Source organism: Protopterus annectens, chromosome 6.part0 (assembly GCF_019279795.1).
Source record: "Protopterus annectens isolate FY-2018-M chromosome 6.part0, PAN1.0, whole genome shotgun sequence".
NCBI classification, from domain to species: domain Eukaryota; kingdom Metazoa; phylum Chordata; order Ceratodontiformes; family Protopteridae; genus Protopterus; species Protopterus annectens.
In genome coordinates this window covers 897,345,993-897,418,081 of record NC_056737.1, presented here as the reverse complement: position 1 = coordinate 897,418,081, position 72,089 = coordinate 897,345,993, and positions in this window count along the sequence as shown.

Here is a 72,089-nt window from a genome sequence, read left to right as displayed (position 1 = left end):
ACATACACTGGCATCTGGAGTGCATTAGGACACACATGTATTGTGTCGGTGAAACCCACACATATATGGCCCCAACCCCCCAGTATGTGTGGGAGACACAACAGCAGTGGAGTGATGGCAGGAATGACAGCATGACATACACACAGCACACTACATAACACCCCCTGACAGCATGTCATATGTGCAAAGCCTGGTATGTAGGTGGAGGACAGAGGCTGGAACACAGACACATATGTGTAAAACTGTTCATACAGTAAGCAAGATATGTATATGTGTACATATCTATATGGATATATGTATACTTATATATACATATATGTTCACCATATGTCCTGAGCATGAAGTGGAGCCCTACCTCAGCCTCAATAGTCCCAACCTCTCAGTACAAGGGGATGTCACGTATGTAGTGCAGGTATATTTGTAGACTATTGCTACTGTAATAGGGATTGTCTTCACAGAAATGGTGTGTGTGTGGGAAGCCACATCTGCTATTAACACATGAGCCATTGGCTACTTACATCCTAAGGTCATCATAGTACAGTACCACTGCTGGCACAATAACACCCCTGTGGACTACAGTTGTGATATGGCCAATATATGTGGACAGTCTGACACACTCGGGTCAGTCCAGGGGTATGCACAGAACCCCTTCATGCAAGACATGTGCACCAGGTCTGTCAATCTGGATGTTAACAGCCATGTAGATGGGTATAACACGTACATACTAGTATACATTTGCCCCCATAGGTTACACATTCATACACCACTGTCTGTCCTGACATATAATAACCACTGGTACAGAGGTGCCATGGCCACATACTATCCACTAGTTACTGACATACATCTGAACAGCATCCCACTGCTTTGTCTGAAATACATGACTGTTATGGTGGCCAGGCAGCAGTACATCTGGCAAGTATCTGAACATGACATCTCACTGGATAAGTACAGTACGCTGCTAAGCATATAACAATACACAGTGCAGGCTACAGGCAGACTGATTCAACACTGGGCTACATCTCCTATGTGGGAATACACATGTACCTGCATAGATAGCAGGATCTACAGGCATGTCACATCACAGAGTAACAGACACCTTTGTGAAAGTGCATAACCACAACCAATGTGCACACAGCCACAGCCACATATGGTGAGCTTGCGTACTATTACAGTATATGGACTATCTGATGTACACCATCCTCATATGAGCCACTCACACAACAACCCTACATATACTGGGCCACTACACAGTGTGGTCTGATGGCTGTCTGTGGTTTGGGACATGTGTGTTCACCCCTACAAACATGGAAGCTGATAGATTGACATACAGTGGAGCAGCATATGACATCAGATAGAACAGGACCAAGAACAATGACATCTACCGCAGTCTCTACACAAGCCAAGGTGCATATGCAGTGAGCACACACTGACGACAATTTCCAGACTTACACATACCTCAGTACTGTACACACAACCACAGAATGCTCAGGCTATGTCCTCAAATATAACCCCTACTATACATAACATGTGTAGCAGTCTGATATCTCACTGGCTTGTTATCAGATATGCTGTCAAAGAATATGGTGTACAGAACATATGCACCCCCTACATAATGACATATGTACAAAGGTTGACAGGGTTGTGGCTGGAGGCACAAACACAGGACCAGTATTGACATGTCATCATGATGACCTCATACATTTCCTGTCGTAACAGGATTTGATGCAACATATGCCCTATGAGGGATATGATGTCAGTAATTCTCCTGGCTGTCACCAACTACTGACTGCGATCCTCGTGCTACCTTCTGCAGTTGAGAGATAGGTGCTCTGTGGGTAACACAAGGAACACAAGGCACCACACACTGCCCAGTCTGCAGATGACACTACAGATGGGGATTCCTCATAAACATAGAACCGACATGACAAGTACTAAAACATGTAGGACAGCCATATCCACACACACCCTGTTAAACTAATAGTACCCCAACTGCAGTATAGCAGCACTTACAGTGTGCAGTCAGGGCAGGCACATCCCCCTCCTGTGTGGTGGGCTGTTTCCACAGTGTATGTTGTCAGAGGTAAGTCCCCAATCCATCTATGATGCTGTTTGCCAAACAACAGATCTAGTTCCCGCTCACAATGAATGAAAAGGCCCAACACCAACATGATGTCCTAGATATTGGAGTGTGTTTCCATGCAATTGGCAATGGGAATGTTACTACAGCTGTTCCACATGCAATCAGCTAGAGGAGGGCTGTAATCCATGCAGAGGCCATCAGCTGATAATGAGTATCACTGACAATACACATGCCGCTGCCTAAGCAAAGCAGGTGTAATTCTCCACATCCACCAGAGAGGGAGTGAGAGAGGTATACAGAGGCAAAGATAAGTCAGGGTGGGTTGAGAGAGTAAAGGCTAAGCATGTGTGTGTCACACACCTACCCATCCAGGGTATCGAACCCGTGGCTAGCTATGCACTGTTATCACATCTGTTATCCCTGCATGGTGGATATTGTGATGTATGCTAAGGGCACCATATAAGAAATTTTAAAAACACACTCAACATTGGGTCCAGTTGTTACACACTCACAACCAACTCCACTCAGGACACAAATGACAAACATTGACAAATTAAGACACACGCCCACCTCTGGGAGTAGAACCCTTACCTAATTAGTTATTACACTACATCACAATGTCATTATGCAACACAACACAGAGATTACTGGAGTACTCTTTCCCCAAAGGTTTATTTCACAGTGAGTGACATCAGCAGGAATGCCAAAGTAGATCAAATTAATTGTAGTGGGTGTGACTAGCCAAACATGCATTACTCTCTACACAAGGATAGGAATAGACACAAAAGCATCCACAACTCCCATGTGGGAGAATAGAACCCCTGTCAGAGTTCTATATCACACTACAACACTATGCTGTTATAGCACACACCACATAGATTCCTGGAATACTTTTTTTCCCCAAAGGTGTACTTCACAGTGACTGACATCAGCAGGATTGCCAAAGTAGGGCATTTGAATTGTACTGAGTGTGACTAACCTAAATTGCTCTAATTAGTCTGTATGCATTAACCGCTGTTCTGGCCATAACAAAAATAACCTGCCTTTGCAGGTCATGAACCAAAGACCATATACGCTAGAGTCACATTAACTAACCACTAAGCCATCACAACAGTATATGGGACACTGGTTCCACCAAAGTAATCCCACCATAGGCTAATCAAACTGAACATGTGAAAGGAATTTATATACAGTTGTCCATAAAAGTCCTCTCCAAGGCCTACTTCATACTGCTCAAGGCAGAAGTGACAATGTTTGTGACACCCATGGACGCAGGAACTGACAGTTCAACTGATGAATCCTGCACTAAAGCATTGTATGAGCACAGCAACTTGTGCATGATTCCTGACATCCCACATAGAACCACGACGCTCACCTCCCAAATAATCAAGCCAGTCTGGTGGTCTCCTGCCATTAACAGAGTATACAACAGACAGTATACACTGTTGAAGAAAAAAGGATAATCCAAGGATGCAAACAACTCCCTTACCAGCCCTAGTAAGATGTTGAGATCCCTCATGGAATCCTCCAAAGCTGGTTATGTAACTAAAATCACCACAGAGTCCACAGACAACCACACCACATTCTATAGTTATGTCCAAATTCTAACTGACAATGATCAGAAGTGCTCTGAGCTGCAACAGAATGGCATCATATGGACTGCTCACATGGAATATGCCAGTATCCTGGCAGATTGATTTAGTGCCACATTCACCCCCTCTCACCCCAAAAGGGCTCATGTCAATATGAAAAGGATTCCATTGCACAGTAATCACAGCCACACAGGCAGAAAATGCACTACCCGCAGCTAAGAATACAGCATCCATGGGATCAGATTAGGCTCATGGAGGGTCAGTCTTGTCTCCTGAAACTGATTGACTGCTTTGACTCAGTCTGCATAGCTGTTGAAAGGGGTAAGGCAGTCCACAAAGCCTATGTGTATCTTGCCAAGCCATTCAACACCACCCCCCAGTCTGGAAACATAGATTAACATATTAATCCGGCCATACATCCCTATGCCACTCAATGGTTTGCCACATGGCTTACTGACAGAACTCAAACTGCAGGTGAAACTGACTCCAAATCCATCCCCAGACAAGTGACAAGTGGAGTACCTCAGGGTTCAGTCCTGGGACCACTGTTGTTTGGCATCTACATCTCTGAAGTACAGGCCAACAGTACGGGACTCTGGCTAACAAAGGTAACAGATGACTGCAAAATGGGAGTCATTATGAGCCTGACTGTACTATATGATATGTTACTGATACCAGCATGACATCATACAGGTGGGATGGATTACTGTTAACATCTTGTGCCCTTGCTGTGTAAGGTCCTGGTTATGGGATCTGCCACAGTTGGTAGTGTATTGCAGGGCAGACGTGTTTGGCTGTGGGGGGGAATACCTATTTGTTCATGACATATGTTGCTTGTTCCTGTCAACCCCATTAATGGTGCATGTGGACATATATGTTTCTGCTATGTTCCCACTTTATCTACAGATGTATGTCCGTATATACCTATATAGATATAAATATCTGCTTGCATATTTGTGTGTACATATATCAATATGTTGTATCTGTTTAGACATTAATATATTTTTACACACACACATACATCTACATGTTGGAATACAGTCTGTACTGTTGAATGACTAGGCTGGATAATATTTTGTGAATTCAGCAGGGTTATGTATATCTAAGATGGCTTAGAAGTAAATCACTTTGGCTAAGTTGGGCATGGTCCTGGTTTTGAGCATAGCAGAGGTTGTTTATTTTGTTGCTAGGCAGAACAAGGGCTGATGGATACAGAGTGATAAAGGCACTTTAAAGCAGTTGTACACAGGTTTGCACCAAGGTAAGCACTGCTAAATTCTGGTTACAGTTTCTTATACTCAGCTGTTGAATTGCTTAACCTGTGTAGACATTGCCAAAACCGCACAAACCTGCTTACAACTGCTTTAAAGTGCCTTAATCACTGTGTATCCAATGGGCCGTGTTCTGCCCAGTGACAAAATAAACAGCGCTTGCAAGGCTCAAACCAAGGACCCTCCATAACATAGACAAAGTGATTTACCACAAAGCCATGACAGACACAAAGAAAGTTGATGTTTTCGGAAACATATCATCCAGTCAAGTCATGCAACAATACAGAGGATGTATACCAACATCTAGATGTATGTGTGTTTACCTATATTAATATCTAAACAGATACAACATATCTAGATATGTATGTATGTATATATATATATATATATATATATATATTTCTAAAACTATATACATATATATCAATATATATGCACATATATACATGCATATGCCTAAATCGTCACATATATGTGTCTACACCTATATATCTACATATACGCAGCACATTGCATATGTGTACACAGATATATATCTATGTAGGTGTATACGGACATAGTTTTATATATATATATATATATATATATATATATATATATATATATATATATATATTGGCAGATATATAAATCTATATAGGTATATATGGCCATACATCTGTAGATAGCAATGACAGATTAACAAATGCACATATGTTCGCATGCACTGTTCATGGGGTTGAGAAGCCTCATACACTATACATCTTGTACGAATAAGCATCCCCCCTACAGCCAAACACGTGGCTGGCCTTGATGTCATATTTATGGGTATGGCTTTGCACCTCAGCCTCTCAGCTAATTTACATCTGTTATCCCTGTATGGCTCACATTGTGATATATAGTAGGGCCACCATAAATAAAATAAGCATAAGCAAAACCCCCTCCAGAGGTGTCACACACACAAGGTCTGGGAGCTGTACCCCTACCTAACTAGTTTATTACAGTATAGCAATATACAGTTTTAGTATGCACCATGGATATTACTGAAGTACTTCTTCCCCAAAGGTGTACTTCACATTGAATGACATCAGCAGGATTACCAAAGAAGGCCATTTCAACTGTACTGCAAGTGACTAGCCTATAATGCATTGCTCCCTACACAGACAATGAGACACACACAAAACATCCACAACTGACATGTGTGTTTATAGAAACCCTGATTGAAGTCTATACCACACTACAGCATGGAACTGTTATAGGACGCACCACAGGGATTACAAAAGAAATCCTTTCCCAAAGGTGTATTTCACAATGAATGACATCAACAGGATTGCCAAAGTAGGACATTTGAAATGTACTGCTAGTAAGTAGCCTATAATGCATTCCTCCATATACAGACATTGGAACACGCACAAAACATCCAGAACTGCCATGGGTGGAGATTGAACCCTACCACAGTTATAAATCACACTACAGCTGTATGCAGTTACAGGACGCGCTACAGAGATTACTGAGCTACAACCTTCCCAGAGGTGTATTTCTAGCTGGGTGACATCAGCAGCCTTGCCAAAGGTGAGCATATAAATTCTAAGGAGAGTGAGTACCCTAAAAAGCATTGTTCTCTACTCAGTCAAACACAAAGACACACAGACACACATTTGCTAAGTCTGGAGTTGGAACATCTACTTAACTACATAATTACACTACAGCAGTACGCAGTTACAGGACACTCCATGGAGATTACAGGGCTGCACCCTTACCAGAGGTGTATGTCTAGGCGAGTGGCATCAGCAGCCTTTCCAAAGATGAGTATATGATGTGTATGGAGTGTGAGCAGACTAAAAAGCATTGTTCTGTATTCAGTCACACACACACACACACACACACACATTCATACACATACAGTTGCCATCTCTGGGGTTAAAACACCTACCTAATTACCTTATCATGCTACAATAGTAAGATGTTATAGGACGCGCTACAGAGATTACTGGGTTATGAAATTCCCAGAGGTGTATTTCTAGGTGAGTGAAATAAGCAGCCTTGCAAAGGTTGAATACATGAGTTGTATGGAGTGTGAGTAGCTTACAAAGCATTGCTCACGACTCAAACACACACAAAAACACAGTTGTCAGGTCTGGAGTTAGAACACCTACCTAACTACTTTATCACACTACAGCAGTACACATTACAGGACGTGCTACGGAGATTATTGGGTTGCAACTTTCCCAGAGGTGTATTTCTAGTTGAGTAACATCAGCAGCCTTGCCAAAATTGAGTATATGAATTGTATGGAGTGTGAGTAGCCTAAAAAGCATTTTTCCCTCCACAGTCAGAGACAGACAGACACACACACAAACACACACTCACACAATTGCCAAGTCTGGGGTTAGAACTACTACCTAACTAGTTTATCACTACAACAGTACACAGTTATGGGACGTGCCATGGAGATTACTGAGCTGCAGCTCTCCTAAAGGTGTATTACACATTTGATGACCTCAGCAGGCTTGTCATGATACTGCCATGGGGAGGGTGGTGTGTGCATGGGCCATAACACATTTATGTAGGGGTTGACATGCCACATGCAGGCACACACAGGGTCATATGTCACAGGTATGGGTAAACAGCTACTAGATGACTGCTTCCTTGTGCAGTCATGTTGCACAGCTGGCACGTGCGCCACATAGTCTGTCATGCTGACAGATACTGGTGGCTATTATCTGCAGTGAGTGAAATCTGCACCTCATGTGTTTGTAGCCCTTTGGCTGTGTGCTGGGTGGGATAGGCCCAAATGGCTCCTTGTCACAGTCACCCTCTTTCACACATTTATGTCCATCTACCTTTGGCTTATTATAGTGTGTTGTGCTTACATATGTGTCTACATTCCTATCCACTGTGTGTGAGAGGCAGGAGTGGTGCATACTGACATGTGTCTGCACTAAGAACTGTGACTGCCAGATATGTCTGGTCCGCCGGTGTTTGTAGACATGGCCTTCATGCGTTAAGTGTGTGAGCATGCCCAGTATGACCTCTCAGTATGTTGTTGACTGACATTGCCTTAATTCCTCTAAGTGTGTGAGCATGCCCAGTATGGCCTTCTGTATTGCATGTATGGATCAAGTCCAGGTAGTTTGTACTAAGGTGCTGACCTTTGTGTTGTACACCAACAGGTAGTATGCTGTGTCTGCAGGGTATCCATCAGTCATTTGGCATTGACTGCTGCATAGCGGGGGGTGGACGACACCTGACTGTTTCTATATTTCTACACAGGGGTGGGGGGCACACCTGACTGTTACCATAAGTGCACGTAGGATGGGGGGGCACACCTCACATTTGTACACATTTGCTAGGACTGTACTGGTATGTCAGGTACTCCATTTCAGTCTGTAGTCTTACCTATCGTGCTGGCCAGAGGCATACCAGTGTACTACAGATCTTAGCTTTAATTACCTACATATTACTTCCTGACTTCCTAGCCTTCACAACTTACATGTAACTGCCTGGCCTGCTGTAGTCTATCTGTGTAGGCCTGGGGGAGGGGTTACCCATAGGGCTCATTCAGAGGCCATAGTACAGCATTTGTTTGTGTTTGTCTACACCTGCCCTGCTGACTGTAACTGTTGATGGGTATGTGCACCTTCCTGACTGGCATGTGTGGGTCTTATGGACACACATGTTGCTCAGCCCATTTCCTGCAGTGGGTTTTGTCACCCTGTATAGTACTGGCTACTATGGTGACTCCAGTATGTGTTACAGATGTCATGGTGCCACTATGGGTGTCTACTGTCTGCTGCCATAACATTCACCCACCCAATTTCCTTGCATGCTCACATCCATACCATGGCTACAGATAACAACACATTCTTCTCCATCTGACAATTGGTAGGTTGATTGACTTACCTTGAAGGTGTGTCAGACTTGAGGATGATGCTGGAGGGCTGCCTGTGTCGGATGCGCATAGTACACTCCCTATACATGGTTGAGCACAGGTAGTGTCATGTTTGGCATCCCTTTTACTGTCTGTGCGAGTCAGAGAGAGGTGTCATTCCCTGGGTCCCTACTGTGTCAGTGCATATGCTATGCATTGCCTCTTTGCCAAGGCCAGGTCATACTAGGCACTCCTCCTTCTGCCTACTTGGGCAGGCTTAGGTTGTTCCTCCTCTGAGTCACTCTGTGCCTGTACACGCCTTGGCATTGGTGGGGGGCTGTGTGGCCCTGCCCCATGCTGTTCCTACTGCAGCTGTTTCTGCAGGATCATATTGTGTAGCATGGCACATACCATAACAATTTGTGTACATGTAGCTGTTGAATAAGGCAAGGCTCCACCATATGTGTCCAGACACTGGAATCGTGACCTGAGCATCCCAAACACATGCTCTATTATATGTCTGGCCTGTGCATGTGCCTCATTGTGGCGTTGTTGTTCAGGTGTATGTGCATTTCTGATGGGTGTCATCAGCCACGACTCAAGTGGGTGCCCAGCATCCCCCAATAGGTGACCATAGGGGATGTCCATATTGGCAAATCTGTGGTACAGCTGTGTCAGATGCCATATGCGTGAATCGTCATAGCTTCCAGGGCAGCCAGCACACACATTTATTATAATGCCCTGGGCATCACATACGACTTGGCAGTTGATGGAGAGGATGCCCCTGCGGTTGATGTAGGCCCTACCCTGCTCACCAGGTGGTGCTTTGATGCGTATGTGCATGCAGTCTATAGCACCCAGTACCCCAGGGTATTCTGCTATTTGGTGGAAGAGATGCATATTGCTGGTCAACACATCACGGGTGTTGAGGAAATATACGTGCTCACTGGCATGTGCTGCCATGACATCCAGGAACTGGTGGAAGACTCTGGATGCTGATGCTTGTGAGAACCCCATGATATCCCCAGTTGTGCTTTGGGAGGTACCTGTGGCTAGTATACCTTGACCTACGCATATCTTGGTATCCACTGGGATGGGTTCCCCTCGGCCAGTTTGGTGTGTCAGGAGTGACCGGCACAGCTCAACCATTTGCTGTAGGAGGTTTCTGTCCACCCTATTGCACTCCACTATCTCCAGCTCATGTAGCCACTGGTAGGTTAACTGGGGTCTGTACACTCTTCTCTGTCTCCTCAGTGTGGGTTGTTTGGCAGCATTCACATCCTCACCACCCTCAGCCTCTTGCACATGTTGTTCTATGTTGCCTGCTGCAGCCCTTCTCATTTTGTAGGTTTGTTTGTTAAAATTTCCCCACTTGTATACACCGGTGGTGTAGAGTGTGGAAAAAAACAGAGGGGAAGGTGTTTGCTTAGCTTATAGTAGTGTTCTGGGCTGGACTGGTCTGCTGTCTGTGTAATTGGCTGATTCTGATACATTTCACCTGCCAGCTAAGCTAGTTCTCCTTGATTACCTTCCTACTGCTGTTTTGCCTTCCTATTGCCACCCTGTTTAAGCCCGTGTGTGCACCAGGCAAACAGAGTGCTCAAATGTGCACAGAGCTTCTATTTCCTGGTTTAACTTCATTTTTCTTCCTGTAAAACTCGGTGTGTGATGCACACACCCGCTTACACTTTGTAAAGAGTGCTAGGCAGTTTAGACACACCTCTAGCTTAGCTGTGCTAAGCTAGGAGCAATCCCAAGCCACAGGGCTCCAATCCACTTACAGAAAGCCTGACACACCCACTTACAGTAAGCCTGTTTTGCTGCTATATTGAAGTGTTTTCTGCATATATACTGTTTATTGCACTTTAAATCTCAAATTGTTACTTTAAGTCTGTAATTGTTGCAAATTGTTTCTGTAGGCTACACACTAAAGTGCGCTAGCCGATTTAGAGCATTTATAGCATCTACTGTCTGTTTTTCCTTGTTTCTGAAAAAAAAAAAAAACAACAAAAAATTATCTCTTGTTTTCCCGCCTTACTGAGCTAGAGTAGTCCAGTTTCAGAGTTGCTGATCCCTGGACTTTTGTTGTAGTTCCTGTTACTGATTCATTGCCTAATTTGGAAGGGAGGAAGTTTCCTTGCTTACCAGTGGGAGTGGGAAGCACTGAGCTACCTGTTGGTCCAATTTGGTGAGGTTTCAGCCAGTAACTTGTAGTCCATTGGTCGTTTTGGGCCAGTTCCTAGCTTTTTTCAGCCCCCTGATATAAAACACGCTAAACGCACGTTAGCGTGATTTAGCGCAATTTAGCGCGATTTAGCGCAGAGTTGCCACTGTTGCACACAAGAGCAGCGGCAGTTAAACAAGGTTAAACTATTCGGGCTACCTAAATTCCACTCTTCAAATTTTCCCTTAAAACTACCTTCCTCGAACTGTACTGCTGATCTAACCAGCGTATCCTATAACTAAAAAGTTCATCTCTACTTGATTCCCAAATAGACTATTCTCTATCTGTAAAGCCTAGCACTTGCTCCTACAGTACTTTCACCTTGATAAAGCACTTTTATTATAGATAGTACTCCACCAGCCTAGAACCCACATCCCCCGGAGTCTTTTGTAAGTTTTTTATCTATTCCTTCTAGCATGTCGAGGGATCAGTTGCTAGTGTCCTCTCCTGCTCAGCTGGTGAACCTGGGAATATTGAGGCAATGTTACAATTGCCTCATGTACACAGACAACCCTCTCCTTCTCCCACAAAACACAAATACATGCGAGATGCAACTATACGGCCAAACTGGAGGCTGAGCTCTCTCAACATAGGACTGGCAAGACCAGACAGGAGGAGAAGGAAACCACACACACTACATACCCAGTCACACATAGTACCATCACAACTTCAAATCACACACATAATCACACAAAGACATACTCGGAGGCTCTGATCAAAAATCTACCAAAACAGCAGAGGCCACCAAAGCAGACACCCAAACAACTACCACCTCAGGACTCAACACATGCAACACATAAACCACACAGTCAGAGTGTCAAACAGTCACAGCCCTTAAGGCCAAACACAATGCCAGACACACTCGTCATTGGTGACTCCATAGTCAGACACACTGATGTCCCGCTCACCAGACTGAGTAAGGAGAAGGTCACAGTAAGCTGCCTGTCAGGTGCTAGAATCCACCACATAACGCAAGCACTCAGGTCTCTCAACAGCAGGTACAAGTACGAATCAGTCATTGTACACGCTGGTGTCAACGACCTGAGACGTACCTCCTTGGACTACATGAAAAGAGACATTGAGGAGCTCTCTGATTATGTAGCCCAGGCAGGTATGACCCTGACCTTGAGCAGTATCCTACCCTCACCTAGAATGATGCCACAATACAGTGATAAGATGATCAGCTTTAATAATTGGCTTAAATTCTGGTGTCATTCAAAGGGGATCAAATGTCTGTCTGCCTGGGATGACATGCTGGACAAGCCACACTGCTTCGCAAGGGACGGCTTGCACCTGTCACCCCTGGGCTTCCGGATATTGGCAAAGGCTCTTGCCACCCCCATAGTGCCTTTTTTAGGTAAGGCTCAAATTCTAAACCTACCACCCTAGAACACAAAAAAGGAAAAACACTAAGGGTAATGCTGCTCAATGCCAGAAGTCTCAGTCTCAAGATGCACGCACTCGAGGCCCTTCTCAGTATGGAGAACATCGATGTCTGTGCTGTGACAGAAACCTGGTTCAAGGCTCCTGAGAGCATCCCAGCACTATCAGGTTTTTCCTCATATCATGTGTTCCGGCCCCAAAATCCAGACAACACCAAGAAAGGAGGGGGGTGTCCATATTCATAAAGGACACCCACACCTCAAGGTTGGTGGCAATGCATGATGCATTGGAGACCATCCAGGTGCAATTAACCATAGGCAAGACTGCTCTGCAATTTGTAGCATGTTACAGGCCACCCTCTCAAACTCATGAACCTCACATGGCCAAAACACTGGAGAGGATAAATGTATCTCCAAACACCATCATACTAGGTGACTTCAACTACCCTAATATAGACTGGGAACACTACTCAAGCCCAAACACTCTAGCCCAAAGGTTCCTGGAGTTCATAAACTCAAATGCCATGGAACAACTAGTCACCATCCCCACAAGAGGAGAAAACATACTTGATCTCATCATCACGAACATGGGATCACAATGTTCAACACCGGAAGTATACCCCTCACTGGTGAGATCAGATCATAAACTAATCTCGCTGGAGGTCCTCATCCCGCCCCCACCTGAAATAAAAAAGACCACAGTGAAAAACTTCTCAAAAGCCGACTTCACACTTCTAAAAACTAGTGTGGTCTCCTTTAAGGCCCCTGAGCCGGTGGTAAACATTACTCAAACCGCTGAATCACTTACAAATGCCTTCTACCAGCATGCATGCCTTCTACAGGACTGCATGGATCAGGCAATCCCAAACAAAACTAAGACTCTCTGTACCAAAGGCAAGCATCCAGTCTGGTGGACCCCAGCCATAAACAAGCTCTACAACAAAAGGAGGAAGCTACTACAAGATAGAGCAAAATCCTTGAAAGATAAGACACCTTTGATCATTATAAGTAAAAAACTAAGAGCTCTCATAAAATCATCCAAGGCAAATTTTGAGAGAAAAATCGCCAAGGACTCAAACAACAATCATAAGGCCTTCTTTAGCTATGTTAGAAACCTAGGAGGAAACTCCCAGATATGCTCAGAATTAGTTCAAAATGATGTTAAGATTACTGAACCTACAGACATTGCCAACATACTGGCTGACAGGTTCAGTGCAAACTCCCCCCCCCCCCCAAAAGGAGAGATATCTATACCAGAGGATTGTAGCCCCCCAAACATCTCTAAAGCCCAGGTGAGAACTGCTCTCTCCAAGGCAAAAAACACAGCATCCATGGGACTGGATGGTGTCCCCGGCTGTGTGCTCCATGAACTCAATGAGGAATTAAACCCGCAGTTAGGACAGCTGTTTAATCTTAGCCTCACCTCAGGATACGTACCCAAGGAGTGGCGCACGGCGACTGTGGTCCCACTTCACAAGGGCGGTGCCTCCACCGACCCTGGAAATTACCATCCCATTAGCTTGAAAAGCCTTATCTGCAAAGCCATGGAGAGGATCATAATGGAACTCATAAATAATGACATAGGGAACTTGCAGACTTTGGATCCAACCCAGTTTGGCTTTGTCAAAGGCAGATCATGCCTTTTAAACTTGGTTGACTTTTTCGAAACAGTCACCAAGGCCATTGATGAGGGTAAGGCAGTCCATACAGCCTACCTCGACCTGGCAAAGGCCTTCGACACAATACCCCACTCAGGTATCATTGAAAAACTCATCAGCTTGAATGTAAACCCATACATCACAAGATGGGTTGCAAACTGGCTAAGTGACAGAACCCACAGGGTCAGAGTTGCTGGCGCCATGTCAGACTCAAAGCCGGTCACAAGTGGTGTCCCACAGGGCTCAGTCCTGGGTCCACTCTTGTTCGACATCTACTTTTCTGAAGTCCAAGCAAACACAGGAGGGTTATGGCTGACAAAGTTTGCAGATGACTGCAAACTGGGCGCCATAGTCGAAAACACATCTGACACAGATATCCTTTAGAAGGGCCTCACAGAAACGGATAACTGGTGCCAGAGCCATGGCCTAAAGTTAAATGCCAAGAAATGCATAGTCATACCTTTCGGGAAAAACAAGGTTACCCCTAGCTACTATATAGGTGGCAATCCACTGAGCACAGAAGAAGTTATCAGGGATCTGGGGACCCAGGTTGACAGTAACCTTTTGTTTGACACTCACGTTGCTAAAGTAGTTAGGAAGACCTTCTACATTGCCCACCTGATCATGAAGGGATTCACATCTAGATCAAGGGAGGTCATCGTCCCCCTGTACTCATCACTCATTAGACCAATGATTGAGTACAATGCCCCATTCGGAATGTATCTGACCCGACACCTGCAGCAGCTGGAAAGGCCCCAAAAGTTCCTCACCAAAAGGATAAAGGGTCTCAAAAATATGTCTTATGCTGCCTGACTGAAAGAACTCCAGCTCTATTCAGTCGCATACCGCTTGCTCAGAGCTGACCTATGCCTGACATACAAGGCCATGTCAGACCCAGATTTGATGAATATGCTTCACCTCAAAAAATCTAGATCCCTCAGAACCACAAGGGCGGGAGACTTAAACCTTGACACGGTTATTAATAGAACGTTCTGGAGGGACAGATTCATCACCCAGAGCCTCCCTATGCTGTGGAACAAAATCCCGGTACATGTGAGGCAGAGCACCTCGCTGGCCTTGTTCAAGAGGAACCTTGACCAATGGATGGGAGATCGCAGATATACCACAGGGATTACTTCAGTGTCACTGCTTGACAGAGGCACAGCAAAATAATAGGCATAGTTTTCTTCAAACTAAAAGGGGTGGTGAAAGCCACATAAATATGGGCAAGGCTTATAAATGCCCCTGGGCAGATAGCCTAGTATGAACCTATGAACCTATGAACCTATGAACACATCCCGCATGATGTCACCTGTATCCTAGTCTTGCACCCAGATATTTATACTCTTACACTCTTGCGACCTGCCTCATACCCTGGGGAAATCTGGGATTCACTGTCCGTCCCCTCATTTGCATAGGATTGCCTGCTAATGCATAGTTACATGTCCCACACTGAGCCTCCCCCTTAGTAACCATTACTCACTGGCCAAGTTGTCTTATGTCTGCCATTGACTTGCATGGCAGAATACTGCTTTTAGTCAGAATGCACATTTTAAGTTTATTTTCTTATTTTCCCCCGATCCCATTTGTGTGCCGCTGACCTATGCTTAAACAGCCAAGATCAGTGAAAAAAAAATAAAAGTTGATTTTTTTTTTATTTTTTAAACAGTTTGCAATGGCAATGGCCTTATATTTGGCCATTGGCATGCTTCCTCAATGATATGCAGCCTTTATTTGGAGCTATCATAGCTCCATTTTGGAATTTGCAGAAATGTACTCGGTTACTAACCAAGTACATTTCTGCAGATTGCACTAGTCTTGCACGGACTATTGCAAGCTTCCTGGATTGCAAAATTACTTCATTTGCATGAATTTCTCCTGTGAATGAGGTGATTTGCATACCAGGGCTTAGTCTGTGCAGGATTAGTGCTAGAGCTCTTGTGCACGCCCCTGCCAGCTGTTCCTGAATCGCACGGCAGACATATTGCCTGTGTGAGCTCCTGCACTCATCTTGCACTCAATGCCAGCTTTTGAGAATCCGGGGCAATGTGTGCAATAGCAAATTATATGATAATCCAGTGACAACTATATTGTGCTTTTGTACTCTTGCTACTTATGGAAGATTCCTTACTGTTTAACATGTACATGCACTGCACTGCACGCATGATTGCATGTTCATACAAATGTATATATATATATATATATATATATATATATATATATATATATATATATATAATGTATATAATTTTGTGTGCATGCAATTGTTATTAACTGAAGTGTTGGCAGTTGTAATCAAAGGGAGTTTGAAAGTATAAGTTACATGATAGATTTATTTTGGAGTGAGTTTTAACTTCATTTTTTACAGTATTTTAATAGGAAGTTGATAGTATTCAAAAACAGTTTAGGAATGTGTTTGGTGCAGTAGTTTATTCACTTTGCTGCATTAGTTCCTATATTGTTGTAGGGTTTGGTGGTAGATTTCCATTGTTTTCCAAGCTTTGTCTCAGACACACATATCTGTTTTTAATGTTGTAATACATCCAATGGGCTGGTAAGTGTGCCGCTTTTGTGTCACAGAAGAGGCAGAGACTTTTTAAACTATTAAAAATCAAATCTCACAACAGAGCTGGTGACTCACTTTATAACAACTATATAGTAACAAAGTGGAATTCTATTCCTCAGCCCATTATAAGCACTCCTGACCCATTTCACTTCAAAAAAACTACTAAAATAGTTCCTAAGGGATAACTGGATCTGCTCATGTTCAAGCCCTAGTTGATACCTTATTCCGTCTGTCTCCCTCCTCTCTCATTCTTAACTTTATTTCCTCTTACCCACCTTCTGTATACCCTACTGTCACAACTAAATTCTCCTTCCCTTCTCCTCACTCCCTCTTCTCACTTCCTTCACTTTCAACTTTCTTCCCCCTTACTCTATTCCCCCATCCTCATATTTCTTTATTATTACTTGCTCAACACCTCTGAGTACCTTTCACCTCCTACGAGCTTGTTTTTCCTTCCATGAATCCTGTTGATACAGGATCAGTCTATGAATCCCTACATTACTCTTTTCATGATCATCTCTCTACATTCATTCAGTCCCTATCTACTATATGTAAAAAAAAAGAACAATCAATATTCTGTTCACAAATGTCTTCTTATTACTTACTCTGACAAATGATCACTTACTACCCTTTTCTAGTCCTGTGGATTTGTAAAATATTCTATGTATAGTACTATGTTTTTGTAAAAGCTTCCATATATTCTTCTCTGTAAATGTTCTATATATGTTTTACTTATTGTATAAATTCCAAATAATGTTCACTGTATACATTTTTTACAGCTAATTACACCTGTTCTGGAGCTTTTCTCCCCAGGCATCCACTGAAAATGGGCTACCACCCAGTTGGACTAACCCAGTAAATAAATAAATAAATAAATATTAAAACTCACACCCTATAGAGATTTCCATTACATATAATTATGACTTATTTGTTAGCAATTACTTTGGTGTCACTATTACAAAATTGTTAGATTACACAATTGCTAGATGGGTCATTTTAATCCTCACTTTATAGGAAGCCCTTTCATCATAATTCTATAATTTCAGCAAATATCCCCTTATAGATGCCTATCTCTCTATCTCTCTCTATGTATATCTATATATATATATATATATATATATATATATATATATATATATATATATATATGTAGTCTATATTATAAAACCGAAAAGACTTTACCGCGCACGCTCACATGAGCAAAAATGCTGGTAATCGAACTTGCTATTGTGGGGGGCTGCGCTCCCCCCCCCACACTAGCTATATATTCCAACTCTGAGGTCGCACTACAGTAAGGAAAGGGCAAATATCCTACTCCTCACTGTAACACAACCCCACAATCACAATTTCGATTCCCAGCATTTTCGCTCATGTGAGCGTTCGCGCTACAGTCTTTTTGCGCATCTAATATAGACCCACACACACACATATATATATATATATATATATATATATATATATATATATATATATATATACATGTTCAAACTACAATTTTCCAGTGGGATGATGGAGACCGAGGCATGTTACAGTCAGCCTTTTGTGATGCAACATTCGTACATATGTGTCCCTGTTGCTAAATATCATTTTGATGTATGCCCTTTCAAAAATATAAACAAGACCAAAAGTTATGTCAGGCATATCACAGCAGGGAAGAGTGTACGTGTTTGGGTAGTTGGATATCTATACCGGGTCTAGATACCAACATGCCATGGTAAGTTGCATTGAGCATACTGTATTACTGCCTGCAATGGATAGTGGTCCCAGTTGTAAAGGATAATTGCTGCATTTGTTCCACTAGGTACATGATGGTGGATGCTGAAGGTGGATTTGTACCCAGTGCAATTGGCAATATGTATGACACAATTTTAAGTCAAAAAGGGAGGAAGGTGTTATATGCAGACGGGTATCAGTATACCCACGAAAAAACTGTGTGTAATAGAATGTATTGGTGTTGCACCAGGAAACTAAAAGATACTTGCAAAGCTATATGTGTAACAGAACTGCTAGGTGATGCATATAGATTAGAGAAGAATACATGGCATTTTCATGCCCCTGATGTCATTAAATGTGAAGTATATAAAGTCAGGGAAAGTATTAAGAGAAGGGCTGAACAGTCCATCGAGGATCTGTGAAAGGTTGTTTCTGAGATATTGGCCGATACACCAAGCACAATCATGAATTCATTAGCTAACACATCTGCACTGAAACAAACTGTTAACAGAGTGAGGCAATGGTAAAGGAAGGCAATGTATTCAGATATGCGTACGCTGCGTGACCTAACACCAGATCATTTGCCGATTAAAAATACTCGGTTTATTGTGGACCATACAAGCAAGTAATTTCATTGGGTAATTGAGTCATTATTAAAACTGAGAGTAATTTAAGAGTACCATGTGCCTCAGAGTACATTCTAGTGGACAGCACCTTTCCTATTGGTACCACCAAATGTAAACAGGTATATACTATACATCACAGACTGGAAGGGTCAAGCGCAGTAATTATACCAGTAGTATATTGTATTTTACCTGCAAAGACAGAGGACTGTTGCAACAACTTTTGGATGTCATATTATCCCTCTGTGCCTGCTTTCATCTAACACTTTGTCCCCATATGGTGCTCAGTGATTTTGAGAAAGGTGTGGTAAATGTCATCTAACAACATGTAACTGGCAGCATTGCAAAGGGGTGCTGGTTTCACCTTTGCCAGATCATATGGAGGCAAATTCAAAAGTTGCATCTAGCCTCGGAGTTTGGTAGCGACATGGCTTTCTCCATGCTGTGTAAACAGATCCTGGCGTTTGCTTTTGTATGTTCGGAATGTGTTGCCGATGCCCTTAACAACATTGAAGCAGACATGTCTGAGGTTGGCAAACAGTTATGCAAAATGTTAAAAAAAGTCTGGAATCCCACTTGGCTTTCCTGAAAGCATTGGAGAACATGAAGATCTCTCCGAACACCATTATATTGGGTGACTTCAACTACCCAAACATTGACTGGGAGAACTACTCAAGCCCCAGCACCTTAGCCCAAAGGCTCCTGGAAATTATAAACTCAAATGCTATGGAACAACTAGTCACCACTCCCACAAGAGAGGACAACATACTAGACCTGATTATTACCAATATGGGGACTCTATGCTCCACACCAGAAGTATATCCCTCATTGGTAAGATCAGACCATAAATTAATTTCACTAGATGTCCACATCCCGACCCCACCCCCAGCCCAGAAAACCACAGTAAAAAACTTCTCAAAAGTGAACTTCTCACTTCTCAAAACCAAAGTGGAATCCTTCAAGGCCCCAGGGCCAGTGGAAACTACAGCCCAAACTGCAGAATCCTATATAAACGCATTCTACGGACATCTCCAGGAATGCATGGATCATGCTATCCCAAACAAAACCAAGACCCAATCATCCAAAGGCAGGTGTCCAGTCTGGTGGACCCCTGCCATAAATAAACTGTACAACAGAAGGAGGAAGCTACTACATGATAGAGCAAAATCCCTAATAGGGAAGGCATCTCTGATCAGTACTATAAAAAAATTACGATCCCTCATAAAATCCTCCAAGGCCAGCTTTGAGAGAAAAATTGCACAGGACATCAAAGACAATCATAAGGCTTTTTTCAGTTATGTTAGAAACCTGGGATGCAACTCCCAGACATGTTCTGAGCTGATTCTAAACGACAAAAAATACACTGAACCCACAGACATTGCCAATATCCTGGCAGACAGGTTCAGTGCAAACTCCCCCCCTCCACCCCAAAAGAGCAAGTATCTATCCCGGCAGAGGGCTGCCACCCAAACATCTCAGATGCTCAGGTGAAGGCTGCCCTCTCCAAAGCAAAAAACACTGCTTCCATGGGACCAGATGGCATCCCAGGTTGCATCCTTCATGAACTACAAGAGGAACTAATCCCTCAAATAAAACAGCTATACAATCTCAGCCTCACTACAGGATATGTGCCCACAGAATGGCATACAGCAACAGTGGTCCCACTCCACAAAGGTGGAGCCTCTACGGACCCTGGAAACTATTGCCGCATAAGCCTGACTAGCTTAGTCTGCAAGGCTATGGAGAGGATCATCATGGAGCTCATAAACAAAGACATTGGGGACCTACAGACACTAGATCCTACCCAGTTCGGCTTTGTCAAGGACAGATCCTGCCTTTTGAACCTGGTTGACTTCTTCGAAACAGTCACCAAAGCCATAGATGAAGGGAAGGTAGTCCACACAGCCTATCTGGACCTTGCAAAGGCATTTGACACAATACCCCACTCGGGCATCATAGATAAGCTATCCAGCTTAAATATAAACCCCTATGTCACAAGATGGGTCGCAAACTGTCTCAAAGACAGAACCCACAGAGTGAGAGTTGCTGGAGCCATGTCAGCCTCGAAACCGGTCACAAGTGGCGTCCCACAGGGATCTGTCCTGGGACCACTCTTGTTTGGTATATACTTTTCCGAGGTACAGGCAAACGTGGGAGGACTATGGCTCACCAAGTCCGCAGACGACTGCAAACTGGGCACTATAATCAACTCTCCAGCTGACACAAACATCCTTCAAAAAGGTCTCACACAGACAGATAACTGGTGCCAGCACCATGGTTTAAAACTAAATGCCAAAAAATGTATAGTCATACCCTTTGGCAAAAACAATGTGCCCACAAATTACCACATAGGCGGAAACCCATTAAGTACAGAGAAAGTTATTAGGGACCTGGGGACCCAAGTTGATAGCAATCTCTCCTTTGAAAACCACATTGCCAAAGTGGTTAGAAAGACCTTCTACATAGCCCACCTCATCACGAAGGGTTTCACATCTAGATCAAGAGAGGTAAACATGCCCCTTTATTCATCCCTCATCAGGCCCATCATAGAATATAATGTCCCTTTTGGGATGTACCTTACCCGACACCTGCAGCAATTAGAAAGACCCCAAAAGTATCTCACCAAGAGGATCAAGGGTCTCAAACAGATGCCATATGCTGCTCGGTTAAAAAAACTCCAGCTCTACTCAGTTGCATACCGCCTACTTTGAGGCGATCTATGCCTGACATACAAAGCTATGTCAAATCCAGAATTAATGGACATGCTCCACCTCAGTAAATCTAAATCCCTTAGAGCCACACGCTCGAGGGACTTGAACCTCAGCACAGAAATAAATAGAACTTGCTGGAGGGACAGGTTCATAACCCAGAGGCTCCCTTCGCTCTGGAATAGAATTCCAGTTCATGTGAGGCAGAGCACCTCACTGAATCTCCTCAAGAAGAATCTTGATAAGTGGATGGGGGATCGTAGGTTTGTCCCAGGGATTACTCCTGTGTCACTATTAGACAGAGGCACAGTAAACTAAATCTTAAAAAGGGTACAGTATACTCAAATCAAGGGGTGGTGTAAGCCATACAGAATCGGGATAGGCTTATAATTGCCCCAGGGCAGATAGCCTAGTATGAACCTATGAACCTATAAATGTTGTTTTTTTCAGGAAACTAGGATATGGGGAAAAGTAGTAGTTTGATTTATTTTTTTTAGTGTGAGCAAGAGTTGTTGTTACAAAACCATGTTTCATTTGCTGTTAACTCTTCCTGAGTAATTTTTTGGAGGTGTGCTATGTTATCAGATATACAAATGAGTGAGGAACCATCTGCATACCGTATTAGGGAGGCCAGTTGTTTGGATTTGTAGAGGGTGTTGGTGACAATGTTAAAGAGGAGGGCACCAAGAAAAGAGCCCTGTGGTACACCAGTGGTAACTGGGAGGTATAAAGAGAGGGTGGAGTGCCATTTTACTGAATGACGCCTATTGGATAGGTAGCTATTGAACCATAAAATGGTGGACTAAGAGCGATCTAATGAGAACATTTGAAGTAGAAGTTTGCTGTGAGAAACTGTTGAAAGCTTTAGACAAATGTAGAAATAAGGAGAAGACTAGTTTGCCATTAACTCTAGTTTAATTGACAGTATCTATATAGATCAGGAGTGCAGTGTTAGCACTATGGGAAGGATAAAAGCCACAAATTAGGCTTGCACCTCAGAAAAAAGTGACATAAACATGATCAAGTGTGAATGTGTGTGACTGAAGCTCATTTCCTTCTAGGACTTAAGTTCTGTTATACCGCAGGTACCTCTTTGTATATCATAACATTGTAATCATGACACAAGAGACCTTAGCACTACACACACACACACACACACACACACACACACACACACACACACACACACACACACACACACAATTTTTCTACTTGTGTTTCACTTATAGTTTTTCTTTTTGATCTGTGCTTGTTGATCTTGACTCATCACTATGTATCTCTCTCTCTCTCTCTCTCTCTCTCTCTCTAGGTTTACTATTATAATCTGGAAAATGGGTTGATCAACTGATTATAAAGTCAATGCAGAATCTTGAATTCCGGAATATCTAAAAGGCAGAATGTTGAAAGTCAAGTAAGCAACAGCTGTATTTTGCTGAATTCGACATTCCCTTCATGATGTAGTTCTGCAATTTTCAAACCACAGTTACTACACATTCACTGAGTTCCGGTAGCCGCAATCTCATCATCTAATATGAACCATGCAACAATTAGCAGAAGACAGTATGTTATGAATATGGCTGTCTACTTTTATGCATAGATGTTATGACTTCCACCCATCATCAGTGTTCCTTTTACAGATGCCACCACAAATTAATTATTTTTTATTTATAGTCCTGGTATACTATATGCTGTGATATCCATCACCAACTCCACATGACAAGTTGTAGAACATGAAACCTGTAGTGCAGTACACTACAATTAATCTACATATTACTGTCATACAGCAATGCCCTCTCTACACACCCACAGTGTGTGCCATATAAAGTAAACATATCGGGAACAACATTCACTTTAAAGAATAGTGTTGTACTGAAGGAAACCGTAAACAGTTAACTGGTCTCTCCAAGACAATAATCTATCAAACACTGCCTCTTTATGAACCAAATGCCGTCTCTTAGAAGATGAAGGGAGACATGCCAGTGCTTTATTCTTTAAATTTTCCACTCTATTCTGTTTCAATCGAATGACATGGAGGACATCTAACATATACAATCTCTGTTTACCTAAAAGACTATATAGATACCTATGCCACCCCTCTGCTGTATTCTGGATCCTCAGATACGCTAATGTATTGGTTCCAAAAGGCAACATCGAAAAGAGGGGGGTAATCTCTTGGCCATAGATCCTCTCATACCATACCTCTGAGGTCTACCTATTACATTTAAAGTCCTCTCTCTTGATAATACAACCATCAAAGTCACTTCTCATAGCAAATTACTAGGAATGACAGTGGCTGATAATTTTAAATTAGACCTGCATATACAAAATTGCATAAGAAAAACTCATCAAAAACTAGTGCTGATTTATATAGCCATAAACATTTGCACCAATGCAACTAAAGCTACACTTGCCATTACTTATCTCCTCCCCACACTTCTTTATGGTGCTCCCATCCTTACGAACCTTCAGGCATCAGAAAAATCAAAACCTAAACAAGGCTATAACAAAGATGCTATATTTTCAACAAATACCACTTTCAGAATCCACCGTTGTACAGCACTAAAAAACCTAAATTGGTTAGAACTACCCCATTAACTAACATATACACAGCTTCTTACCGCTTATAACATTTTCAAGAATCCATCTGCTTATCCAACACTAAATAATATTTTACTCAACTATGTTCCTAGTTTCCTAGTTCGTCATTATGATCCAGTGACCAAAACTCCTGTCTGTTCACAAACCTATCAAATCTGCTGGGCATTGTCTATACTCCCACCATGCTATTAAGGGCTGGAACTCTTTATCTTTATCAGTCAAGTCAATACCCTTCATCCCACCCTTCAAAACCATTCTGAAAGACTTCCTAGCCAAAAGCTTTCTCTCTTCTTGCTCAATACCAGGATAAACTATATCCCTAAATCTGAACAAATCCCTATTCACACCTTATTTCTCCTTACTGATATTTCTTTACTCACATCCTTACTTCCATCAATTTCTCTTTCTCCTATGGCTCTCTCTCTCTCTCTCTCTTTGAATATACGATAAACCTTCTTTTCTTTCACTTTGATTTGCAATTCCTGTTTGTATTACACTAATTTACCTTTAATTTCTCTATAAACTGGCTAAAATTTCTCTAAATATTAAATCATTCTCATATAACTTGTAGTGATTCTTAACCAACATTTTCATATTATATCTAATCTGGTATAATTATTTAATGGGTATCTGTTTCTGTATTATTTTTAAAGACGTTAAAATAATTTTTCTTAAAATCTTTTCTAATACTTTGGAGCTTTTTTCCCTGGGCTACTGTTGAAAATGGTCTCCTACCCAATTGGATTTTTCCAGTAATCAAATGTCAATCAATCAATAAATAAAAGTTTTCATATTTCTGGTTAATACGATATTTTCTAACATCAAAGTTTGTTTATGCATTACCCTTAAACATAATCTATGTTTCTCTTCTTTTTTTTCTGAGTGGTGCTATAAATCGAACTACTCTCACCCCTTATACTCTGGTCAAGATAATGCAGCTTACTGAAATGGTATTGTATCCTTAGTGACCTTGTAAGTTGATCTTAAAGTCCCCATTGCTCTTCTTTTACTAACACAATACAGTCATAGGTTGTTATTAGAAATGCAGTTCAGGAGACCATAATGGAGTCTATCCCTAATTCTTAGATGCCATCTAAGCACTGTTTGGTTAAATTACTTGCTTAAGGTCACACATTAGGAAAATACAGATTGAAGGGAATCAAACCATGTACACAGGAATTACATTTCACAGCCTTAATCCTCTGCACCAGCTGCTAATCAAAACACACCTGACCACATGCCTTAGTTTAAATGACAAGCCAAGGCCTTGATGAAATTTTAAATCATGAGTGCTAATTTATTTGTCCAGTGCTCGAACCTATGAGCTACAAGAATACTTTTTAGCTGCTGGATAAAAATCTTTTTTTTGTCGCCTTTGAGCTTCTCTAGTCCTGTTCACATAGACAGTTCAATCAATAGCATTTTGTAAGTGGTGTGGTTTTGTAATCTGCTGTGGTGTATCAGTCGTTTCATTGTACTTTGTGTACTTGGCTACAACGTACTGTAGTCATACTTCAAAATATATCTATCTTCAATTACTTAGAGTGGTATTAGTACTGCAGGAGTTCTGCTGGATAAAAATCAAAATATCTTTTATATCCTCTTTTGTGTTTCTTCATCTGCCCTTTGTATACCTGCAGAATAGGTCATTAACACAGCTAGATCATTATATTCCCAGGGAATCCTTAGCTTTATTTTAATTGTCTGTAAATGCCATTCATTATTCCTAAACCTGCTAAAACCCTTAACAGCAGTCTTGTCCAGCTTCACTATCACTTATTATTCATAGACCATTCGTTTAAAGCATCACGGAAGCCCTCTGCCATAAATTCTTCTTGTGTAGATGCAATGAAAGTGCTTAATGTCATATCAGAAAAGTTTGTGGATTGTTTTTTACTTAATAAGGTTAAGATCCTCAAATAAATCAAGAAAACAAATGGTCCTAATAAGGAACCTTGTGGTATTGCTTTCTTTGTACTGGCATCCATAATCCTAGCAGGTCATTTAACTTGACTTATTTTCCTGTCATTTGGCCGTTCAGATATCTATTTGATTATGAGAGGTTTGATCTGGACTGCTGGCAGTTTTTCCTGGCAGTATGTAGTTGTCAGTCAGCTCAAACACTTTACTAAAGTTAATAAAAAAAAAAACATTTATTTGTAAACCATTATCTGCTAGACCTAATAAGTTTTGAAAAAGGCCAGACAATTTTACTAGCTAAAACTCCTTTAGTATTATCATGCTTTTTCTTCAACAATGTGACTCCCCAAAGCAATGTAATAATTTAGATTGTATTAGTTTGTCCATATTCTTACCTGTTTCACTTACCTAACTTACTAGTCTGTAGTTTTGTTTTCATTATATTCTTTACTTTTCAAGACTGGCATAATATCAGCATTTTCTATACTTTAAATTCCATATTATTGATTCAATTACACTTTCATTATCCCCCATTTATCAGCATAGACCAACCATTTAGTAAATATAATTAATATCCTGTGTCTGAAAGGCTTCAGTATCAGTTAAATTATTCTCCTTTAAGGAGCGTAGACAAGGCAGACCTTGAAAAACTAAGCAAAAACAAAACTTGAAATGTAGTCAACATCTATTAATCAAGATGCAGACATTAAACTATAATATAGGAACAGGTTCATAAGCATCACAGGTTTGGTGAGTAAGTTCAAAGTTTACTGGCCATCATGGACCCTGATGCCCTGGATCCCATGTTGGAACTTTAAGGTGCCCATGAAGTCATTCAGTTCTTTGTTGAAGGCGTTGATTGATGGGATGAGATTAACTTGAGACACAGGCTGCATCCTATAGGCAAAGGAGTAATATTTCAAAGTATGACTGAAATTAATTTTTATGTATGCTGAGTGTTTTCTTGTGTTTAGATCACTGATGGGTTCAATAAGAAAGGGGATTCAAAAAGACAAGAGGTCTTTTAATGTACTGTATGTCAGCCATGGGTCTCCTTTAAAAAGATGTTGATGGAATAAATCATACACAGAATCTGTGCTACATAACTAAGGTCCATCAGGTATTTTAGCTTATATTACACATATGCTACAGAGTAAATATATGTATTGAATGAGCAGCCTAGTAACATACCATATTTTCCAAACTTTCCCACCACCTTACTTAACTTTACCCTATGTCAAAGATTATTTAATTAAATAATTGTTTAACTGTATTTCAATGCTATTTACTGCAATTTCATTAATGTTTAACTGCATTTTACTGTACTTCATTAGTGTTTAAATGTATTTTTCATACTGTAAGTTCTGTTTTTGTCTGTAAGTGGTTAATCTGTGCTTTTTATGAGTTTTACTGTGTTCTTAACCCTTAAATTGAGTATCATAGTCTGGATACAGGTTTGCTGCCTCCAGAGCTCAGGAGCGGCCTTAGGTCAACTAGTGCCCTAGGAAAAAGGGCTTCACAGCACCCCCCCACCTCACCACCCAGTGCTCCCATCCTAGTCTACCTACACCAAATAAATACTTGTTAAAGTGCCCCTATTAGAGTGGCGCCCTAGGTGGCTGCCTACTTGGCCTATGCCTAAGGCTGGCTATGCAGGAGCTGTTTGTTTTTGTCTTCTGAGTTTCTGGCAGCCATCTTGTGTTTGCTTTCTGTGTTTCTGGCAGCCATCTTGTATTGGTAGGACCCTATCCTCTCTGCTAGTGAGAGTACCAGGGCTGTCTGAACCTTGTCTGTCATAAGCTGATTGATAAAGAAAGTAGAGACTAGCAGGATTGGCTAGATTTCTGTGTTACTAGAATCTTCTATTTTTGTGGTATTTTAACTTTGCATTTGAGCTGGTTTGGGCTTGTTTGAACGAGGCTCTGCTGAGGTGCATCATCTCCAGGGCATTTTACAAAATCTTTGAGGCTCCAAGACCAACCTAAGTGCTTTTTCATTTATTTTTGCTTGTTTTAGTGCATTTGCACTTGACTATCTTTTTATCTGTGCTTTGTAGCTAATTTATCACATTTGCAGTGTTTTAAAGCAATTTACTGATTAACTGCATTTCATTGCTGTTTAACGGTATTTCATTACTGTTTACTGCAATTTATTAATGTTTCACTGCATTTTACTACATCTCATTACTGCTTAGCTGTATTTTTTCATACTGCGAGTTCTGCTTTTGTCTGTAAGTTGTTAATCTGTGCTTTTCTGTGAGTTTTACTATGTTCTTAACCCTTTAATTGAGTAGCATAGTCTGGATACAGGTTTACTGCATCCAGAGCTGTTTGTTTTTGCCTTCTGTGTTTCTGGAAGCCATCTTGTGTTGGTAGGAGCCTATCTTCTCTGCTAGTGAGAGTAGCAGGCCTGCCTGGACCTTGTCTGACACAAGCTGATTGGTAGAGAGAGCAGGGGCTTGCAGGATTGGCTAGATTTCTGTGCTATAGGTTTGCTGCATCCAGAGCTGTTTGTTTTTCCCTTCTATGTTTCTGGCAGCCATCTTGTGTTGGTCAGAGCCTATCTTCTCTGCTAGTGAGAGTAGCAGGGCTACCTGGACCTTGTCTGGCACAAGCTGATTGGTAAAGAGAGCAGGGGCTTGCAGGATTGGCTAGATTTCTGTGTTACTAGAATCTTCTATATTTTGTGGTATTTAAACCCCACATTTGAGCTGGTTTGGGCTTATTTGCACATCATGCACGAGACCTGCACTGTTTTTAACCAGTTGTGGGGTATTCCAGCTACAAATTTTACCTTAGCAGCACTTGTGTGATCACCTAGTAGTACTCCTGTTAGACCTTTCACCCTTTACCCACTTAGCTGTCTCTGTCCTCTTTCCGTCAGTTTCTGAGAAATTTGGAGGACAATTTCCTATGGTTTCTCCTGTCAATCTAGTTGATATGGGCATACTGAGACAGTGTAGCAACTGTCACATGTACATGGACAACCCTCCACTACTACCACATAGGAACACAATTTGTGAGAGATGCAATTACATTAAGAACCTAGAGTCTATGCTGTCTCTCTCACAAGCCAGTAAATCTGGCACTGAGAAGTTTCTCAACGCAAACACTGTACATCAAACACAACCCACACCTACACAACACCCACCCACATATGCAGAGGTCCTCAACAAAAACATACCCAAACAAAAGAGACCTCCGAAGCAAAAACACACCCAAACTCCACTGCCCACTACACATAGTCCCCACACCTGTGTCTCACATCCACTAAGGCCTAAACATAAACCCAACATATTATTCATAGGAGACTCTACTGAGAGATACACAGATGTGCCCCTCACCAGGCTGGGTAAGGAGAGTTATTTGTTTGACAGGTGCCGGAATCCACAATATCACCAAAGCACTCGTCACTCAACAGCAGGTACTGTTATGACTCTGTCATAATCCATGTTGGTGTGAATGGCTTAAGACGTACCTCCTTGGACTATATGAAGAGAAACATGATCAAGCTCACTGAAAATGTGCCCCAGGCAGGTATATTCCTAGCCTTAAGCAGCATTCTAGCAACACCCAGAAGATGCGTCAATACAAACAGAAAATGATTGACTTTAACAATTGGCTTAGTTTCTGGTATCATTCCAAAGGGATCCAGTACCTGACAGTATGGGAAGACATGATCAACGGACCACAATGCTTTGCCAGAAATGGCCTACATTTGTCTCCCTTAAGCTTCAGGCTTCTGGCAAAGGCTCTTGCCTCCTGCATAGTGGCTTTTTTAGGCAATAGCATGAGGTAAAAACTACCAACATGAAAATTTCATCAAAACAAAAATTAAAAGTCATGCTTCTAAACACTAGCAGTCTAAACATGAAACTGCACTCATTGCAAGCATTCTTAACCCTGAAAATGCTGATATTTGTGCAGTCACAGAAACCTCATTCAAAAGCTGCAGAGAGCACCCCAGCCATACCAGGTCACTCATCCTGTCATACATTCATACCCCAAACCATGGACAGTAATGCAAAAGGAAGTGGAGTTGTAATATATATTAAAGACATACACTCCTCTAGGCTGGTCAAACAGTATGGCACACATTAGACACTCCAGATGCAGATAAACATTGACAAGACCCCTATTCAAATCATAGCTAGCTATAGGCCCCCAACATTGACTCAAAATGCCTACTCCACCTATCTGGACCTCTTTGAATCTATCAAGATTCAACCATGTCCCTTAACCTTGGATGACTTTAGCTACCTTGGGTGACTTTAACTATTCAACCATCGACTGGAAGAACTACTCATGCCAAAACACAAATGCCCACAGATTCCTTGATTTTGTCAAAACAAATACCTTGGACAAGCTGATTGACACCCCCACAAGAAATGATAATATCTTTTACTTGATACTGACCAGCATGAGTAACCACTGCAGCATCCCTACAGTGTCATCCTTCCTGGTAAGATCCGACCACAAAGCAGTCACTTTCAAAGTCACCATCTCCCCTGATCATGCCCCCTCCCCCAGCTAGGGTCAAACAAAAAAACTTCTCTAAAGCTGATTACTACCCCCTGAGGGAAGGTAAAAACAGCTTCACAGCCCCCTCCCCATCCATAGGAATTGACACATATGTCAAAACCTACACCAAAGTACTATGCAAGCATTTATGTAGCTGCATGGAATCAGGAATACCCAACAGGCCAAATTCCTCCTCCTCAAGAAAGAGTAAACCTGTCTGGTGGACATCTGCATAAATAAACTCTATAATAAAAGGAAAAAATTGCTGTCCAGGACCAAGAAGGAGCAGGTGCCTAATTGGATGCAATTTCTCCTTATCCTAAACAAGCAAATAAGAGCACTAGTGAAACTCTCCAGAGAAAACTTTGAGTCCAAACTGGCCAAATCACCTAAAGAAAATTATAAGGCCTTCTTCACATATGCCCGCAATCTGAATGGAAGCACTCAGATCTGCTCAAAACTAGTGGTCAAGGACACCACATACACAAACGCTGTAGATATAGCCAGCCTGCTGGCAGGCAGGTTCAGTGAAAACTTCATCTCCCTGTCCGCTCCATCAGTAAATCAGGACATCCCCAGCACATGACCCCCCCCCCCTTATCTCTAGGGAGAAAGTTATCACTGCCCTCTCAAAGGCAAAAAATACAGCCTCCTTGGGACCCGATAACATCCCAGGCTGCATCCTACATAAACTCAAGCAGGAACTAGCAGCACTATTAGGCACCCTATTCAGTCAAAGCCTGAGTACCAACTTCATCCCAGCAGAGTGGAGGACAGCCATTATCATCCCTTTGCACAAAGGTGGAGCATCCACCAATCCATGAAATTATAGACCCATCAGCCTAATTAGCCTGAACTGCAAGGCCATGGAATGGATTTTCATGGACCTCATTAACAAGACATTGGCAACCTCCAAACACTCAATCCCACACAGTTTGGTTTTGTCAAGGGGAGGTCATGCCTGTTAAATTTTGTCGACTTCTTTGAGACAGTCACTGAAGCCATGAATGAGGGGAAGACAGTGCACACTGCTTACCTTTCCTGGCCAATGTCTTTGATACTATTTCCCCACTCGGGTATAATAAAATATGTTACCAGGTAGGTAGCAAACTGGCTGACTGATAGAATCCAGCTAGTCAAAATAAGGGAAGTCACCTCAAGCAATAGACCTGTAATGAGCTGTTTACCCCAGAGATTGGTCTTGGGGCCTCTGTTGTTTGGGATATACTTTTCTGAGGTGAAAGCCAAAGCCAGTAGGCTATGGCTGACCAAGTTTGCAGGTGACAGGGGTAGGAGGACAGAGCTGTGTGGCCTAGTGGGCTAATGCACTGTGCTGTAGTTGACAGGGGACTGGGTTTTAGCATGACAAGATTGATTATTTTTGGGGCCTCTGCTGTTTGGGATGTACTTCTTGGAGGTGCTGGCCAAATCTAGTGGGCTATGGCTGACCGAGTTTGCAGATGACCGCAAGCTGGGTGCTGTCATCAATTCCCCTAGTGATGTGGACATCCTCCAAGAGAGTCTCACCCAAACAAATGACTGGTGCCAGAAACCTGGCCACAAACTGAATGCCAAAACATGCATCATCATCCCCTTTGGGGACAGTGTCATCCCACAAATGATCACATTGATAATAAGGTACTAAGCATGCAATCAGTCGTGAGGGACTTGAGCACCTAAGTTGATAGCAAACTGACTTTTGACTACCATATTGCCTCTGTTATATGGAAAGCTTTCTACATGGTCCACCTCCTTAGTAAAGGTATCTCATCCAGAGACAAGGTAGTCATAACATCCCTGTATTCTTCCCTTATAAGACCCATTATGGAGTACAGTGCCCCTTTCAGCATGTACCTCACAAAGCACATGCAGCAGCTGGAGAGACCACAGAGATTCCTCACCTGGTGAATCCAGGGCCTCAAACGTCTACCCTACACAGATAGGCTAAAAGCCCTGTCCCTCTCATCAGTCTCCTACAGACTCCTCAGAGGTGACCTCTGTCTGGCATGCAAAGCAATCTCAGACCCTGCCCTGATGGGACTGCTGCATATCCACAAGTCAAGCTCCACTTAAGTAACCCACCTGTGTGACCTCAACCTCGTCTGTAACATAAATAGGACTCATTGGCAGGACAGATTTGTGTCCCAGAGACTCCCCTTTTGTGGAATAGACTTCCTCTCCATGTAAATCAGAGTAACTCATTAAACTTTTTTAAACACAACCTGGATAACTGGATGGGGAACACAAAATACACCCCTGGGATTCCATCTGTGTCCCTACTGGACAGTGGCATAGGGTGCTCACTTGTTGGAAAATGGGCTAAATTCTTGGCTAGGCTTTAAAGGCCTTATGGCCAGTAGTCTAGTAACTTCCTATGATCCTATGATCCTATGACTGCAAGCTGGGCACTGTCATCAATTCCCCTAATGATGTGGATATCCTCTAAGAGAGTCTCACCAAAATAAATTACTGGTGCCAGAAACATGGCCTCAAACTGAATGCCAAAATATGCATCATCATTCCCTTTGGGGAGAGTAATGTCCCCAGAAATTATTACATTACTAGCAAGGTCCTAAGCATGCAGTCCTATGATCCTATGATTTCTTCATAAATGGCACTAAATAGTGTAAGAGAAGATGTCTTACATCACATTTTTGTCCATATTAATTATGGAACTTCTACTTTAACTAATATGACAATTTTTATATCTACACAATAAACTCAAATGTAGCAGAACAAAAATACATATAGATGATTTGATACTAAAAGTAGCAAAGCCACTAACATCCAGTGTAACCTTATTCACAGACAAATATAAGTTGAAAATATAATTAGCTACTCAGTAAAGAGAAAAAAAAAATCCAAAATCTCAAATAGGATTGCTACCTTTTCAAATGCCCAAAGTAGGACATTTTTTGTAGAAATGTCTGATTTTGCAGGACAAATCATACCCATGACCAGTACAAAGGACAGAGATTCACTTTTTAGCCAAAATAAAAGTGTATTCTTGTAGCATTTGAGTTGCTTGTGCTAAGTCATGTAACATTTAGATATTTCAGATTCAAAATAACTGTTTTATGCAATGATTAAAGAAAACATAGGAAACATTTTTGTCCTAAAATCTCAAGACATTTGCCATTTTTTCAATTTTTTCACAGGACACAACTGCCCAAAGAGGGACTGTCCCTCGTAAAGTGGGACAGGTGGTAACCCTAATCTCAAATGAGGAATAAAAAGAAATAACAAAGTTACAGTTGGGGGCGTGGCCAAGATGCCAGACTGCTAGCAGCACTGAACATTAGCTCTGCTTTTAACATTTTATTCTGACAGGAAATTTAATCTAATTTTTGGAAATACTAATCCAAAAGTATATCAGAGGATTTGTGAATATAGATCCTTTATTATTTTTCAAAAATTAGTACTAAAACATAAGTTTTTATTATTTTTTCCTGTCAAGAAGTTTTTCCTCAAGAAATCCAAGTATGAGTAACTCGAAGAACTCTCATCAGGACAGTGTGGTAAAGAAGGAGCTGCAAACATTAATAACTACTATTCAAGAACTATCTATAAAAATGGACGAACTAGAGAATAAAATAGATGCTAGTAAACAAGACTGTAGTAAGAAGCTGGACATTCTTAGTGAAATGGCTTAAAAGCATTCTGAACAAACTGCTTCTATCGAGGAATCTGTAACAGATATGGATGGCAGACTGATGGAATGTGAAAGTCAAAATGAGTTTCTTTTGAAACAGAAAACAAAACTAACTTAAAAGCTGGAAGACCTAGAAAGTAGGTCATGGAGAAACAACATTAGAATCTATGGAGTACCAGAAAAGGAAGAGGGAACTGATATGATACACTTTCTTAATAACTGGTTCCAACAGCACTAAATCTTCCTGAAGCCCTTTCCTTCGGTATAGAGAGAGCTCACCAGTCTCTAGCAAAACCTGCTTCAACAACAGTTTCTTCTAACCCCAGATCCATCATTGTTAGATTTTTATCCTCCTGAGATAAGGATTCGATTCTGAAGTCTGCGTGGAATAATTCTCCCATCAAGATAAAGGACAAACTCGTTCATTTTGACAATGACTATACTTCTTCTGTCATATCTAAAAGGAAAGAATGTGTTCCCTTGATAAAATCTCTTAAAAAAGTTAACATCAAAGTAAAAATTCTCTTTCCCTCCAGGATAAAAATATTTTTACCAGAAGGTGAGAAGATCTATAACTCTTTGTCAGAGACTTTGGACTTTATTCACAAAAAAAAAAATACTAACTGATACAGAAGACATGGAATGGTCTACACACATTCTCAAAAGACATGCAACTAAGACCAATTGGACTGTCAAAGAAAGTGCAAATTAAAAAATTAAAAGACAAATAGTATTGTTATCAAATAATACTAAATACTTTCTTGCAGAACTCTTTACTTAATGTTTTATTGAAATATATACACAAAGCAAAGGTAAAGTGTCTTTATTTTGCATAATATTTTATTGAAATACATATACAAAACAAAGGTCTTTATTTTGCATAGGCATAGGCATATATCTATGTATGCATACATGTATGTGTGTATGTATATATATATATATATATATATATATATATATATATATATGTGTGTGTGTGTGTGTGTGTGTGTGTGTGTGTGTGTCTGTGTGTCTGTGTATATGTGTGTTTGTATGTGCGTGTGTGTGTGTGTGTGTGTGTGTGTGTGTGTGTGTGTGTGTATATATATATATATATATATATATATATATATATATATATATATATATATATATATATATATATATTTTTTTTTTTTTCTTTCATACCATATGTTTACTATAAGCAGGTCACAGTTAACTTCATTATATATTCATTTGGGATACAAAAGTCATGCTATCTTACTATTAATTTATGATTTCCAAAGTGAAGCATGCGTGTTAGTGGTGGGGTAACACTTTAGAGTTTACTGTTTAGTCTATTATGATTGCACTGTATGGAATCCCCACAACAAAAGTGCCCTTAGGAGATGGTTTACTTAAGATAATTTTGTTTCCTCATGACCTTTGTGAAAGATGTTCATATCATGATTAATATATATGTCTTTACTTAAATCTGCATTTCTTAGTGTAATATATCAGCATTCATTGCTTTACATTAACTAAATGCTCTAATTTTAATTCTTAATTTAATTTAGTTTAAGGCATGTAAATTATTGATTTATGGGGAAAATCTTACTTTCCCAATATTTTTAGAGAAGGGTTGTTCATGTTTTGTTTCACTGTGGAGGCTGCTCGTTCACTTTTTATGCTTCTTTAGAATGGAGCTTGTGCCAGGTGCAGGCGTAGTGTTGGCATTCCAACACCAAATATGGCCGGCGAGTGATCCAGGTACGAGCGGTTTCCACGTGCACTACCTGTATATGCTAAGCCCGCACAGCTCTCGGCATCTGTATGCTAATTACCCCATTTGCAGCAGTGTAGCATGCCAATGAAGGTATTTAGTGATCCAGAAAGTGGTGCAGGTGAAGTGTAAGCATGCAGAAATGTAAACCGTAAAAAACGGCATACATTTCTGCAAACATAAAATCGAAGCCATGACAGCTGACCAAACATATGTATTATATTGTTAATATATGCCAATGGCTAAATATATAGCCATTGGCATAAAAAAAATGTACAAAATATAAAAATAACATTTAATTCTTTTTTTCGCATTATCACGAAGTTTAAGCATAGGGCAGCGGCTTGCAAATAGGATCACAAGTAAAATAGAAAAATATAGAATAAAACTGCAGTGTAACACATATCATGATTTCCCCATAATAGTCAACGGCAGGCATGTTACACCACACCATGGTGCAAGGGTTGCTAAGGGGCTGTGTCAGTGTTATACACGGTATCTAGGAATTAGTAGGCAATTCCATGCAAATGAGAGGAGTTATAGTAAATCACAGATTCCCTGCTTGTGTAAGGATGCACCTCACAGCATATCGTTATAACACCGAGGTGTGCCTATGAGATAAAGATGACATCAAGAGAGGGGTGTGTCACCTTTGCTGTAAGCACATTGGAGCATTGTTAATCCGGTTTGCCCATAGCTAAGCAAAGCTACAGGAAAGGGGTATGTTGAACTAGCTTTAGATTTACTTAGCTGAAAGCACACAAGGTAACTGAGTATGCATGTGAACAGAGATTAAAATGCACTTAAACTCGGTAAATGGGTTTGTGCGGCACACACTGGAGCTGAAAAGTGAAGGCTATAGGAAAAAAATAGGGAAATGCTGCCACAGGGAAATTGGAGTAAAAATGATAATTAACACCTAGGAACCTACAGTGGGCCATTGACAACAGGTAACAAGGCTGCAAGCAGCTACCTGCAGAACAGGAAAGGGGAGGGGCTGTACTGCAAAGAAAACAGTAAAGTGTCACAGCAGAACAAAGCGGAATTGCATTATATTAGCTACAAAACACATTTTGCAATACATGACTGGGTAGAGAAAGTACAAAACAAGAAAGTTGGCAGCTGGATGCATGCCTGACAATGGGAGGGCATCCAGGTTTAAAAGTGAATTAAAGGGCAACAGATTAATCAAGGCAGGTAAGCATAACTCCACACTACATGCCCCACACTTGCAGTACTCCCTGTAAAACACATAATTAAGATATCCTGCAGCTGGAATTGCTCATACACAGCCAATGACATCAGCAGCATCCCTAGCACAACAGTATAAAGTGTGAAAGCACCTCACACACACTCGTGTATTGATATACACTCTGCACCACTGGTGTATACATACGGGGAACATTTAATATGTACATGTTAGGGGCTGCCATAGCTTTGATCCACCAGCATATGTTGGAGACTGAAGGTGGTGTGGAGGATGATGCTGACAACCACATCAGGCACCAAAGGAGGAGAAGAGTGTTCAGACCCAGGGTAACCTACCAGGGGCTACATGATCTGGAGATAGTAGAGCATTACAGGGTGGACAGGGACACCCTACAGCAACTTGTGGAGCTGTGCTGGCCATGCCTCAGAGCCGAACAAACAGAGGGGAACCCATCCCAGTGGATATGAAGGTATGTGTAAGCCTGAGAATACTAGCCACAGGTACCTTTCAAAGACCAACTGGGGATATCATGGGGATCTCACAGGCATCAGCATCCAGGGTACTTCACCAGTTCCTGGATGCCATGTTACCACATGCCAATGAGCACATATACTTCCTCTGAATGCAGGAGGAGTTGGCCAGCAATATGCGTCTCTTCCTCCATGTGGCAGAATACCCAGAAGTACTGGGTGCAATAGACTGCATGCAGATACACATCAAGTCACCACCCAGTGAGCAGGGTAGGCACTACATAAACTGCAAGGGATACCCTTCCATCAACTGCCAGGTCATGTGCAATGCCCAGGGCATTATCATGGATGTGTGTGCTGGCAGCCCTGGAAGCTATCATGACTCCCACATCTAGCATGCCTCACAGCTGTATCAGGTATTTGCAGGGGGGGGGGTATCCCATATGGCCACCTGGTGGGGGATGCTGGCTATGCACTGGAACCGTGGATGATGACTCCCATCAGAAATGCACACACACCCATGCAAGAGTGCCATAATGAGGCACATGCACAAACCAGAATCATCATAGAGCATGTGTTTGGGATGCTTAAATCACGGTTCCATTGCTTGGACATATCCAGTGGAGCCTTGTAGTACTCTCCAGGCATGTGTGCCCACATCTTCATAGTATGTGCCATGCTACACAATATCATCCTGCGGAAACAGCTACACCAGGGACAGAATGGTGAAGGCACTCACAGCCCACCACCATTGCCTAGTGCCCCACAGGCACAGAGGTACTCAGAGCATGAACACCCTGAGTCAGCCCCAGTAGGAGTTGGAGGCATGCCCAGTATGCCCATGCCTTGGCAAGGAGGGAATGTATAACACACACACTGAAAGTGTAGGCACCTAGGGACTGGCATCTTTCTCTACCTGCACACACAGTAAAAATGGATGGCACACACACAAGACTACCTGTAAATTGTCATGTATAGGTAGTCTACTGTGTGCATCCAACATAGGCAGCCCTCGACTATTGCACACACAGTTGCTATTGGCACAATGTAAGTCAACACCTGAACAGTAAATTAAGCTATCAGCATGTGCTGATACTATATGTATAGGTTCATAGGTTCATAGGTAGGTACTTGGCTAACTGCCCAAGGGCATTCATAAGCCTAGCCAATATTTCTCAGCTTTTGCCACCCCATAGATTAATTAACTGTCCCTTTGTAGAGCAGAGTCAATGGCTGGATCCCTGGGGTGCATCTACTGTTCCCCATCTGCTCTTCAAGGCTTCTCTTGAAGAGTGTTAGTGAGGGGCTCTGTATAATGTAATTAAGGATGTTGTTCCAAAGCATGGGGAGTGTCTGTGACAGGAATCTGTCCCTCCAGCATGTTCTAGTTATTGTTGTGGCAAGGTTTAGCTCACTACAGCATGTGGCTCACTGTGACATGGATTCCCATAGGTGGAGCATATCCATTAAGTCTGAGTTGGACATGGCTTTGTAGGCCAGCAGAGATCATCTCTGAGTAAATGAGATGCCACTGAGTAAAGCAGGAGTTTATTCAGTCTGACTGCATAGGACATATGTTTGAGGTCAGTAATCCTCTTGGCGAGGTACGTTCGTGGTCCTTCCAGCTGTTGGACATGTCTTCTGAGGTACATCCCAAATGGGTTATTATACTCTATGATGGGACTGATGAGTGACGAGTAAAGGGGCACTATAACTTCAGTATGTCTAGATGTGAACCCTTTAATAATCAGATTGTTTACATAGAAAGATGTCCCAACTACTTTGATGATATGATTGTCAAAGGAGAGAGCACTATCTACCTTAGTCCCCAGATCCCCTATTATTTCATCTGTATTAAGGCGGCTGCCACTTATGTGTTAATATGTGGGTGTTTAGTTTTTCCCAAATGGAATGACCATGTAGTTTGTGGCACTTAGCTTGAGGTCATGACTTTGACACCCTGTGTCGGTCTCTGTGAGGCCCTTTGAAGGTTGTCTGTGTCAGCTGGACTGTCAATTATGGCTCCCAGTTTGCAGTCATTGCCAAACATGGTCTGCTGTAGTCCACCTGTGTTTGCCTGTACCTCTGAGAAATATATGCCAAACAGTAGGTGTCCCAAGGCTGACTCCTGTGGGACATCATTTGTGACTGGTTAGGAGTTGGACCTGGAGGCTGCTAGTCTTACCACCTGGGTTCTGTGTGTAAGCCTGTTGGCGACCCATCCTGTGATGTATGGGTTTATGTAAAGGCTGGTGAGTTTATCAATAATATCTGAGTGGGGAATGGTGTCAAAAGCCTTGGCAAGGTCCAGGTAGTATGTGTGAACCACTTCTCCCCTCATCTAATGCCTTGATGACTGTCTGTAAGACGTCAAACAGGATCGGTAGGCATGATCTGCACTCAACCAAGCTGACCTGGGTTGGGTCAAGTTTTTGGAGGTTACCAATGTCTTTGTTAATGAGTGCCATGAGGATGCACTCCATAGCTTTGCAGACCAGGCTAGTGAGGCTTATGGGGTGGTAGTTACCATGGTCAGTTGTGTTTACACCTTGGTGGAGTGGAATAAACATTGCTATGCGCCATTGTATGGGCATGTAGCCTGTGTAGAGGTTGAGGATGAAAAGCTTAATTAGGTGGGGGGTTAGTTCATCTTGTACTGTTTGCAAGATGCAGTCTGGGACACCATCTGTCTCCACTGACAATGCGTTTTGCCATTTGAGAGAGCTATTTCCACCTGTGTGTCTCTGATGTCTGGGATACTGTACTTTACGGGTATTGTAGTGGGCTCTTTGGGGGTGAAGTTTGCACTGAATGTATCTGCAAGGATGTTGGCGATATCAGTAGGTTCAGTATATTTTGTGCTATATTGCACCAGCACAGCACAAATCGGTGTGTTACCACTTAGATCATTGACATAGCCAAAGAAGGCTGTGTGGTTATCTTTCGAATCCTTGCCTATTTTCCTGTTGAAGTTAACCTCGGATGGTTTCATGAGGGACCTACGTTTCTTACTAATACTGGTCACGTATGTCTGTCCTTCTTGGGATTTGCTGTTTTTCTGGACTACTGTCCTACTTCTGTTGTATAGCCTGTTTATTGCAGGGGTTCACCAGACTGGTGTCCTTGTCTTGGAGGAGCGAGTCTTGGTTTACCAGTGATGGCATGATCCATACATCCTTGTAGGTGTTTATAAAGTGCATTTGAAAATCTTTCTGTATCTTGAGCAGTGTTTTCCCTTTGCATGGGGGCTGTGAAACCTCCCACCTCTGTCTTTAGTAGTGTGAAGTTAGCTGTAGGAAAGGTTTTCGCTGAGGTTTCCTTGGGTGGGGGAGATGGCTGGGTGTAGAAATCATCAGTGAATAGTTCACGGTCAGATCTAACCAGTAACTGGTTTACCTCTGCTGTGGTGCACCTGTCGCCCATGTTGGTGATTACCACTTCTAGTATGTTTCCACCTCTGGTTAGGGAGTTTACCATCTGATACAGGGCATTTGAGGTGATAAATTCCAGGGAGTGCTGGGCCTGGAAGTGAGTACTCGAGTAAGTTTCCCAGTTAAAGGTAGGGTAGTTGAAATCGACCAATACCATGGTGTTCTGTAGGGCTGTCATCCACTGTCTCCAGGTAGGTGGAGTGGAGGTCCTGAGTCATGGAGGGTGATCTGTAGCAGGCCACAGTTTGCATTGCAGTTGTGGCTGATGTTAGCTGCACATGGATGATCTCAGAGATATCATGCTGCCCCACTAACCTGGAGGTGTAGGTATCCCTGATGAATATGGATACACCCCCTCCATGTCTGTGTCAGTCCATGTTCTGTGGCCGAAATGTGTGGTATGGGTTGTAGTCCGGTAGTGCTGGTGTGCTTTCAGGAGCCTTAAAACAGGTTTCAGTTACTGTACAGATGTTGACGTTGTCCATACTGAGGAGTGCTGTGAGTGCATGAATTTTGTGATTACAACTCCTGGCGTTGAGTAGCATAACCCTCATTGATTTTGCTATTGTACTGTTTACAGAGGTAGGATTTACCTTTGAGCCTTGCCTAAAAAAGGCACCATGGGGGTGCCAAGAGCCTTGGCCAGTATTTGAAAGTCTAAGGCTGACACATGCAAGCCAGTATGGTATTGTTGCATGTATCTTTCCCATCTGTGCTTGTTTCTCATCTTTCCTGTAGGTGATCTACTGGTAAGCAATACAAAGCCTTAAATTGATACAAGTCTTCTAGCTTCCAAGATAGGCTTTTGGAGTGATTAAATATCAGTGTTCTGTATTTTCTTGTTGTATTTAATTGTTTTCTAACTAGATAGTGATTTCTCACTGTATATTGTGATATGAAAGTTCTGTTTATTTGCATATTATTTCTGTGATGGCCTGCACTTTAGAGGTTCACAGATAGATAGTAGGCTATCTGTCCAAGGGCATTTAGAAGCATAGCTACAGTGTGTTGGCTTTCTCTGCACCATTGATGAAGTAACTGAGCCTCTGTCAAGCACAGCCAGTGAAGTGATTCCACGCAGAGTTGCCGAAAGCTGTTGAAGACTGGGGTGTTGGAGGGTGACAGGGGCACTTAATGATCCAAAAAGGGCATGTTAATGTAAAAACTCAACACCATTCAATTTCCCCAACAGGTCTTGCAGCTATAAAACTGGAGGGGCTCCCCCTCCCCCTGGCTGCATGGTTCTGGGACACATGATCCCAGGGGTGTATATTCTGTTACCCATTCACACATCAAGGTTTCTCTTGAAGTGTGTCAGTGAGGTGCTATGCCTAATGTAGTTAGGAATTTAATTAATAGTCTCTCATTTCATTTGTTATGTTTTTATTTCAAGAGTAAGTGAAGCTCAGTGGGTTTGGGCACCTCCACCCTTTGCTTAGCCCAGATTACACATAGAAATCATCAAAATAGGAAATAGGCAGATGCAAAGTTAATGTCAATAGTGTAATAGTTACAGCATTCGCATAGTATCTATGCATTCGTAGTTCAAATCCCAATAAAGTTAGAGATGTTTTTCATGTTAAAAAAGTATACCTTAACCACAGCTTGCATATTCAGGTAGTAATCTTCAGTATAATAAACATTTGAAACACCAATATAAACCCATGTGTGCTGGAGAGTAAAGTCAACAGAGATTGTAATGTTATGTAAGCACATAGTGAGATGTTACTTCACTGAAATATATATATTCTGAGTAGTTAGCAGATGTGGCTGTGTTTGCGCGTACAGGTTATACATTTCTAAATTTCATTTAACTGTGTTTAACTTCCTCTTTAATGTCGAACAAACACTTTTAAACATGCTTACAACTGCTTAAATGAGCCTTATTCTTAAGTAAAAAACATTTTTAAAGCATCACAGGTTTTGAACCCTGGACCGTACACACAATAGTCATTGGACTTACCCCTAAGCCATCTGAGCTGTATGCATGTCTCATGGTTTTTAGATTACACCTTTTACTATAGGCATTCCACAGTACTGACCACAAATGAGACAGTCACTTTGTGTATATCTTTACAGTACATTGTAATGTACTGTAGCTTGTGAATCAACATATACAAGTCTACATATGTATAACTGTTAAAAATTAGTACTAATATATATATATATATATATATATATATATATATATATATATATATATATATATGCCAGTGATGTCTGCACATAGATATAAATATATTATATATATATATATATATATATATATATCTATATATATATATACATATATACACAGTTACATCTATAGCCATATATATATATATATATATATATATATATATATATATATATATATATATATGTATATATATATAAATATATATTTATACACATCTATGAACACACTTCGTGACACAGAAGCAATCCAAAGGAATTGAAGTGTACACAAAATACATGCAGCTCTGGTATTATAACTATTAATATTAACTTAATTCACCATGGAAGGGATGTTTGTTGTGTATGTGGAGTTTGGGGTGGGGGAGGAATGATGGGTAATGAAATTATGCATCATGGAGCCTGGGTTGGATGTTCAGTAAGTGAACTGGAGGTGTATACATGGAGTATGGAGACAATAAAAAAAGGACACAAAACAAGAACCATTCTCATCCCTAATACACCCTGTCAGGTCACATTGCAACACTTAATTCCACAAACATATGAACATTAACATGTATGATACATATGTACACCAACTGACTGTCACATTTGTTTTCAGTAGTGAGGAATGCCAGTAGTAAAATGTATATTCTAAACACCATAACATTTGTACATATTTCAGATGCCTTAGTGGTAAAGTCAGTGACTGTGATGCTCATGGTCCCAGGTTCAAGACCTGCAAACGCTGTTAATTTATTTTGAGTGCCAGAATAAGGGCTGTTGGATGCAGGTTAATTAAGGCACTTTTAAGCAGTTGTAAGTGGTTTTGCACTGTTTTGCGTGATGGAAAAGTGGTGCTTAAACACGGTTAAATGGATAAGCGCTTCACAGGTGTAACCTTTGCTTACCGTCGTGCAGACTACGTGCAAACTTGTTTACAACTGCTTAAAAGCACATTAATCACACTTTACCTACCAGTGCCTGATCTGAGAGGTAAAATAATAATCACTTCCAGGATTAGAACCTGCAACCATATACAACATCCTCAGAGTAACCTACCACTAAGCTACATGAGATGTACCTATGCCAGTAGTGTATTCAGACAGGTTAAAACACAAAAGGGAGGATTGTGTGGAAATAGGTCAAACCGCCATGTACCCAATGAAAGGTGCATGCTATACAGATATATTATATATTCAGATGTACATATATATATATGTACATATATATATATATATATATATATATATATATATATATATATATAGAGAGAGAGAGGGAGATAGCGAAAGATACATAAATACATGTCGATATATAGAGATATACATATATGTAGATATATAGATAGGTTAAAAGTTAAAAACATCTACACATCTATGGAGGTACATATAAACGTATGCAATAATATATATTATATATCTATATCTATATACAAATATGTATATATATATATATATATATATATTTACATACATACATACATGTGTGTATACAGCATCTGAAGTGTTCAAATCTGAGTATAACATGGACCATAGCAATCACACATTCTGCCACCCCTCTATGGACATGAGCCAAATAGGGTTAGTCACCAACACAACTACAGTGACTGCAAATATCCATGACAGGAATACACAGACATCTTGCAAATAAATAAATAAATAAATATTCCGATGTATTGCCAAAAGGATTCAAGGACTAACATTACCTGCATGCTATACAGGAAGCATTTAACAGTGCCTTAATGAATTAACCTACATTTACCATAGTATTAGTCCACTAAGGGATAGGTGTTCACATAGGGAAGAACCCCCACACACATATAGAATATGTATAAAAGCAGTTTCTACACACCTGCATCTGCTATGTACACCCACCAACATCTCCCCCACACCCAAACTAATTACAGAAATACATACTGTCATACCATAACCAATTATTCACCCACTATACAACATCTGCTGAAACCTTGACATACCTGGACAGAGACAAACTAACATGGCTCTATGTGAAATAGTTGCTGTTATAGTGTATGGAACAGCTGCTGATGTTATAGGGTTTGTTTGAACTAATCCTGTTTCAGAGGGTTGAAAAGTAATTACACCAGGAAGTGTTACCAATTACTGATTATCAGCACAGTATGATACACATTTATAGGTTCATAGGTTCATACTAGGCTATCTGCCCAAGGGCATTTATAAGCCTAGCCTAGAGTTTTGTGGCTTTCGCCACCCCTTTATTTTGAAGAACACTATGCCCATTATTTTGCTGTGCCTCTGTCAAGCAGTGACACTGAGGTAATCCCTGGGGTATATCTGTGATCTCCCATCCATTGGTCAAGATTTCTCTTGAACAAGGCCAGTGAGGTGCTCTGCCTCACATGTACCGGAATTTTGTTCCACAGCATAGGGAGTCTCTGGGTGATGAATCTGTCCCTCCAGCACGTCCTATTAATAACCGTGTCAAGGTTTAAGTCTCCCGCCCTTGTAGTTCTGAGGGATCTAGATTTTTTGAGGTGAAGCATGTTCATCAGTTCTGGGTTTGACATGGCCTTGTATGATAGGCACAGGTCACCTCTGAGCAATCGGTAAGCGACTGAATAGAGCTGCAGTTCTTTCAGTCGGGCAGCATAAGACATATTTTTGAGACCCTTTATCCTTTTGGTGAGGAACTTTTGGGGCCTTTCCAGCTGCTGCAGGTGTCGGGTCAGATACATTCCGAATGGGGCATTGTACTCAATCATTGGTCTGATGAGTGATGAGTACAGGGGAACGATGACCTCCCTTGATCTAGATGTGAATGCCTTCATGATCAGGTGGGCAATGTAGAAGGTCTTCCTAACTACTTTAGCAACGTGAGTATCAAACGATAGGTTACTGTCAACCTGGGTCCCCAGATCCCTGATCACTTCTTCTGTGCTCAGTGGATTGCCACCTATATGGTAGCTAGGGGTAACCTTGTTTTTCCCGAAGGGTATGACTATTTACACCAAACTAAAGATGTCTGGTGAGCACACTGTAAAGCCCCTAACATTATATGCATATCCATACAGCCTTGAGCTGGTCAAACATCCTGGCCAGACTGAAACATATGCAGAAGTATTAGGTACAGACAAACCCTGCACAAGTAGCAATGTTCAGAAATGATTGATTCTCAATTTGTTTGTTTGCCCCTTTGATTCTCAGTTTGTTTGCACCTTTGATTCTCAGTTTGTTTGTTTGCCTTTTCGTTTTTGTTAATGTTCAGAAATATAACAGCAGTACTCACATTTAGACCAAATCTTCTAGGCATTACACACAATATATTTGTGTTTGTCTCCATACAGCTGTTGCAATAGATTTCAGACAGCACTTCCAGGCTGTCTTCCTCACAAGTAAAGCAAAGGGACAACACCCAAGTGAAGTACTCAGTTATACTCCACTGTTGCCATGGTATTGGCTAATGGAGTAGCTGCACAGCTGATGTGCATGTAATTAACTACTTTAGAACACCAATTGGTGGTCAGGATAGCACATGTTACTGATCTCTAACTATAAAAGGATGCCTTATCACACATTCAAACCATCTGTGAATATTTGCAAAACAGTACAAAAGACCCAACAGAAGATCGAAACACAAACCGAAAAAGATTAAAATATCAGTCAATAACACCTCCAATTACTAAGAAGGTATGTATAACATTTAATATGTCTGTGTATGTAGTACCTGTTCTGTAATAATTACAGTGTAATCAATGCATATAGTGGAAATAGCTATCTTGTAGCGATGTATTGTTGAGCAGTAGTAATGCTTGTAGTATTCTATGTGTGTACTGCTGTAGGTCACAAGGCAAACTCCTTATACACCACAAGGGATGATATATACGGGCTTGAATTCACCAGTTCTTTTCCAGACACTGTCGGTGTCAGGGTTTGTCCAACAAGTATGTGCTATAACAAGAGATAGTATATGTTGATATATTGTAACAGTAGACATATGTATGGGTGTATTAGTGAGATGAACATGTCAAAGGTGGGCTTACTTTGCAAATAAGATTTGCATTGTGGGATATTGTGCCAATAACTGTGTAATGTACAGTATTCTAGGCAGATCTGTATTCCATTTTACATAGCATTTCTGTTATGTTATGCAAACATTAGTTATATCTATTGGCAATTACAATACTCAGTAACAGGATACATATGAATTGTATTCATCTGACAGTTTAGCAGCATGATAACAAAGGAAATTGGAAGAGCTAGGTAACTATCCATGCACATACAACACGTAATATCCACCTCTCTAGTATCATTTGCAAGCAATAACAGCTGTGCATGTGTACATGTTATGCAAATGTGTAGTGACCCTTGTTACAGGGCTGGGCCAAATGGCTATGTGCACACCTACATAAAGTGTATATTGAGAGTAGAGACACACTGGTTGAACTTTCAGGTTTGTGTTGCCTAATCTCTCATTGCCAACCTAACAGCTGCTTGCAAATAAGGTTGTGCACAGTACTGGTAATGAAACAAGTTGCATATCATCTTTAACTCCAGGGTAACATCCGCAGTAGGAGTGTAAGATGTAGGAGACTTCTGCCCATGTGTAATAGCTGCTTCCTAGGTGATGGCTTACACTATCTGATTATATCCTGATCATGTTGATAGTGGCAGCAGAGTCTATTGATCTTGACTCTGTTTGGGGATTGGGTGTCCATGCCCAACAGAGCTCATGGTTATGGTGGATATGTGAGTATATACCTAGAAAAGGATACAGACCTGTTGACACTTGCATCATCTGTAATCAACTATAAGGATGTGATGTGTTCCTCAGATGAAGATTGCTGCTAAAGGTAGCTACTATGTTTCTGTAATAGCCAGTGTTGTCACATCCATAACACAGATATTTACTTGTGAGCATCACTGTCTAAAACATCTTCATAAGCAATAAGTAAACTAAATACAGTATCTGGTACTTGTAGTACTGAATGTTCATACAGACATGTCCACTAATCAGCTACTGTTGTTTACTAATGTCAGCTTTGTGTATGTGGCCATCCTGGGGGAATGTAATCTCTATGCCATGTGCACTGCCAAACCCACCTAACACCACACTCCACACATTGTCTGGGATGCAGCTACAGTGGTAAGCTGGAGGTCAGTCCAGTCTACAGCCATGACTGGACTGGACAGTCATGAGGTGTAGGTTAACACATGCATCTCATCACCACAACCAACACATACCCTTACCAGAACACAGTAAGGTCATCCACACATACCACCAGAAATCACACACATTCACAGAGGCTTCTAAGTATCTGGCGAAGCAAGAGACCTCCCAAGCTGGAATAGACAGACAACTAAATACACAAACTGTATGACATAGTTTGTATAATTGTGCCACACCTCAGAACACGTGGCCAGAAACATGCCCAACAGTACTCATTTGTGAATGCAAACTCTAGCACTATGTTATACACCAAACTATACCAGGCAAACATACTGTCAGCTGCCTGTCTGCCATGATTAGCCCCATACCCATAAACTCAGACTACCTTTTGAACTATACACATGGCTCTGGCATATTGCATGTTGTTGTGCAGGACCTGTGATGCAGTAGCCTGGACTGCATGGAAACACACATGTAGGAACTGTCAGGTCATGTAGCCCATGCAGGTATGTCCAAAGGCCTGGGTAGCTTCCTGCCACTGGCCAGAATGATACTGCAGTACAGGGACAAAAGGATTGTATTCCACAATTGCCTAATGTACTGGTGTAATTCAAAGGGTATCCAGTATCTCTCTGCCTGGGATAACATGGTTGACAGACCATGATGCTTTGCCAGACAGGTCCTGCACCTGTCACCCCTGGGAATCTGGATACTGGCTAGGCCCCATGCTTCCCCTATCGTGCCTTCATCATGCAAAGTTCAAGTGAAAGTCCACTGCTGTAACAGGGACAGCCAAGCAATAAACTTTGGGTCTCGCTACTCAATGATACATTTCAGAAACTCAGTATGGACTCACTTACATCTATCCTTAACATGGAGAACATATATGTGCAGTGACTGAGATATGGTTCAACGCTCCGGAGAGCACCCCTGCATGACCATGTTATAACACATACCTCACCTCTTGGTCATTATCCTTTATTGGAACACACAGGCCACAGGTGTATCCATATTCCTGAAGGATATGTACACCCTCACGCTAGTTGCACTTGCATAACTTCAGATGCAATATGCTGAGCAACTACCTTTGTGCCAAAGTGGAGTCCAAATTTCACCTTGCGAAAGATCACCCACCATGCCTCAGAATTCCTAGCTGTCATATTGTGCTGTAATGGGGTATATTAGGTTTGAGACAGAAAACCATAATAATGGCTACTCTCAACTATCCCATTATGAACTGGGAAGACTCCTCATGTACCAACACTTGTGCTCAATGCATGTTGGATTTCATTAACCCCAATGACCTGGATCACCATAGTTACACAAACAGGGCTATCAGTATGCTACACATAGTCAGTCTCCAAAGCCAACATTATGCTTCTTAAGAGTGAAGTGGTGACTGTCATAGCACCCATGCAGATGGACAATGCATGTGCAAATGCTGAATCCTACACTAATGCACTTTAAGCACTCACATAAGTGCAATGATTGTGCCAGTGAAACAGAACCAAGATTCAACCAAACACAAACAGGAAGGCAAACAAGTGGTACCCTGCCTTAAACTGCAACATATAAGGTAGTAACTGTTGCAAGAATGAACACACATGAGTGGAGGTGATCCCTGGTCAGCCTCAGTAAGATGCAGATGCACCATATAAAATGACACAAAGCTACTGTGAAACTAATCAGCCACATATGATGAGGCCAACCACAGAGCATTCTATAGCTGTGTCATGAATTGTAATGGCAACAACAAGACCTGCCATGCTTCACAGCACTATGGCATGAGAAGTATTGCACCTACAGAAATAGCACTTGTTCACTCAGATAGGGTCTTGGATAACCTACACCCACTCTCACCTCCCCCCCCCCCAAAAGGTACACATATTTATATATCCATGTACACTACAGAGCCCCTGTAATAACAACTATGCAGGTACAAGCTGCACTCTCTAAAGCCATACATACAACTTGCATGGGACCTGTCAACATCCCAGGGTGTATTTTACACAAATATCAGAACAATTTGCTCTCCACATACACATCATGTTCAATCATAGTATCATGTCAGGCTGAATGGTGCACAGCAACAGTTATCATCACACCCCACAAAGAGGGAGACACCACTGATAATGGGAAATAGTGCACTACTACCCTGCTAAGTCTGGTCTTTAAGGCCATGAACCTTGATCAACTTATTTGATGTATTCTACAGATGCAGATGACAGTAAGGTTGATTCACACAGCATATCATGACCTTGCCAGGTCTTAGGAAACCATCACCCATACTGTGTTCCAGCTACGCTCAGAAAACTAGGTGTATATTCCTTTGTCACAGGATTGGTTGGCAACTGGACTGCTGGCAGAACCAACACTACAGAAGGTGTCTGACTAATTCACGCAAATCAAACCAGTGCCAGCTACAGTAATACAGGGTTCATTCCTGGTACTCCCCATCTTTGTTATCTATACCACACAGACTAACACAGAAGGCATCTGCCTATTGAGGTTTGCAAATGACAATGAACTAGGAGCAATAATTGACTCAATGAGTGCTGCAGGCAACATACAGAAGGGCTTTTGTGGGTCAGATGTGTGGTGTGTGATGTATGGCCACAATCTCACAGCTAAGTATTGCATTGTCATTCCCTATGTTAAAAATCCTGTACCCATAAACTACCACCTAGGCAGCGGTCAACATAATGGAAACTGTGTGTGTATGGGATGCAGCTGGACAGTAGTCTTTCCTTTGATAGTCACTTCACCATACCAGTCAGGTAGTCATAAGTGGCATCCCTAATCATGCCAGGGTGCCATCCATGAATATAGAGATCATTGTTCAGCCATACTCAACACTCAAGTGACCTATAATAGATCACATATTTCCTTTAAGGGTTATTGGCCATGTTCAGATGGCCTACACTGACATTCCCAAACCCTAGCTCTACTATGTGGCATGATGCCTACCCTGAATAAAGCCATGTCCAACCCAGAGATGTTGGACATGTTGCACTTACACATCCTGATTCCAAATAAACACATACTTCATGGACATCCACCTTTTTAATACAAGGATCATAACATGCCTGACAGATCTCTGTCCCATACACTTTACATACTCCTGCCATACTATGCATCCCTGTCCAGCAAAGCTGCACATTGCCCCTCTTTGAGACATGCTGTGATGACTGCATGGCAAATATATCATTAACCCTGTAGATCAGTTCTGTGGCACTGCTTGAACTGGCCACTGAAAGTTGCCTGTCTGTTGGTTACAGCTAGGTAACTTTTCAGCCTAGGCTCATAAATAGCCCAGGGCATATAGCCTACTAGTTCACTATGACCAGACATGCTATAGTTGATATCCAACCCTGCAAATACCATCAAGCTATCCATTGTCCCATGCATTTCACATGTGCAACACAGGTAATACATGATAGGATGCTATACTGCTGTACTGTGCCATGTAGATGTATATGGTAAAACGCATACATGTAAACTTTTCCATGAGCAAGTCTGCAGGGTCACAGGTCATGTCCTTTAAGGCTCTGTATGACTATATATGTGACATATACATAGCATTAATGTCTCTTGCATTATAGTGAACACATCCAGGCATGTACTGATAGGTAAAGACACCAGTACTGGCAAACAGACATGCCCACATCAGGACAACATCCACATGGCGTATGAGCAATGTCATCACTTGACACACACATATATGGTGATAACATCAAATCACCAGTAAGTGTCAAATGTGTGTGAGTTAAACATGACAATGGTGTTAGTGTCATGCAGATTTGCAAAGACATATTTGTAATTATAATCAATATGATACACATGTATGTGCAGCTGTACTTCTGTACTTTTCTGTGAGTTACTGTGACCTGCCTCCATCATTATGTCTTCCAGGTATGCTGCATGCCAGGCTGCCACCATACACCCACTTGAAGGATGAGGTCCTCATTCCCTATCTCCTTGACAACCATGAAACACTCTTCAGCCATGTGCCACAGGATGCACAGCAGCGGGGTGCCCAGTGGGAGGAACTTCACAGGAGGGTAAATGATGTTGGCGGCCACAATCGCACCTATCAGCAGGTGCGCCGACACTGCACTGACCTCATTAGATGGACGAAACAGCATGCAAATGCAATCACCAGGGAACAAGTTGCAGCAGGTGGGGGGGGTCACTCACCCAGCCCCCACTCACACGCATCAAGGAGCTACTGGCCAACCTGGAGACACCGGCAAAACTCCATCTACAAGCTTTATCTGGTATTGTGCAGGTGGGTGTCTCACAACCACTGAGCCAGGAGTGGCCTGCTAAGTCACTACTGCACATATAACACTATATTTCATATAGTTACGTGTTACTGTACAATATTTAATGTAACATAATATGCAAGGCATGTATGCACACATGCTACATACTATAGTTTGCTACTCTATGTATGCACAGATGTGCATACTCCATAGTATAGTCTATTGTACTGGCTTATGTGCTAACATGCACGTTGCACCCTGTAGCTATCACACAGGTGTGGATAATGATCTTACTGCTGTGACACTCCTATTTAGGTACCTCTGGCATTTAGCAGTGACAGCAGCCTGTTGCAGGTGAGATTGTTATTATTTATCAGGCTTGATAATGCACAAATCATATTAATTGCATGCTATCTGCCATGTGGCCATTTAACACATGTACATATAATGCATGGTGGTCCTGTTAATATATACAGGTCAGACCTGCAATGCATCACAGTGGTTACCCATGTGGAATAATTGAAGATTCTATGAAACACCTACACTAAACCTTACAAACTGTCATTGCCAGATGTGTGGACAGCTGTAAATACAATGGTGGAGGTGTGGTTCACTGTAGGGACATGTACTACAGATCAGCATTACACATGTGGGGAATACAAACAGTATTATACAGAGAGCATATGTGTGCACACACTCCAAATGTTTTGTAGCTCGAGTATGACCAGCCCGCAGGATTCACCCTTGTGGATTATCCCCTTGCTATGAATGTCACACAATGTCATGTGCTATTTGACATGTCCATGACATTTTGTGTGCTGACTGCAACACTGGTTAACTATCCTGCAAAACATGATATCTCACATCCCAAACATTCTGCCCTTTGTCTACATAACCCTCTCCTCAGTGAAGTATATGACATCTATGGGTGTATGTCATATGGGACAACACTGACATGTGAAATAGATGCCCATCACAACCATTGGACAAAACATGTTTACACATGGCCATGGAGGATATCCAGAGACACGAAGCAACACACAGAGTAGAAGGAATGTACATGTGTGTACACCCTGTTGTACATTGGCTCGACACAATACAACTCTGGCCTATGTGTAATGGTGATATTGCAGATATGACACACTAAACATCATACAGGCATGTGCACAGCTTGTGTAGGCATGTCATCAAACCACCGTATAACATGTCTTGAACATCTTGAGTGTGTCATGACATGAAAGCTTTCACCTATACAGTATCCAAATACATACATGTGTTGCACAACATACACATGCCACCACATCAGGCCACAGATACAGTACATTCACCTTGCTGGTGTCAGACATCTCTGTCATGCTTGCTCCTCATGTGTGTGAGGTACACAGATGGCATGTGGGACATGGAGTACTGCTAAGTTAGCCATGTCTGGGCATAGTTGCCAGGCATCAGCAATACGGTTGCAGATGTGCAGGGTTGTCATCTGTATACTCTTCAGTGACCTGTGTCACACAATCCACATTAGGGTTTAGTGTGTATACACCTCAGTGATGTGGGTCACATTCCACATTAGATATGTATTGTAGCTGAACACAGTCATGGCTATGAACTGTGTCTGTAACTCACACTGCATAGCAATAGCGAAGCCACATGATGCCCTGCAATGGCTATGCACATCAGCTCAATGTGCAGTATGTCACTGTATATCTGTAGGGTGGACTGACAACATTGCATCAGCTGAAGGTCCATGTTAGTATAACATGTCCCTGCATTGGGACACCACTACCTCACTGTATATTTGAAAGGACACCATTGTGTTAAACATGCATGCATGGCATTCAGCACGTCAGCCGAAGACATGACATACTACATGTGATCGGCAAGGTCATATGCCACACATCAGGCTGGTGTACTGTTAACCTGTGCTGGTCTGTGGCACCACTGCAAAGTAGGGACAGCCATATCAAACATGTATGTACAGCCACATGCACATTGTCTGTAGACTCAGCTCAGGGCTAAGCAGAATAATGTTGAACAGGCATGCACTGCTTTGGGGGAGATATGCAAGCTAGGGCTCAGGCAAACATAGTATTCACTCAACATACCCTTCTGCTTATGTCCTCCTCACACATAGGGGCAGTGGCCAACCCAAAGCATCAGTGGCAGATGTACACAGGTCAGTAGTGGTCTGTTAAAATGTGGGGTATGTTACACAAAACATGGCAGTGCAGTGCAACGGTGCATAGTGCATGCATTGTGTTGCAGGTTTGGGGCACAACCTACTGATATAAATGGTGCAACACATGGATGTATGCTGACTACTGCTATATTTGTGTAAGGTGCATGTCTTCTGCTATAACACATGCATGCTGTTGTGTGAAACTCAGGGATGTATGATAACTACCACTATAACTGTCTAAGCTGAATGCCTTCTGTCACATCACATGCATGTTGCATGCCGTTGAGTGCCATATCATGTGTCTGTGTGTCTGTCTGTGTGTCTGTGTGTCTGTGTGTCTGTACTGTGCTGTATAACTTGTAATGTACAGTTCTTTCCTGCCCCTCACAGGTGTTGATGTAGGTGCGTTGCCCTCCTGCGGTCCACCTGATGTTAGTGTCCCCACAGACTCTAGCAGTGATGATGAAAGTATGATTGAGGCACAGGCAGGGTTGTCAGGGGCTGAATCTATGCTATCGGTTTCCATTCCACCTGTATCCACCTCATCCCCACACACATTTCTCATGCCTACACTTACCCCATCACCATTGGCCATAGTGAAAGGACAGTTGCTGAGTGGTAGCATGGAACAGAAATGTACGGAGACTATGGAAGGTGTGCCTGCACACCATGATCCCAGCCAACTGACTAGTGATGTCCCACACAGGAATGTGCCCAGGGCTGCTTGTAGGAGGACTTCTGGCCAACATGCCCCTGCAAGACATAGCACATCAGCTGATGTCACCAGATGCATGTTTCAGGCTGTAATGGAGGCACAGGCATGTACTGAATGGCACAACAGAGAAGGTCTGAGGCTTCAGAGGGCTGCTGTCCATTCTTTAACTGACAACATCCAGACAATTGCAAATGCTCACCATCATCTTGCAGATGTTTTGTATAGAAGATTGGGTGACATGGTGGGAATCCTTGACCGTGGCATGTCAATCCTTGAGCATGGAATGTTTGTGCTGGAACATCTGGTGGGAGTGAGGCGTCAGGTACAAAGGCCGGATACATCACCTGTTGAAGGTCTACGTGAACATGCTACTTCTCATGCCCGCTCCCATAGTGGTGGTAGCAGCAGCAGTGCAGCTGGTGCTGTGCTGTCCACACCAGGACACAGCAGGCCATGTGCACATGGTACTGGATGGTCCCAACAGGGACACAGTTCCAGTGGACATGTGTCATCAGACGGTACCCAATCTGGACCTCTGCATGGTAACGGCCATGCAACCCCTGGCAGGCACAGGTCATGTGGCCATGGCCGGACACTGTGAACTGTAAAACCTGCCCTGTACAGTCTGCAGCTGTCAATAATATCCCTGTGCTGGTCAGCCACATGGCAGAACTGTGTACATACATACACACACACACCAGAAACAAATGTAGGGCACCTCAACACACAAACGCATAACATCTACACATGCCCAATGAAATAAAAGGCCCTAACCCACACACATGATGTCATCCAATTGTGCAGCCTAGGCCTCTGACAAACATTATCACCCTGTACATATGATGATGCCTGTGCCGCATCCCTGTCATCCACACCATCGGTGGCGGGACATGCTCATATGGTCTGATGCAGGCAGACAATTGTAGATTACCATTGTTGAGTAGTGTTGATAGGCAGCAGGCATACCATGTACTACAGTTTTAGAATTCATTTTGTACTTTTGACAGTATGTATCATGTGTAACATCAGTAACTGCATGTTGATCTTGATGTTCTGCCTTCCTCTTTCAGATGTAATTGCAATTGCATGTGCCGGGGGATGTCAGTGTTTGCACTTAGTGTCCTATATGTAAATGTAGACTACTCACACGTCTGTATGACAATACCTGCATGCACTTTGTAGCTTCCACATCACAGTTATAATCTCCCAAGTTTCTAACATGTTTACTGATCTAATGATCAAGGGCCTGATAGCTGTGTAGTACGCTACTGTGGCCAGAGCTGTCACATTCATAGTGGGTGAAATCACAGGTATAGTTACCTGGAGTGGGGAAGAGGTAAAAGAGTGGTTTAGCAGATGACAAGAGTAAAGGCCAGTGGAAAAAGTGGTTTCTCATTGAGAAGCAGTAATACCCACTCTCATGACAGGTTGCAAACACACATACACTCTCAGGGATTCACAGACACAGTAACACAACCACACACTAAGGGATTCACAGACACATTAACACACACAGTTGCCAGTGTTGGGATGTGAACCCCTGCCTAGGTACAAGTCATCATTATAGTACTACACACACACACACACACACACACACACACACACACACACACACACACACACACACACACACACACACACACACACACTGTGGCATTCACAAAGATATACACCTATGTCACACACATACAGACACTTGACATGTGTGAGATTCAAACCTCGGCCTATGTCTTGCTTTCTACACTTCACTCTGTACAGATGTCTACAACAGTGTACAGGAGAGTGAAAAACATTTGGGATGTATTCCCCACCATAAGTGACATATATGGACACACACACACACCCACACGTGCCAGTACTGTGAATCAAACACCTGCCTATCTCATGATAGGTATTACAGAGTTACAGCACAATTGCATGTGCTACAAAGAGTACTGACTCATTCCTTTGCCAACTGTGCTGATATCTGCACAATGTATGCACAGGGGAGGTGTTACTGTTACAGGTGTCAAGAGGTTTGCCTTCAGTGTCACCCTTACTGCATTCTACATTGTGTGTCTTCCCCTTCAGTTAACAAAGCCATAGCTTAGCAGTTACACAGGTTATTGTAGGAATTGTTGTAACACACCTGTGAGCTGTCCTCAGTAATCATTCATCTGCAAAGTATGCCCACCACTTAGTAGTTATGTCCAAACATCTGTCCATACCTAAAGTACAGCTTACTGCACCTTGAGCATATCACCATATACAGTTGGCAATGTTGAGGGTGCATTGCAACTGCATGATGTACTAAGACAACAGTCACCTTTAAACATCAGATACTGCACACGCATGAAATCTAAACACACATCAATACATGTACACATATGCAGTTTCCATCAGTAAGTGGACTAGCAGGTCAAGAGGATATATTCCACACCTTCCCCACACCACACGTGAAACCTAGCTGAGCATTACACCATAATGGATGTTGTATTCATGTACTGGTAGGATACACAACCACCTTCACTGAGTAGCTAAGTGTACATTTATGCCAACAGCACATATCAGCAAGACACACACACAGCAATATTCCATGTCATGATCCCACAGACTGTTAGTTGACAGGTCCACTGTGAAGCCAGGGCAATGTAATGGTCAACAGTGAGCACATCATATTTGCCACGCACACATACACACACACACACACACACACACACACACACACACACACACACACACACACACACACACACACACACACACACACACACACACACACACACACACACACACACACACACACACACACACACACACACACACACACACACATCATATTTGCCACACACACCTCATGATTACTGGAAGAGTGCCAGCAATGTACTCTGTTTGAGCTAGGCAATACACTTATTCAAGCATGTGCAAGGTCTGTGGCTTATAAACATCTCACCTCAGCACATTCTGGCTATTGTGGTAATAAGGTTAATGTCCAGACAGCACACAGCATGCATGGCTTGCAATTGTTGACATGGGGTATATGTAGGAGCTGTGTGTCACACATGGCTGTACATGTCATGGACATATCACCTGTAACTACTCAGGAACATACAGAGCATAGCTGTATTTCCCTGAGTCTGTCAATACAGGCCATGTGTGTAGGTCCTACAATCCTGTTATTTGGGTATGTTTGTAGGCATTGCATTTGGTGGACATGTCTAATGACATACATGACACATGGATTGTTGTATGATATGGCAGGTGTTATGGGTGACCAGTAGAGAGGGAATTTTACCTCTGTCAACATAGATATCAAACCTTATGTACTGTTAGCATTCAGCAGCCATGGACCTATCTTCCATGTGCATGTGTGTAATGAATGTAGCCACCTGTATGTACAAAGGACAATAACAGCTATGGTATTTTCATTTATGTTGTATGAGTGTGGGATGTACATATCCAGGACAGGTACATCTAGGTCATATCCAACCATGAAGGTGTTGTTTACTGGTGTACAGCAACAGTCAACTGTGTTAATGCTGACAACATCCGATGGACCCTGGTATGTGTACAACTGACCTGGTTGCAAACAGTAGTATTATTGCATTGCATAACACATTATGCAACTGTGTCAGTATATGGGTACTTTGCACAGTTAATGTAGGGCTAGGTACAGTCCACCAGTCAAAGGTTATTTGGTGTTGTACCATAATATTTAATACCACATTTATGCATATGTGTTGGTAGTCTGAGGACATGGTGGTGGATGTATATAAGGATACAACCTAGAATGCAGCTTATGCCACTGTAACCTGTACCTGACTCATCTGTGATGAATTATGTTGGAGTAGTGGTCTTTGTTGTGAGTAGCCTTTATGAATATGTGGACACCACCACCTGGAGTGGTCCATACCAGTGTTATGGCCCACGTGCCTGGATCTGAGTTATATGGTGGCAGTGCTAATGTGCAGTACAGAGCCTTCAGCCATGTGTTCCTCACTGCACAGATGTCAGTATTCCCCATTGTAGGTTCTACATTGAGCAAATGGATTACAAAAACCACACATCTAGCACTGGTTAGCATAAGCATCCAATGCAATTGTCTTGTAGGTGTCAGGGTGTTACTTCTGTTTTTAGGACATTTGCTTTGGAATGGCACTATATGGGTAAATGTGACCTAGGTATTATCCACATTCTTGAATCATGGATGCATGTGATCTGTGACAAAGTCTTGTCTTCTTTCAGTCATGTCATCCCGGAATGACACACTGGACAACCTCATAATTACAGCAGGACTTTGGGTCATTGTTTTGATCAAGCGGTTGCCACTTGTACCATGACATCACTGTGAGTGGCAGTATTGTGCTTGGTATCAAATGCTACATCTAAGGCGACGGACAGCAGCAGACATTGTGTAGATGACCAATGTCAGATATACTTAGTGGAGCTGTCCTGCTAATAATGACAACTACTAACACAGCCGGGAGAGGTCATCTTGACACCTGCACCTCAGTGCCATTAGACAATGGGGCTCACATATTATTCTTGCACATGCCACTGTTTCAAGTATAATGCCACTGTCCACAACATTTCTAAATATATGGGGGGGATGCGCACTGTCATGATGTAAAAGATGGTTAACATGACAACTTGTCCTGTACTGTTTAGTATATACATTCCCTTCCGGGTCTCTCAGTACTGCTACATCTAAAAAATAACGTGACAGTGCGCATCCCCCCCATATATTTAGAAATGTTGTGGCAAATCAGGTCATGAGGGCTTCAAGACTGAATGTGAGGGAAGAAGATTTTGAAAGTGAAGTGGATATAGTTAAAAGCTTCTTGAAAGAAAGAGGGTATGATGATAGGACCTTGTCTGAACAAGTACCTAGAGCTACGTGTAAACAGAGTGATAGAGCCAGACCTTATTCCTCCTTGAAGAAACAAACTTCTGAAAGTTCAGATAAGATCTCAACTCAGGCTAATCTGAGAGTCTCTCTGAAATACACTTCTGATGTGGATAGGTATATTAACACTATTAGGAAACAATGGCAGGTGTTATTGATGGACAGTGAAGTATCAGGTATAATTGATGATACTCCTAGGATCAGTTTTAGAAATGACAGATCTATTAAAAGGAGACTTTGCTATCCGAAGGAGGATAGGTTACAAAGTGTTTGCACTGGCACTCAACATTGTGGGAATTGCAATTGGTGTAGCTATATAGATAGTGGGTCATCATTTACTCACCCTGATCAGGGAAGAAATTACATTTTTAAAGTTTCTGGCACCTGTGATAGTAAACATGTTGTTTACCTTGCTAGATGTAGGACCTGTGCCAAATTTTATGTTGGTAAGACGGATAGGCATCTTAGGGATCGGATTAGGGAGCATATTTATAACATCAGGAAGCTCAGTACAACTAATGCACTTTCTAAACATGTATCCAGTACAGATGTATCTCATGTCTTCGGTTTTAGAGTGATTGGGTTGCTGCATGAGAGTATTAGACAGGGTGATATGTATAATAGGACTGAGAATCTAGAAGCTATCTGGATTACCAGGTTGAGAAGTACGGAAGGGCATGGTCTTAATGAATGCATTCCCCTAAAACCTAGGTTGAAAATGAGGCCACTAAAAAGATGATTTTAAAGTGTTGGTTTATTTTAGTATTTAATGTATATTAAATGATGTTTATATTTATATTTATGTTTACTGTTCAGGTTTTATTTATGTGCATATATTTTTATATGTATTTCTTATATACATGTTAAACATTTTTTAAGCAGGAAGTTGATTGTTTTGCATCATGTGATTTGTACTCTGTATATATAGGTGTGTCTCATTAGTGCTTGATGTACACCTGAGGAAGCTCAGTTTGTGAAAGTGTTTGTGTTTTTGCAATAGTAAAGGCCTTGTTGGATTTTTGCAGCTGTCAGCGTCTCTTTTTCTGTGGTTTTGACATTTATCTTGTGTTTGAGACGTTTTGTGTGGATTCTACTGGCAATATTTCTTGTTCTTATATATATATATATATATATATATATATATATATATATATATATAGCAGTACTTCATGTACATGTATGCATGTGTATCACACAGCACAGATGAAGAAATATCATTTACGGGCCACATACAGGTATCTGGTAGTAAACCTGTATGATGTGCATATACACTGACAGTTAAGATGTACATAGCTGTAAACCTATCTGTTTACAATAGGAGTCCATTACAACGTGTTCTGTACATCTAAGTGTATGAGCATGCACACTGTGGCCTTCTGTGGTTAGAATCAGAGTGCATCCCGAACAGCTCTGTGCTACTAAGTGTATGTGCGTACCCACTGCCACCTTGTGTAATTTGAGTCAGTAAATCCAAACACGCCCTTTGTTTCTAAGTGTATGAGCATGCCCAGTATAACCTTGTGTAGTTGGAGTCAGAGTGCATCCCAAACGGCCCGGTGTTACTAAGTATATGAGCATGCCCACTGTCACCTTGTGTAATTGGAGTCACTGCATCCAAACAAGTCCTGTGATTCTGTGTGTATGAGCATGACCACTGTAACCCTGTATAGTGATAGTAGCTGTCCATTCCACAGATGGGCATACTCCAGTTCAGGGCTTATTGTGCTACAACTATACCTCTTAGGCCTACCTATGTCTTACCTGCAGATGATGTGTCTTGTTTGTGCATACAGGTTGCAATGGACTTCTACTTTAAACACACAGGTTTACAGCTATGTACATCTTAACTGTAAGTATCCCTGTTGATGTCCTCAATCTTAGAAGGGCATTCTGACTGCCTTGAAATGTGTATTCTCTGTGGTGTGACATGTAACTGTGTAGTACTGTAATAGTGATTTGTAAATAGGCAGGAGTTCTGATCCCACCACTGGCAACTGTGTGTGTGTGTGTGTGTGTGTGTGTGTGTGTGTGTGTGCGTGTGTGTGTGTGCGTGTGTGTGTGTTTGTGTGTGTTTGTGTCTGCATCCTCTCATGACAGTGGGTTTTACTGCTTTCCAAAGAGAAACCACCTTTTGCACTGGCCTTTATCCTTGTCATCTGCTAAACCACGCTTATCCCCCCTCCCCACTGCAAGTAATCAGTCCTGTGATGTCACCCAGCTCGGAAGCAGATTCAGAATAAGTGTAATTGTTTGGGTTCTGTGGCACATACCCCAACTGCATACCACTCTACTAGTTACCTTTACATATGCATGACTTGTAAGCACGATACTGGCAAGTGTGTGTGTGTGTTTGTGTGTGTGTGACTACCCTGTAGCCAGGCATACACATGTGTTATTTCTTTTAACATGCTGCACACCATGGTAGTCATCTGTGGTGAGTGGATTCTACAAATTATTACATAGTTAGGTATAGAAAAGAATAGACAGTCAAGAATGACTACTGTTGGGTATGTTATTTTCCTGTGCCACTGTCGAGCAGTGACACAGATGTGGTCCCCAGGGTGTATTTCCATACCCATCATTCCCCCACCCAAATTCCACAATCCCTGGGGTATATTTCCTTAGCCATCATTCCCCACCCCAAACTCCAAATACACAACAACCATCCCTTCTCTGGTGAACTGATTAAGATTTAAATGCTATAATACAAGAGTTGCCTCTGTTTTGTGTACACGTCAATTCCTTTGGAACCCTTCTGTGTCACAAAGGGTGTTCAGACATGTTTATATATATGGCCGCAGCCGTGTCTGTGTATATGTATGTATATATATATATATATATATATATATATATATATATATATATATATATATATACATGTACACATCCCGTAAGTGCATATATGTAGTTAGTATTTATTTATAACAGTTGTACATATGTAAACTTGTCTATGTTGTTTCACTGAGTACAATACATTCAAGGGTACTGTACATATGTACACAAAGTGACTGTCCCATTTGTTTTCAGTACTGTGGAATACCTGTAGTAAAATGTATATTATAAAAACCATAAAACATGTATGCAACTCTGATGGCTTAGTAGTAAGTCCAGTGACCATGGTGTGCATGGTCCAGGGTTCAAGACCTGCAAGAGTTGTTGATGATGTCATTTAGGACTAAATAAGGCACTTTTAAGAAGGTGTAAATGTGTTTTTGTGACAATAAGCAGTGGGTTCACACAGTTCAAATACATGTACACCTTGCAGTACACTTGAAATGCCCTTCTTTGGCAAGCCTGCTAATGTCATTCATTGTGACATACCTTTGGGGAAGAAGTACTTCAGTAATGTCAGTGGAGTGTACTAGAACTCTGTACTGCTGTAGTGTAAGAAAGTAGTTAAGTAGGGGTTCAAATACCAGATATGACAGGTGTGTGTTTGACTTGTATCATCTGTAGTGGTGGTTGTAAGTGTGGGCAATGTGGAGGGGGGGTTTGCATATATTTTATGTTGGCCGTACTCTATATCACAATGTTAACCATGCAGGGATAACAGATGTATATTAGCTGTGAGGCTGGGGTGCAAAGCTATACCCAAACATGTGACATCAAGGCCAGCCAGTCACAGTTAACAACCCCACTATTACCCAGAGCATACACTCACCCATGTGTCAAACGCACACACATGACTAGGCAACAGCCAATATGTGGGTAGTACACTGCATATTGGCCACTGATAGTAACTATGCAGTGATAGCAATGGGCTACAGAGGGCATGTCACCCTGGCCATCTGTCCAATATGCATGTACATGCACACAGTGCACCTCCACCATGTTCCCCAATGGACACCTGCACCACATATGGTGCCTTCACATGTGACTCACAACAGATATACCATGCCTGACAACATGCTTAAACCCGCTTTACAATACCTTAATCACTCTGTATTCATCGGCCCCTGTTCTGCCTAGCAACAAAATAAACAAACTCTGCTAGGCTTGAACCAAGGACCATGCACACCATAGTCAAAGCGGTTTACCTCTAAGTCACCTCTGATATGCATAACCCTCCTGTATTCACAAACATATCATCCCACCCAGTCATTCAACAGTACAGAGTATGTATTCTAACATGCAGATGTATGTGTGTGTGAAAATATATTAATGTCTACACAGATGCAAATGTATGTGTGTGTATATATATAGATATATATATATATATATATATATATATATATATATATATATATATATATATATATAAGAGAGAGAGCGAGAGAGAGAGAGGAAGATATATATATATATAGGTATATATGGACATACATCTGTAGATAAGGTGGGAACATAGCAGAAACATATATGTCCACATGTTCCATGAATGGGGCTGACAGGCACAAACAACATAGGCCATGCATGAATAGGTATTCCCCCCACAGCAAAACATGTCTGACCTGCAATACACTACCAACTGTTGCAGATCCCATAACCAGGACCTTAGACAACAAGGTCACAAGATGTTAACTGTACCCCATCCCACCTGTATGATGTCAAGCTGGTATCAGTAACATATCATGCAGTAGAGTCAGGCTCATAATGACTCCCATTTTGCAGTCATCTGTTACCTTTGTTAGCCAGAGTCTCATACTGTTGGCCTGTACTACAGAGATGTAGAATTCAAACTACAGTGGTCCCAGGACTGAACCCTGAAGTACTCCACCTGTCACTTGTCTGGGGATGGATTTGGAGTCAGTTACACCTACAGTTTGGGTTCTGTCAGTAAGCCATGTAGCAAACCATCGAGTGGCATAGGGATGTATGGTCGGAGTAGTGTGTTAATCTATGTTTCCAGACTGGTGTATGGTATTGAAGGGCATGGTGAGGTCCACATAGGCATTCTGGACTGCCTTACCCTCTTCAACAGCTATGCAGACTGAGTCAAAGCAGACAATCCATTTCAAGAGGCATGACTGGCCCTCCATGAGCCCAATCTGTGTAGGGTCCAGTGTTTGAGGGTTGCCAATGCCTGTGTTCCAAACTTCCCTGATAATGCATTCCATAGCCATGCAGATCAGCCTCATCACACCGATGTGACAGTAGTTCCAGAGATCAAAGGTGGATCTCCCCTTTTGGAGTGGGATAACTGCAGCTGTGCACCACTCATTGGGCACCAGGCCTAATGCGAGGTTATGATTACACACGACAGTCTGATCCCATAGATGATGTATTCTTAGCTGTGGATAGTGTGGTTTCTGCCTATGTGGCCATGATTACTGGCCAATGGAACTCTGTTCATATTGCCATTGGCCCTTTTTGGGGTAAGATGGGGTGACTGTGGCACTAAACCAATCTGCCAGGATATTGGCACAATCCGTGGGAGCAATCTGTGTAATGCCATACTGTCATAGCTCAGAGCATGTCTCAGAATTGCCTGTTTGATTCAGGACATAACTATAGAATGGTGTGTGGTTGTCTGTGAAATCTGTGGTGTTTTAAGTTACATAACCAGATTTGGAGGATTCCATGGGGGATCTCAACATCTTACTGTGGCTGGTAAGGGAGTTGTTTGCATACTTGGAGTATCCTTTTTGCTTCAACAGTGTCTACCTTCTGTTGTATACCCTGTTAATGGCAGGAGACCACCAGAGCGGCTTGCTTCTTTGGGATGTGAGCATTATGCTTCCATGTGGGATGTCAGGAACCATGCACAAGTGGATGTGCTCATACAGTACCTCAGTAAAGGTTCATCTGTAGAACTGTCAGCTCCTGTCTCCATGGCTGTCACAAACATTGTCACTTCTGCCTTGTGTAGCATGAAGCTGGCTTTAGGGAAGTCTTTTATGGACAACTGTATATACATTCCTTTCACATGTTCATTTTGATTAGCCTATACTGGGATTACTGTGGTGAAACCTCAGTTTCATGTACTGTTGTGATGGCTTAGTGGTTAGTTACTGTGACTATAATGTACAGTGTCCTGGGCTCATGACCTGAAAAGGTGGGGTATTGTTGTCCAGCCAGGACAGCGAGTAATGCATACAGACTAATTGTGGAAATTAGGTTGGTCACACTTAATACAATTCAAATGCCTTACATTGGCAGTCCTGCTGATGTCAATCACTGGGGAGTACACCTTTGGGGAAGAGAGTACTCCAACAAACTCTGTGGTGCATGCTATAACAGTGTAATGCTTTAGTGTGATATAGAACTCTGGTATGGGTTCTAGTCTCACACATGGGAGTTGTGGATTCTTTGGTGTCTGTTCCTATGCCTGTGTAGGGAGTGCTGCATGTTTGGCTAGTCACACTCACTCTGATTCAGTGGCCCTACTTTGGCAATCCTGCTGATGTCACCCACCTAGAAATACACCTCTGGGACTGCTGTAACCCAGTGATCTCTGTAGTGTGTCCTGTAACTGCGTAATGCTGTAGTGTGATAAGCTAGTTTGGTAGGTGCTCTAATCCCAGACTTGCCAACTGTGTGTGTCTGTCTACCTGAGAAGGGAACAATGCTTTTTAGAGTATGCACACTCCTTACAATTCATATACTCAACATTGGCAAGGCTGCTGATGTCACCCACCTAGAAATACACCTCTAGGAGTGCTGTAACTCAGTAATTTCTGTAGCACATCAGGTAACTGCATACTGCTGGAGTATGATTTAGAACTGCGGTAGGGTTTCATCCACAACCATGGCAGTTATGTATGTTTTGTGTGTGTTTCAATGCCTGTGTAGGGAGCAATGCATTATAGCCTACTCACTTGCAGGACATTTACAATGGCCTACTTTGGTAATCCTGCTGATGTCATTCCTTGTCAAATAAACCTCTGGGGAACAAGATCCCTTGTAATTCTTGTGGTGCGTCCTATAACATCTTCATGCAGTAGTGTAATATAGATCTTGATCATAGGTTCTATACCCACACGTGTCAGTTGTGGATATTTTGTGTATGTCTCACTGTCTGTTTTGTGAACAACATATTTTGGGCTACTCACTTGCAAGAAATTTGAAATTCCCTACTTTGGTAAACCTGCTGATGTAATTCCTTGTGAAATACACCTTTGGGAATGGGATAGTCTAGTAATCTCCGTAGTGAGTGCTATAACTGTGTAATGCTGTAGTGTGATAAACTGCTTAGATAAGAGCTTTATTCTGAGACATGGCAGGTGTTTGTGTGTGTTTGTCAGTCATATCTTGTGTGGAGATGGCTGTGAGTGTCCAACCACTGGACATGTTGAGGAGCGTTTTTTTGTATTTTTTCTATATGGTGGCCATATTATATGTCACAATGTCCACGTCATGAGGACTACAGATTTAAATCAGCCAAGATACTGGGTTGGCAAGCCATATCCCTATATCTGGAAAAAGGCCTGGTGAACAAAGTAACCAACTCTACTATTACCCAGAATATGGTCTGAACCCATGTGTCATACATAAACACACTTGCCTAGAAAAATCCTGCTATGTTGCTAGTACCCTGCACATTGTTGACAAATAGTAGGCATGGTGTGACTGCAGTGGGCTGCAGAGGGCATGGCACCCTGTCCACCAGTACAATAGGCACATAATTGCAGACAATCCGCCTTCACTATGTTCCCCATTGGATGCTTGCAACATATGTGGTGCCATCAAATGTGATCCACAAAGGACATACAATGCCTTACACACATGCCCTGTATGGACAGATGCCACAGACACCAGGAATATCTGTATCATGCTGTCAATGCGGGTGCAGGATCAACCTGCTGTCTATTAGCAGGTCCTGCCAAACCAGGCCAGGATTGGCACATCTGATGATAACAGTCTGTGTACATAACATGTGCCAGGCAAACCAGGTATACTTAAACATGTCACTGTACATTAATGTGGGACGTGCACATTCCAGGTAATGTCCATGTCAAGGGCTATCAAACACAGACATGGTGTGCATTGCAAAGCAATGGCCACATACAATAGTAACCAGGATGACAGTACAGTTAATATAATACCCATCTGTGTGGGACATTGCAGACACTACACCTCTGAACCACACTGCAGACCATTTTCAGGTGGCCTGATGCCAAGGATTACCCCTCACCCAGCCTTGTACAGCCATTTTGTGCAACCAACCACTACACACACATGAAACAATGCACACATGTATGTCAGTACTGGCACTTTGTGTCTGTGTGTGGGGTATGCTGTTCCCAACCACAGCCACACCCAGTATAACTCCCATTGGCATACTGACTGATGTCAGACACGTTCACATGCCCTAGCCCATAGAACCTCAGGATAACCCCTGTGGTGCATGTAATACCTGTGCATTGCTGTAGTGTGGCAAACTAAGTAGTTAGGAAGTGTATTTGTGAGCCTGCCAAAGTGTCTGAGTCCCTTAGAGAATGTGGCTGTGTTGACAGTGACATCTGTTCATGTGGACAGCCATGTGTGCTACACCTAATGTATGTCTACTATATCTCTGTTGCAGATGTCACTCACCAGCACACATATACGTTCTTACAGCATGCCAACATGTTAGCTATGTGGCACATGGAGTAACTACATGCACTTTTAGTAAAAATGGTTAGTCAGTCAGGGGGTTGAACCCCTGTACTGGTAGGTGTGTGACAGAAAATGCTTAGGTTTTAGTCTCCCAGCCCTTCTCTGATGTACTTTGCCTCTATCTGTCCCTCCCACACACTCTCTGGTGGATGTGGAGATGTACACCTGCTCAGCAGCAGCTTGTGTTTTGTAAGTGATGGTCATGATCAGGTAATGGCCTCTGCACCTATTGCAGTCCCTCCTCTAGCTGATTACATGTGGAACAGTTGTGGTGACATTCCCATAGCCAATTGCATAGAAACACAGTACAATATCTAGGAACATCATGATGGTGTTTGCCCATGACAGTCACTGTGAGTGGAACCTGGATCTGGTGTTTGGTAAACAGCATCACAGATGAAATCTGGATATTCCTCACACAACATACATAGTAGAAAATAGCCTAAAGACAGGAGGGTGATGTGCCAGACATGACTACAGCATGTAAGTGTAGCTATGCTTCATTCAGACTACTGCCAGATTAATAGTTTATGTGTGGTAATGGCTAGTCTGCATGTTTTAGTAACTGACAAGACAGTGCTCTGTTTGTGAGGAAACCCCCATCTGTAGGGTCATCACTTACAAAACACAAGCTGCTGCTGAGCAGGTGTACATCTCCACATCCACTAGAAAGTGTGTGGGAGGGACAAACAGAGGCAAAGTACATCAGAGAAGGGTCATCTGTGGACTGGTCAATGTGTGGAACTGAGAAGTTATGTACCTACCATAACGTTCCATGTTAGTTGTCTTCTCTCGCCTGCTTTCTTGCTTGATGGGTTCAGAGCCGATCCCCGGCTCCGACTCAGCACTTTGCTAAGCTTGAGAGTCACTTTTACCAGCTCGAGGCAGCCCCATATCCCATGATGCAAGGCGGTAAGTACCCAGATCTTGTTTGTTGTCTATAGGCAATAACACCTAGCATAAAAAACTTCCCAAAAGGAAGAAAGAAGGCAGAGAAAAAGCCTGAAGGATGGGTTAGGAAGACCGGAACTGTATGGTCTGAAGAAGCATTCTTCCATGTAGGGAGAAAAAGGTCTGTCCAGGCCAGGGGGAAGGAGGGAGGGTCACAAGAAGAGAAGACAACTAACATGGAACGTTATGGTAGGTACATAACTTCTCAATGTTAAGTTGTCAATCTCGCCTTCATTCTTGCTTGATGGGACCGTGTCCCTAGCACCTCTATCCTGGGTGGCTCAATGGAACAGACTCTTGAGAACTGTAGAGCCAAAACTGGCTCTATCCCTGGAGGCCAAATCCAATTTGTAATGAGAAACAAAGGTATGAGGAGTGGCCCAAGTGGCTGCTGCACAAATAGTGTCTAATGGAAGTCTAGCCTGAAAGGCTGTGGAAGTGGCTAAGCTTCTGGTTGAATGCACTTTAGGTTTCAAGCACAGCTGTTTTCCCCTGAACTGATAGATTTCAGAGATGACAGAAGAAAACCATCTAGATAAGGTTACTTTTGAGACAGGAAGGCCTTTTTTGTTATCAGCATAAGAAATAAAGAGCTGATCGGATTTCCTGAATTGTTTTGTTCTGTCCAAATAATATTTGAGTTGGCGGTGAACATCAAGATAATGTAATTTTTGTTCCGATCTGTTTGAGTAATTTGGGAAAAATACAGGAAGGTCAATAGACTGATTCAAATTACTCTTTGAGGCGACCTTAGGCAAAAAGGTCGGATTAGTTCTCAAGGATACCCTGTCTTTGTGGAAGACCAAATAAGGGGGACGAACAGAGAGAGCATGAAGTTCAGACACTCTCCTAGCTGAAGTAATAGCAACCAGGAAGAGTGTTTTCCATGAAAGAAATTTCAGGGAACATGAAACAGCTGGCTCAAAGGGAGGAAGAATCAAGGATGTCAGCACTAAATTTAGGTCCCATTGAGGAGGAGGACTCCTGACTGGAGGTTTCAGGAGAAAGATTCCTTTTAAGAAGGCTCTACAAAGCCTGTGGGACATAATGTTGTGATCTGCGAACCCGACATGAAAGTTCGAGATAGCAGCCAACTGAACTTTGACCGTGGAAGAAGAAGAGCCCGCGTGAAAGATTTCCACTAAGAAATCCAAAACTGCTTGAACTGGAGCAGTAAAGGGATCAATATTTTTAGCTTTTGCCCAACAAGAAAAGCGTTTCCATTTGCTGGTATAAATCCTTCTAGTAGAGGATTTTAGGAAGCCACTATGATATCCCTAACAGGATTAGAGATCATAGGAAGCCTGGCTAAGGAAGGAAGTGGAGCAACCATGCTGTGAGGTTGAGAGAAGGGAAAGACCGGTGCAGCTGACCCGATTGGTGAATCAGAAGGTCTGGTACTGGGTCCAGATGCCACGGCTGCACCAAAAGGTGACGATGGAGGAACGGAAACCAAATTTGTCGAGGCCAATAGGGAGCAATGAGAATCATTTTGGCTCTCAAACGGTGGCTTTCTGGAGAACTTGTGGAATCAGGAAAGGGAGGAAAGGCATAAAGAAGTCCCTGGGGCCAATCCTGGGTTAGAGCGTCTCTGGGGGGATGGCCTGGCAGTGGGAAGAGAGAAAAGAAGTCTGGGCATTTGCTGTTTTGGGGAGTAGCAAAAAGATCGCAACATGGGCGGCCCCATTCTAGAAAAATCTCTTCCACTATAGATTGTTTGAGAGACCACTCGTGAGGCATGAGAATAGCTCTGCTCAATCTGTCTGCTAGAATGTTGGTTTTCCCAGGGATATGCATTGCTACCAGAAACCGATGAGAGGAGATCGCCCATTGCCAAAGTCTGAGAGCTTCTCGACACAAGGGGTAGGACTTGGTTCCGCGCTGTTTGTTGATATACCATACTACAGACATGTTGTCTGTGTGAACTGCAATTGTTCCCAAGGGAAGAAAGTCATTGAGGGCTTGCAACGTTAAAAGCACTGCTCTCATCTCTGGGACATTTATGTGCAGGTGGTATTCGAACGGTTGCCACATCCCATGAACCATCC